General features: G+C 36.8%; 9 protein-coding genes across 11 annotated transcripts; 5 read left to right on the top strand and 4 right to left on the bottom strand.

Annotated features, from left to right (window-relative positions):
• Positions 1-12,756: 12,756 nt before the first annotated feature.
• Positions 12,757-17,872, bottom strand: LOC130998194 (uncharacterized). Its single transcript, XM_057923625.1, has 5 exons — positions 17,534-17,872; positions 14,802-14,910; positions 13,596-13,843; positions 13,413-13,517; positions 12,757-13,330 (listed from the first exon to the last, which is right to left on the bottom strand). Exons 1-5 carry the CDS (start codon positions 17,870-17,872, stop codon positions 12,923-12,925), a joined length of 1,209 nt encoding a protein of 402 aa, XP_057779608.1. The 3' UTR covers positions 12,757-12,922.
• Positions 17,873-20,619: 2,747 nt separating this feature from the next.
• LOC131001855 (cyclin-D5-1-like) lies at positions 20,620-22,436 on the top strand. Its single transcript, XM_057928479.1, has 5 exons — positions 20,620-21,010; positions 21,117-21,203; positions 21,274-21,553; positions 21,628-21,761; positions 21,835-22,436. Exons 1-5 carry the CDS (start codon positions 20,777-20,779, stop codon positions 22,024-22,026), a joined length of 927 nt encoding a protein of 308 aa, XP_057784462.1. The 5' UTR covers positions 20,620-20,776; the 3' UTR covers positions 22,027-22,436.
• A 19,585-nt stretch (positions 22,437-42,021) lies between these two features.
• LOC131001853 (uncharacterized) lies at positions 42,022-48,314 on the top strand. Its single transcript, XM_057928476.1, has 5 exons — positions 42,022-43,240; positions 44,521-44,985; positions 45,072-46,112; positions 46,690-46,846; positions 47,207-48,314. The coding sequence occupies exons 1-5, from the start codon at positions 42,194-42,196 to the stop codon at positions 48,178-48,180; spliced, it is 3,684 nt and encodes a 1,227-aa protein (XP_057784459.1). The 5' UTR covers positions 42,022-42,193; the 3' UTR covers positions 48,181-48,314.
• Positions 48,315-48,496: 182 nt separating this feature from the next.
• LOC131001854 (calcium-transporting ATPase 2, plasma membrane-type-like) lies at positions 48,497-52,643 on the bottom strand. Of its 2 annotated transcripts, XM_057928477.1 has the most exons (7): positions 52,277-52,641; positions 52,153-52,207; positions 50,121-52,078; positions 49,892-50,050; positions 49,645-49,816; positions 49,264-49,565; positions 48,497-49,184 (listed from the first exon to the last, which is right to left on the bottom strand). In XM_057928477.1, exons 1-7 carry the CDS (start codon positions 52,448-52,450, stop codon positions 48,936-48,938), a joined length of 3,069 nt encoding a protein of 1,022 aa, XP_057784460.1. In that variant the 5' UTR covers positions 52,451-52,641; the 3' UTR covers positions 48,497-48,935. The 2 variants fall into 2 exon arrangements, with proteins under 2 accessions (XP_057784460.1, XP_057784461.1); XM_057928478.1 differs by having other exon boundaries at positions 50,121-52,070; positions 52,153-52,643.
• A 2,329-nt stretch (positions 52,644-54,972) lies between these two features.
• Positions 54,973-59,539, top strand: LOC131001851 (mitochondrial outer membrane protein porin 2-like). The gene is made up of 6 exons (XM_057928474.1): positions 54,973-55,342; positions 55,453-55,520; positions 58,019-58,129; positions 58,216-58,302; positions 58,381-58,589; positions 58,704-59,539. Exons 1-6 carry the CDS (start codon positions 55,294-55,296, stop codon positions 59,008-59,010), a joined length of 831 nt encoding a protein of 276 aa, XP_057784457.1. The 5' UTR covers positions 54,973-55,293; the 3' UTR covers positions 59,011-59,539.
• A 1,225-nt stretch (positions 59,540-60,764) lies between these two features.
• On the bottom strand, positions 60,765-61,504 carry LOC131001852 (60S ribosomal protein L26-1-like). The gene has a single exon (XM_057928475.1). It carries the CDS (start codon positions 61,333-61,335, stop codon positions 60,895-60,897), a length of 441 nt encoding a protein of 146 aa, XP_057784458.1. The 5' UTR covers positions 61,336-61,504; the 3' UTR covers positions 60,765-60,894.
• Positions 61,505-63,912: 2,408 nt separating this feature from the next.
• Positions 63,913-65,980, bottom strand: LOC131001850 (uncharacterized). Of its 2 annotated transcripts, none has more exons than XM_057928471.1 (4): positions 65,590-65,980; positions 64,689-64,836; positions 64,446-64,516; positions 63,913-64,360 (listed from the first exon to the last, which is right to left on the bottom strand). In XM_057928471.1, exons 1-4 carry the CDS (start codon positions 65,761-65,763, stop codon positions 64,133-64,135), a joined length of 621 nt encoding a protein of 206 aa, XP_057784454.1. In that variant the 5' UTR covers positions 65,764-65,980; the 3' UTR covers positions 63,913-64,132. The 2 variants fall into 2 exon arrangements, with proteins under 2 accessions (XP_057784454.1, XP_057784455.1); XM_057928472.1 differs by having other exon boundaries at positions 64,446-64,513.
• Positions 65,981-66,619: 639 nt separating this feature from the next.
• Positions 66,620-67,617, top strand: LOC130998193 (glutathione S-transferase T3-like). The gene is made up of 2 exons (XM_057923624.1): positions 66,620-67,163; positions 67,220-67,617. The coding sequence occupies exons 1-2, from the start codon at positions 66,620-66,622 to the stop codon at positions 67,615-67,617; spliced, it is 942 nt and encodes a 313-aa protein (XP_057779607.1).
• A 903-nt stretch (positions 67,618-68,520) lies between these two features.
• LOC130998192 (uncharacterized) lies at positions 68,521-69,426 on the top strand. The gene has a single exon (XM_057923623.1). The coding sequence runs from the start codon at positions 68,521-68,523 to the stop codon at positions 69,424-69,426; it is 906 nt and encodes a 301-aa protein (XP_057779606.1).
• Positions 69,427-69,923: the final 497 nt, after the last annotated feature.

Raw genomic sequence — 69,923 nt, 5'->3', positions numbered from 1 at the left:
GTCGAGTACTCGATGGTGAACGCCATCGAGTACTCCATCGAGTAGTGAAGAACGATCTTCAATTTCGCTATTTCTCTCGTGAATTTTAATGATACGAAGCGTTCCCTCGCTCTTAACTAACGCGTTTATGCTAAATATGGTGAAAAATATAAGTATTAAGTGTATTTTACTATTGCACTAGAGTAAATGATTGAAGTGTAGAATATCTACTTCATAAGACATAGTGTGGACTTTTATGTTCAAACTTAGGATAAATGCCATGTGTTCATCGATTATCACACCCCATGTTATATTATATCCAAATATACTCCCGTTGACGTTATAAACAAGGATTGTGGGTTGAAATCACAATAATTGATAAAAAAAAATAGCCATTGTTCTTCACTACTCGGTCGAGTACTCGATGGTGAACGCCATCGAGTACTCCATCGAGTAGTGAAGAACGATCTTCAATTTCGCTATTTCTCTCGTGAATTTTAATGATACGAAGCATTCCCTCGCTCTTCAATTTTACTATTTCTCTCGTTATTTTTAATGATATGAAGTGTTCTGTCGATCATTGTTCTTCACTACTCGATGAAGTACTGGATGGAGAACGCCATCGAGTAGTCGGTCATCGTGTACTCGATAGCACCATCGAGTAGTCGGTCTACTCGATGGACTACCGAGTATCGTATCGAATAATAATTTTTTTTCATTGTTTATAGTACAAACGACGTAACATTTTATTTGTTAATTAATCCAAAAAATAATACAAAAAATATTATTATTTTTCATTACTCGGTGGTGTACTCGATGGAACCATCGAGTACTCAGTGTACTCGATAGCACCATCGAGTACACGATCGAGTACTCGGTGTACTTCTTGCACAATTTTTAATTTTACTTATTTTCTCGAGATTTATAATCAAAATTATGTTGCATTTAATTATTAACGAATTATACGCTTGTGCAAATTATAATCGAACCATCAAATATAATAATCAACTAAATTATTATCCAATCATCAAATATTATAGCCACACTCAAGTCAATGCATATAGTTACGCAATGAAATCCAACATTACAAATTGCAATAACCTACACATTACAAAACACATATTTAGCGGAGAAAAAAAGAGAAGAAAATAATTTATGGCGAGTACTCGATGGAGTACTCGATCGTGTACTCGATGGAGTACTCGATCACGATCGATCGAGTACACGATCGAGTACTCCATCGTGTACTCGCGACAGACAACAACTGGGCGGCGGATTGTAGCAGCAGCGGCTGGGCTTTAAGCCCTAGTTCGGCGGCGGAGAATGGGGCTTCAGCGGCGGACAAGGGTCGGCAACGGGTTGGACGACAAGGGCTGAACTTTGAGCCCTAGTTTGGCAACGGAAAAGTGGGGCTTCGGCAGCGGCAAAACGTTGACGGGGGCGTTTGTGCGTGAGCTGGGCTTCGACAACGACGGAGCAACAACATGAAGCATGGATGCGCTTCGACGGCGACGGGTCAGACGACGGAGTTGGGCGAGCAAAAATTTTTTCGGCGAGCTATGGCTGTAAATTACAATTTTGAGAAAGAGAGAGAGAGAGGAAGAGATTGGCTGGAAATCACGCTGCTGGAAATCGCAGCGTGCTTGAAATCGCAGCGCGCGACGGCGGGCTTGGCTGGGCTTTGACGGAGACGGCGGAGTTGCGGCGGCGGCGGCGACGACGGGTGGTGAAGATGCTCACAGTCGCCGCCCCTTCTTCTTTTTCTTTGAAGATGAAAAATGTGAAATTCAAATTGAGAGAGAGAAGAGAGGATTGTAATTGTTTGTCTATTTTGTGTGAAAAAAATAAAAAATAAATAAGGGTATAATAGTACTTTCAGCAAAAAAAGGTTGTTTAACTTATGTTTCATAAGGAGGGGCTATATAACTTATGTTTCATAAAAAAGGGGCTATAAAAAGATTTGCCTCCCAAAAGAAATACATTAATATGTAGGCGAAAATTTCTAGAATTATTCACGTCCGCACAGGACTTGGGATGACTATGCCGATTGCCGATCTAGAACGTCACAAAAAAAAAATAGTGCATGCCATATTCAGGGACGGAGCCAGGGGGGGCTAGAGCCCCCTCCCAATTTTTTTTTTTTTTTTAAATTTTAAAATATATATAGATATATGTTTATACCTATTATAAAATAATTTTATTTTATAAAAGAGTATTTGGTTATTATATTCTCTCATATATACTTAATTTAATGATAATTTTGTTATTTAAAACTATATAATCTATAAAATATTGTTTGTTATTATTACTATTATACATGTCTTTTAATTAAAAATGCCTAATATGTATGAAATGCTAAAAAAATTTATAATGTATTGAAACTAATTTGTAATATATAGAAAATATATAATCTATGAACATGTTGTTTGTTATTATTATTATTATGCTTGCCTTTTAATAAAAATGTCTTAAATATACGGAATGTCCAAAAAAAGTTTTGTGATATATAGAAACTATATAATTAATCTATGAAAATATTGTTCGTTATTATTAGTATTATGCTCGTATTTTAATAAAAAAATACCTTAAATATACATAATGCCCCAAAAAAATTTCTCGGGGGCGCCCCGTTACAAGTTCAGCCCCCCCGAACTCAATTCCTGGCTCCGTCCCTGGCCATATTAATTGAGTATATATATATATATATATATATATATATATATAGGAGATCTTATTCAAATTAAGATTTATCTTTTATTCAGATAAATATCACTTTAAATTTTAAATTATTTTTTAAAACTTTGAACTATCAATTTTGAATCAATTGTACCCTTCATTCATTTTGTACAATATAGATTAAAAAATAATAAATTTAAATACATTGTGACATAAGCTAAGTCACACCAAATTTTTAGAGTAAAAAAATGGACAAATAATATAATTGATACAAAATTGATAGTTCAAAATTTAAAAAGACATTTTCAATAATTTAAAATAATTGATAGTGCATAAATAATTTGAGGTTTAAATTGATATTCACAATTTATTCAATGTGTCACGCATATAATAAATGCAGAAACGATCACATGCCCACTGTGGGCAAGCATAACGTGCCCACCAATGATGTGGTAATTGTAATTAGGAAAGAGAATTAACAATAAATAGAGTTTTATTTTTTATATCGGTGTATATTTCGTAGTCCACGTCATGTATTCCGGCCTCCACGTCAACAATAAATAGAGTTTTATTTTTTATATCAGTGTCAATTATCAGAAAACACGCTAAAGTCATATATTTATTAGCAGAAAATAAAAATCATGTTAAATTTCAGAAAGTGAGTATTTATAGGTTAATAACCCTATATTTAGTTCTAATAACTCCACCGTGATAGAAATTCTGCTTGTGCTCAGATGATAACTTATTGGCCCAAATTGATTGGGTTGATTATTAATCATCCTTTAAACTACACTGTAAAATCATAAAGTGCAACTCAATTAGTAAAACATTTTTCAGTCTCATTAATTTTATCTTACACCATAATATCAAGATCTCAGACAATATTTTTGTAATAGTTTTCCACTTATGATAGATTTTGGCTTCTTTTATCATTTGCTATTCACGGCGTGAACGTGCAAATTATACACGCGAATAACTTTTTAAAGTTGCAAAGAAATTCTTAAAGGCTCAATTTACAAAAAAAAATAAAAATGTGATGGCTTTATACAACATAACAAAAGCTGGAAAGCCAAATAAAGCAAATCTTGACCAACATAATATGCTCTAAATTGTGTGTACAAATTGTCCTAAACAATGCAAAAATGTTGTCATATTTATAGGCACGTCTTTGTGCAGCGGACTTGCATAGGCATCTTTAATTCGTCAAGTCTGCGTGTGCGCGTGTAGGCTTACAAGGCCTACCTATATTCATACATGCACATTATCCGATTTCTATAATAATTTATTCAAAAATAATATCTCCGTCTCATTATAAATGTCTCACTTTTTATAATGGGGTGTCTCATTATACATATCTTATCAATTTTTTGATAAATAATTAAAAGACTAATTAACTAACACAAAATCTCATGTACACACGGATTGACCTGTACCCAAATTTTAATCCGCTTCACCACCCGCATGTTAACCCAAACCTGCATCATGACTCAAATCGTGTAAATGACATTATTCAGTTATACAAATGACAGTATGACACTACTTATAATTAACACTGTAACATTTTAAAATGTTATAGTGTCATTTTCAATTTTATATTGTTATTTAAAATATTATAGTGTCATTTACAATCTTATAGTGTCAATTACAAGAAGTGTTATTTTATATTTCTGAATAGTGTCAATTATACACAGTGTCATTTACAATGTTATAGTGTCATTTGTATAATCGAATAGTGTCATTTATACGATTTGAGTCAGGATGCGGATTTGGATCATGATGTGGGTCAGGATTTGGGTACGGGTCAACCCAGTTACCCAAATGTACGGTACACCCGGGTGTACCCAAGACCACCTCATTAATTAATGGATCCATCACTTATTTTCTCTCTATACCTAATTTTACAAATTTTAATATATTTTAATCTCTTCACCATCTCACTTTATCTATTAATTACACATTTACAATTAATACAAATCATAATTTTGAGAGGCTATTATGTACTTATCAAAATCGATTTTAAGCAAAGAAATATGACACCATCAATAATCGTAAAACATTTAATTCCCCCAAAGTTAATATTCACTTTATTAAGACCGAATTTGTAACATATTTATTCATTTGAAATAAAAGATATGTGGCTAGATTTGAGAGGGTGATATATATACAAATAAAAATGTGGACTTTTTGGGAGTGGAGAAGGAGCGTAGTTTGCATGATATAGGCATGGTCCATAAGGCGCTCCTTTGCTATGATATTCACGTGTAAATCCCATATAATATTATCAAATGCTTTTCCTTCTTACATTATCATCGTGGGCCTAAATTGTTTGCTTCTCTTCACAAATTATCTACACTCCTCTTATTTAAACACACTTTTATTTTCCTTCCACTACCAAAGCATTTAAATTAATTTTATCATTTTATTTCTACATAGTCATAAGTTGCTAGGAGCATATTTAGGTTTATTAACAAGACAAGAATTAAGTAATATTCATTTGATATATATTTAATTTAAACTAGACTACGAGAGTGAAGTTATCCAACTCCACTTTGGGTCAAAAAACCAAAGAAAAGTGAGCCATAAACGATGTGACTCTTGGGGTCACTAAATTACTCACCAACTTACATAATTATATGGATATTTCATAAATCCATAATGATCAATATTCATATAATTGTTTTTTTATTTTATATAAATAAACTTTATTCAAAAAGTATATGACTGAAACAACCAAACAATAATGAGAAATAAGGTTCAAAAATAACATGACAAACTGCAAAACTATCACAACAAATTAAGACTATGAGATGGACTACAAATCCAATCTCCCAAACTAAAATAGGAATTGATAGGAATTAATGTTGAAATCTAAAACCAAAACCTCGCTAGTAAATTTCTTTTCTTCTTTGCAAGCCCCATGTGGTCTTGAAAATGATTATATGGGTAGACTTAACCAATGTAATTGAGCCTAAACCAATGATAGCAGCTGATCGTGTGCGTGTGTTGGCCAAACGATAAGTGGTTAATGTCTAAGGCCAAAAGTCTTGGATTAAACATGCATAAATAAAAGGAACCAAAGGCAGATCAGCTCAAGGCTCAACGTGGTGATTATCTGAATAATTTGTCTTAATTATTATATTGATTATATTATGTATTCTTTTTTTCTTTTTTTTTGCTAACCCAACTTTGTTATTAAATACAAAAATATAATTTTGTTCGCCCATTTCCAAATTCATATCGCCATTAAGAAACAAATCATGTTCACCAATTTCACATTCAAGCAAACAAAAAGGGGATGTTATTAGAACACCTCTTTTAATGATGAGTCGAAATTTTATCGGAAGACATTTGCAACAAAATGCAATTGCTTTTCTTGGGACGATTTTGCAGTAAAACATTAGAAATTTTGTATCTAACTAGAGTCCAACATCATATAGTATTAGCTATAGCATCTTCCAATTAAACATATTCCAATTTTGGAAATTCAAACTAGCATTATGTACAGAGATTGTACATATATGTTGATTAATTATCATCTCAAATAAGAACTATGACAATAACTGTCTGTCAAATGATAACAAATGTCGATTACTGATCAAAAAAAAAAAAAAAAAAAAAAATGATAACAAATGTCGAATTTTATCCTTAAAGAATTAGAAAACTCGAACTTTGCAAGAGTACACAACGATAGACCCAAGAATTTGGACCAGATGACAAACATTAAAATAATATTTAATCCCTCACTTAATTTGAGATTCTCACTTAGTGTGTGTACATATCCTGGAATTTAGTGGGTTTTGATTTTTGAGGTAGCATTCAGTTCCCATTTTGTCCTTACATATATGCCTAGAATAATATTGGCACTAAATATGTAATACTAATATAGTTTTGATGCGGTATGAAATAATAAGGGATATTACTAATAGTTTTTTTTTTTTTTTTTTACTTTTTTTATATAAATTACACAAGTAAATAAATAAATTTAAAAATCGTACGACGGTGAACTCGAATCTAGGACTTTAGGCCTTGGGCATTAACCACCTACAGCTAGGTAACGCACGTTTGCTTTTAATTTATAAAGAATTATACAAAATATTAAAATATCATATGACTCATATGTATATACACTCTAATCCCTGGTATCAAATATATTCTAATATATTATATTAGAGAATCAATATTCAGCTTAATTACCTTTCCTGAACAATGCCCGCGTTTAGTTCACGTTAATTTTTGTTTTTACCTTCATTTTGATTCTATTACATCAAAAATTGTTGTTGCCATCATCATTCTTTAATTTTATAAATCACATATAAATTAAAGCTCAATTTGTTCTTTTTTCATTTAACTTCAAATAAATGGATAAAAGAATAAATATGAGCGGTGCTCACAAAAGATGGACTGCTTCTCTATATTATATTTATATTTATATCTATATCTATATCTATATCTATAGGAATTGAATAAAACAAAAACACATTTTAAAAGTATAAATTAGGAATCAGTTAGATTATGATCATTTTGTTAAATGAATTCATGGTCTTGAATTCAAATTCTATCATAAGCAAAAATTTCAATTTTAAAATTAATCACTTTTCACAATAAATTCATCATTTTTTATTTGCGGTTCCTATATTTGGATTAGATCAGTAACACATGCATATGATTGACCATCAATTAATATAATTGTGCATGCGTTACATTTATTTGTTCAATATGATAATCTCTTATTCATAAATTTATATGTTTGTACAAACATTATTACTTCTCACTCAAGAATAATATTCTCGTATGATATATATATATATATATATATATAGGGTGCGGTTATAGTGAGAACCACAATTATCGTAAGAACATAAGAACCAATAAAATTACTGCATCTGCTATACAAATTAATGCATCCGCTATTAAATTTAATGCATCCGAAAAAAATAATTTTTTTGCTCCCTTCAGGATTCGAACCCAGCACCTGCATCCATCCACCAAGATGATGCATCCACCGTAGATCTTGATGATCGAATGGCTTAAAATGGTTCTCCGTTCTTATTTTATTAGTGGTTCTTATTTGAACCTCTCCCTATATATATATATATATATATATATATATATATATATATATATATAAGGATGGGCTAGAATAAAAACACTCTTAAGTGTATAAAATATAAATGTTTCTTAATGTACGAATTTTATGTAGAACACGTATGAATTTATCCAACAAAGTTACGGATTGCGAAAAAAAAAATTTTGTTACCTTTGAGATTCGAACTCAGGACCACGAATTCATCCAACAGGGTTACGAATCAACCGTAGATCTTGATGATCTAAGGGCTGAAAATCATTTATACTTTTTATTCGTAACCATGTTGGATGAATTCGTAACACTGTTGGATAAAATTCGTACATAAAAAAACGTTTATATTTATATTTTAAGAAGTGTTTTTACTGTAGCCCTCCCCTATATATATATATATATATATATATATATATATATATATATATATATATATATATATATATATATATATATATAGAGAGAGAGAGAGAGAGAGAGAGAGAGGGGGGATTCCGTGAGAATGACAAATGTGGTGAGAATGAGAATGAATGAAACGCGAGATATACAAAATTATATAGTTGGAGGGACGAAAATTTCACTTATAAACCAATCTTGAAGGGAGCGAAAATTAACCACATTAACTAAATACGATTATTCGTAAATTTTAAATAATTTATTCGTTAGTTTTGTTTCTCAAAAAAATAGTTATTTTCGTCGAATCCCAACCTTATATATATAAAAAAAAAAAAAAAAAAAAAAAAAAAAAGTTTGTTGGTTTCGTTTTTCGGATCTTGCGTCCGTCCCCCTGCTGGTATAAAAAATAATGGCAATCCAACCAATTGTGAAAATTTTGGATTTATAGAAGAGCAAGTTAGATTTGGATGCATATACATATATATTAGTGTTTGATGTTGTGTTTAATTGACTAATTCTCAAGGTTAAGATCCAAAGGAAAAGGCTGGCAGCTGCTTCGCTTTCTCCATTCCTTGCATTAAGCTACAATTAATTAATTAGATTTAACAGTTACAAGAGTTAGGACAAACTGAATAGAGCATACTACAATAATATTCCACCTGTATGAATTAATTATAATAAAGATTGAACTAGCTAGGCACATGTATATTTCGGATCAAACCAAACCAACCAATTGATCAAAGTAATTGAATTATGTATATCTTTTATATTTCCTTTTTTCTCATGCCTAGTCAGAATCTAAATTAACGAAATTTAAATAATGTTTTTAAGTAATAATCTTGAACAATTTATTTGATCTCTCAAATACTCGCAATATTTCTTTCGTTGATGATTACACTCTTTACAGATATTAAGACCGTGACCGCTTTTAGCAGTAATTTAATCAAATAATCGCAAGCATTTGTCTTCTTTCAGTTTTATTGTTTCAAAATGTCTTTATATAAGATGATTTTTTGAAGGTGTTTATATAGAATTAAAGGAAGCAGGCTCTGCGGGGATTCCTGTTAGCTATGTAATTACTTGTTTGATTGTCGAACCTCTTGTAAGCACAACTTCCAATATCTAATTGTTTGTTAGTGTATTTTAATATGCTTCATTTAAATACTAAGAGAGATGCAATGAAATAATTAAAAAAAGAAACTATGAGAGTTCACTTGAAAATGATTTAGAAACTAGTACATTTTCAATTGGATAACATTGCTATAAATTAAACCTATAATATATATCATCACATTAGATCAAAGATGATTATGAATTTGATTGCTTTATTAGACCATCTCCAGCACTTGGCGCTTAAGGGGTGACGCTAATTGGTGGTTCCCACTTTAGCGCCATCCATTTTCAATGCATTGACCCTATAAGTGGCTCTAAAATCTTCATTTTCAATTAATCTCATTTTTACTCTTCTATTTAAAAATTCAACATTTTATTAAAATTAAAAATTCAACATTACATTAGTTAAAATAAAATAAAATAAAATAAAATACTTAATTAAAATACAATAATAAAAATAAAAATTACAATAAATTTCTAGGGCTTAATCGACCAAAACGAGACCAAATGTGCTCCTTCAAATCTGAAGTGAGGTGAACGTGTATGTCGCGGTCTCGCATAGAGGCTTGTCGAGCCACATACGCTCGAAATTTTGGCGGAGCTCCGGTGCGAGGACGAGTTGCGACTGAGCTACTTGAAGCTTTGTCGGTGACCTCTTCTTCCCATTCCGATGCGTGCTCGCCTTCGTCTTGGTTGATCATACTGTGCAAAATGATGCACGTGAACATGATGTTGCTCAACTCCTCTTTCTTCCAAAGACGAGTCGGTCCTTTGATGATTGCCCAACGAGCTTGGAGCACGTCAAAAGCTCGTTCAATGTCCTTGCACACCGCATTCTGTATCAAGTTGGGCGAACTCTTGAGCATGTCGCTCATCGCCACTTGAGGATGATGAGGACGAAGGTGGTGAAGATGATGATAAGGATGAAGGCATTTTGCTAGAGAGAAGAAGAAAATAAGGAAGAAAAATGGAAGAAATGTGAATGAAAATGTGAAGAATGAGAGCATATATAGATATTAAAATTAACAAAAATAAAAATTAAAGGAGCCATTATATCGGTCCTTTCTCAATCTCATTCAAATCAGCCAACTGTCTTCTTCCCAGAGTTTTAAATGAATTTTTATTTTTTGGGCGCGTGGAAGCCACACATCACCCCATTTCTCCTTCATGCCTTGGCACCAGCTGTCGTGCCGCCCTCGAGCCAAGCCGTTGCGCTAGCCCGCCACCCTCCCCAACATGCTAGCTCGATCTGACACCAAGGAAACGGGTTGGAGATGCTCTTAGTTGCAGATGTTAATCCAATATCTTAGTAAATTACTTTCAAATATATCAACTTAAAGCTTTTATATCGTGATCTTTAATTTAATTTAATATGCATATTAAATATTTTATAATTAGTCAAATTTCACAATTTTAGAGAGAAATAAAATAAAAATGGGCAAAATGATATATACCTATTCTGAAAGATAAAACATAAAAAACACCCACCTTTTATAAAACATATAAATATACCCATTTAGGACATTTTTACCTTTATGTCTAGCATTGGTGTATTTTGCACTGATGCTCGACAACTGATGCTCAACTTGTAATCGATAAATGTCGAGCATTAGTGTATTTTCTAAGAGTGCTCGACTACAAATGCTCGATTATTCGACTCGCAATGGTTGAGTATGTTAAGCATATTGGAGTATTTATCACTATAACTCGACTAGCAGAAGTCGAGCATATCGAGCATTAATATATCTATCACAAATACGCAATGCTCGACATGCTCGACTAATGTTTGTCGAGCATTAGTGTATTTACCATTGATGCTCGGCGTGCATTAGTCGAGCATGTCGAGCAAAGTTCGCGATTTTAGTATTTTTTTATGAATTAAGTAAGGGTAGCTTTGTCCTTTCAAGCTCAAAATGAGTAGTTTTTATAGTTTTCTTTTATAGTGGATATTTTTTATTTTTTTTGTCTTTGAGAATGGGTAAAAAGAACCATTAACCCAATATGAAAATAAGAAGATAAAGAAAAAAATAAAAGAAAAATATTGTTTATAAATAGGCCTTCAAGTTTATTACAATTACAAAATTATCACTTAATTTTAAAATCAATTTAAAATGAATTTTAAATTCAAATTTTAACTTTTTAATATAGTATAAATGTATATACTATTCCATATTTTATACTATTCATATGTACTATCGACTATGTTTATAACCATAAGATAATAAAATACGAACACCATATCTCGTAATTATACAAATTCAATTTAAATTTACGGGTAATTTGGTAATTAAGAATAAATAAATAAATAGACGCGAGTTATCAGAGTATGGTTCCCCATTCTTTAATTTATCTATTCTATATTAAAAAGACAATTCTCAATTTGAAATCAATTTTAAAATTGAGTGGCAATTTTATAATTATAACAAAATTAAAAGTCTATTTGTAATTATATTTTTTTTTATCTTCTTACCTTTTGTTTTATTTTTTTTCTAAAATTTTAAAATTCGACTAATTATAAAAAATTTAATATGCATATCAAATTAAAGATCACGATAAATATTTGATATAGAAACATAATTGATATATTTTATATACATAAGTAACATAATTGACGCGACCGTACTTCGGATTTTAATCGAAGTTGTCGTATTGGTCAACGTACAAATAAATTTATAACCTTGCCAAAACAGGCGTAATGCCTAATGGTAAGCAAGGGGTCGATCCCACAGGGAGTTGGTGTAGCTTGTCTCTTGTTACGTACAAAAATAAGAAAAAGACGGGGTGGACTATCGTCCTGGTCACGAGACACCTCTCGGTACTAAACTCAACTTGACTTGAAATAACTAAATAGACTGAAAACACTGAACAAAAATATCAATAATAAAAGGCAATCTGGTCAAGACGTCAAATCTGTGGATAATCTCTTACACTCGCTCATTGGTCAAGATATTCATTACAATGTTGTGTCTACCGGTTATAACTTATCAATGGTCCACTACAAGAAAAGGCGGCGTTAACGACCGAATTTTCGGTCGTTAAGGCCTGAAATTCGGTCGTTAAATTGGTTAACGACCGAATTTACGACCGTACAAGGGCGTCGCAGCTTCGAGCGTCGCGCGACTTTTAACGACCGAAATATCGGTCGTTGATTCTAACGACCGATATTTCGGTCTTAACGACCGAAATTTCGGTCGTAAATTCCGTTGAGCATACGACCAAAGTTCGTAATTCAACGACCGTTTTTTCGGTCGTTGGTTAACGACCGATATGTTCGGTCGTTGGTATTCCGGCAGTCTTACCGGTCTTCCCCCTCCGGCACTATTAACGACCGAATTTTCGGTCGTTAATCAACGACCGAGTGTCGGTCGTTGAATACAGTTTATACAGTTATGAGACCTTGACCGAAAGATTGTTTCTACGACCGAATTTCGGTCGTTATTTTTATTTTATTTTTTTATTTATATATATATATATATTCAGATTATTAGTATACTATTATTATTATTTTCCATAACATAGCAATATATAAATGATTCATAATAATCGTAGTCCCAAATCATGAAAATACTAAAAACAAATAATCATCCCATAACAAAGTAGAAAATCCTAGAAAATATCAACAAAAACAGAAATTCAGTATTCAAAGCATAAAAAAAGTACATCAAAACATAGTCAGCATAATCAAAGGTCTGGGTGAGTCTCATCAGAAGGGGTGGATGGTCGAAATCCTCGCATGAGCAACGCGATCTGGGACTGCATCTCCTGTATAGTCCTAGCCTGCTCCTCCTCTCTATGTCTCCTGGCCTCTATCTCCTGCACTGCTCTGGTCAGAGCACTCGCTGTGGTGTCAAGATCCTCCCTCAAAGTGGTAAACTCAGCCTTTGAAGGAGCATCGAAGTGTGAGGTGCTGGTGGAGGTGCTCGACTCGCCGTCGCCTGAAGTAAGCGCCTTCGACATCATCATACCTAATCCCATGATGCGCCCCTTCGGATCAGGAGTGACTACCTCTCGGAAGATGCGATCCACGTCGGCGGGTGTGACCTCTCCCTGTATCTCACGCAGCTCTGCCACTCGCCTCTCGACCTCCAACTACAATATAAAAAATGTTAGAACAGTTGTAAAATAGATTATTATAACAAAACAAATTAAACATTTGCAATTAACGTCATACCCCGTGCTGCGCAGGTCGTCCGGCGGTATACTGTCCATTCTTAAAATGGATACGTCGAAAGGTAGCCCAAGACGCCGCGTCAAAAGGGATATTGCTCTCCCGAGCCTTCAAAAATACGTTAAAGTAAAGTAACGATTTAATAGACATAAACCCATTGAAATAAAATTTAGAATGTAAAGTTACCAGATGCTCAGCATGATCCAGAGCGCTACGCGACCCGCCATGATGAATAGCCATCCCTGTACCAACACCGCAAGGCTCAGAACGGCGATTCTTAGACGCCTGTGCAGACTTTGCCTGAGTTTCAGGCAATGCCCAATAAGCCCTCCAAGCAGCCTCAACAATAGGATTGAGAGAATCAATCTTCTTCTTGTGTAGTAGGAGGGTTTTCTTGCATGCAGAAATGTAATCCTTATATGCTACTCGAGCCTCTGAGAAAATATATCCTTAGGTGTGTTTAAGATAAAAGACACCATATACTATTAAACCATCTCGACCTAACAATGTAATAGGACACCTCAAAGCATGCAATTAAACCGAAAAACATTTAGACCTAGATAGACCCGATATTGAACTTAGGCAGACCTTAGTCTACTTCAACCTCCCGTGCTCGCAAATACTCTCAAGACGCACAGTGATTGTACACACCCTATAATCTTGATTTATTTATGATCTAAGTCAACTCAATTAATTAATGATCTATTAACTAATCAAGTCGAATTAGATACTTGATTATAATGCCCAGCACTTCGGAAACACAACATGCAATTATTTAAGCACACATTTAAATCTCACGAGTTTATAAGTTCATATCCACATCATCTATGCCTTGATCAGATTTATAAACTTAGCTAAACATAAAGTAAATTACGAAAACAAAAGATAAATGAGACATGAAAATAAAATAAAGTAAACTTACTTAATACGGAAAAATTGGGCAGGATGCTACGCTACCAATATAAAGCATAAACTAAACGTCTTGCCCAAACCGGGACTTAAACATAAACATAAACTAAATGCAGAAAATAAAGATTATTTTTTGTACTCGCCCTACTCCTTAGTTCGTGCACACTCCTAATGAAATGAGAACATGTATATATAGAGACACAAGCATGGGCCAAAGGCCAACACACAGCTAGAGTTTCGGAGAGTTCAACTCTAGTTGGAGTGTTCTTCTTCTGCCCGAGATAGAGTCCACAAGTGCAAGGACTCTACCTTTGATAGAAGTACTCCACCATTTTGATCCATGCATATCTTCAATCTTTCGTTCATATCTTCTCAGCGCATGGGAAAAGGGATATTCCCGCGCATCTTCTTCATGCACCGGATCTTGTCACGTCAGCATCTAGCCCTGGACGCCTGGTCATGATGTATTGCTCCCCTGTTCACCATTCATGTCTTCATTCTTCCCTTCCACATGCCCTCGACCTCTCGTGGTGGATGCTAATTTCTGAGCGTAAGTCAAGCCAACCTCTTGATCAACGGCAAATAGCCTTAGCTGCAACACTCTCTCCCAGAAATAGCTCCAACTGCCTAGGACACAATATAACTTCTCCTCTGAACGGTACTACCTACTCGATCAACATCATGCCCAGCAAGTTAGCAAATGTGACTCTCGATCTTTGGATTGCTTCCAACTTGTAGGCTTCGTTAGACTTGATCATTGAGGTGCCTTCCCTTTTTCTCATCAGATTTGCTCAATTTTGCCCATTATAGCATCCACGAGCCCTGCCAAACAAATGTCCTCCTAGACACAAAAAACAAGCAAAAACACACACAAATACTCGATCTAGACCTAGACACAACAGAGAAAAAGAGCACAAAACTTGGGCTCGTTAATAATTAATTTAAAATGTAAGAGTTATATTTATTTAAAGATTGAAATTTTTAAAAATTCTCTCCTCTCTTTCATCTTTTTTTGAATAAATCTATTTTTTAAACTTATTGTTTTTGCCTTTTATAATATCTGTTTTTAATGTTGTGATTTTTTTTAAATTTTTTATTTTTTCAATATTCAGCTTAAATATATTCAGTTAAAATTATTTTTTTATATTATATTTATACATATGATAATTGAGTTGTTATTGATTTTATATTTAATATAAAAATATAAAAACGTTTTTCGTATATTGTACGGGATGCAAATGCTAGTAATACATTAAAAAGGCAACTCTCAATTTGAAATCAATTTCAAAATTGAGTAGTAATTTTATAGTTATAATAAAATTGAAGGTTTATTTGTAACATATATTTTTTCTTGAAACAATATACTCGCATGGCCATTTTGAAGAAGAAAATATAATATTTGGCCACTAATTGAAAAAAACACAAAATCTGACCATTTTTTACGTTTTAGGATTGTTTTGCCCTTAATTAGGGCGAATCGGATTTGGGTTTGCGCGCGGGTTAGGCGTACATGACACTATTAGTGTCATATATTCAGTGTTGCACGAATGGTACTTATGACCATATTAGTGCCATATATTTGTGTGCTGATATTATTTAGATGGATACAATTATATGACTATTTTGAACACTCTCCCGTGGGGTTTAAATTATCCATTTAGGGTGCGTTCACTTCGATGGATGAGAAAATGAAGGATAACAAAAATTTATGCCTTTAAATATCTCCTTTTTTCCCCATATTTTACACAAAAGAGAAGTTCACCATTTTTCCTTCCTTATTTTCACTTTAAGGAGGGATAATATTATCCCACCAATTTTTTTTCAGTTGGCACATAATAGTGCCATGTGTGCCTAACCTGTGCGCAAACCCGAATTCGACCCGAATCCGGTCCGCTCTAATTAAGGGCAAAATAGTCTTTACATGTAATAAATGACCATATTTTGTATTTTTTTCAATTAGTGGCCAAATATTGTGTTTCCTTATTCAAACTGGCTATTCCAAAAGTGCTCTCATTTTTCTTTTTAGGAATATTTCTTTTTTCTTATTTTCGGTTTGTTTCTTTCTAAAATTGTGAAATTTGACTAATTATAAAATATTTAATATGCATATCAAATTGAAGATCACAACAATAACTTTAATTTGATAAATTTTATGTAAACATTTAATTTAAAATATAAAAGTTATATTTATTTAAATATTACTCCCTCCGTCCACTAATTCAAGACCTACATGAAAAATCACGAGTTTTAAGAAAAATAGTATTTTTATTAGTTGAGTGGAGAAAGGGTCCCACAAAATATATTGTTTATTGGTTGAGTGGAGAAAGGGGCCCACAAAGTGTATTGTTTATTAGTTGAGTGGAGAAAAAGTGTATTGTTTATTGGGACCCACCAATTAAAATATGAATAAAACTTACTAAAAATGGATAGGCCTTGAGTTGGTGGACGGACCAAAAAAGAAAGTAGGCCTTGAATTAGTGGACGGAGGGAGTAAAAATTTATCTCTCCTCTCTCATCTTTTTTTGAACAAATACATTTTTTATATATTTTTTAATTTTTTTTAACTTTTTTTTTGTCTTTTCATAATATCAAATTTTGTTATTGTGATTCTTCTTTATTTTTTATTTTGTAATATTCAACTCAAATATATTCAGTTAATAACATTTTTAATTATATTTACAAATATAATAATTGAGTTGGTATTAATTTTATATAAATATAAAAATATTTTCCGTGTATTATACGGAATGCAAATGCTACTAATATATATGCAAGTATGCAACTAGGTATAGGATAGGATTATGCTACAGTTCCATAAAATTCAAACCTAAAATCTAAAATTCGTTCATTCATTAAAGCGATGAAATTCACTGTAAATCCCCATAATTTAGGGACAAAAATTAGTGATATTTCACCAAATAAAACATTGACCCTACATCTATCTAGTACTCCCTCCGTCCCAATATTCAAGTCCCGTATTCCTTTTTTAGCCGTCCCATGTAACAAGTCCCTTTTCCTTTTTTGGCTAAAATTAGGGAAGAATTAGTAACTTAATTAGCTATACTATAAAACACAAAAATTAACCCTAAAACCTACCCACCCACCCGATCTGCCACTCTCTCTCTCCTCTCTTCTCTCTGAAAATCGTCCCCACTCCCCCCTCTCCTCTTCTTCTTTCACCACCTCCAATCCCTCCACCTTCCACCGCCTCGCACCATCCTCACGCCTCCGCCACCATCCTCCTGCAACGCCTCCACCTTCCTCCTGCTCCGTCTCCAACGCCTATGCCGCCTCGCGCCTCTGCGGGCTCCAATGCCGCCTCTGCCGCAACAGCCGCTGCCCTCCGCCTTCTTCCACCGCCTGGCACCTCCGGCGCCTCGCGCCTTCGCCACCATCTTCCTGCGCCGCCTCCACCATCCTCTTGCTTCGCTTCCAACGCCTCCGCCGCCTCGCGCCTCCGCAGGCTCCAACGCCGCCTCTGCCCTCCGCCTCCGGCTCTCGCCCACCACCTCTTGCCGTCGGCCGCTGCAGAGAGGAAATTGAAAGATTTCCATTTTTTGTTGTTTCGCCCAAAACGATTAGGGCTCGCCTCCACCCTTTCAATTATTTTTGTTGTTTTAATTTCAGAAATTGAAAGATTTCCATTTCTTGATTTCTCTGTGGTGGTGTTTTGGTGTTCCGGCTCAGAAACTGAAATTAAGGCCTAGTGTTCTGGCGGCTACGGTGGTCCGGTGGTGCGCTGTGGTGGTGCGGTGGTGCACAGGCGGTGGTGTACAGGCGGTGTATTAGAGCCTTAATTAAAGTAACAGTAACTTTTTTAAATATACCATTTAACTCTTAATTTTAGTCTCCTAAATACCCGTGTCCAAAAGAAAGGGGACTTGATTAACGGGACGGAGGGAGTACTAGTACTACTAAGCCATTGGCTCAAGTACAACTCATGCGTGTTCACTGTTCATATACAATGGTGGATTAAGGCCGTGCGGGGCCCACGCTATTTAGAGATACCAAATTTCTCTCACCATGTCCATGTCTCATAACCCGTTTTGTTGTTGTCTGAATATTTATTTACAAGTCTAGCTCGTTTTGAGAGTCTAAATTATTTCTAGCACATTTTAGTAGTATTAAATTTTACATCCTACCTCTTAACTTTGACTATTCAAAAACAAAATCATGACGCCGGTCGCCGGTAAGAAATTGTTATGTTTTGGACTCCTATATCGATCTTTACAAATTAAATTAAAAATAAGTAATTTTTTTACTTTCCACAAAAATTTAATTGATTGTGTTCTTGTTTCATGGATATTGTATATTGATTTCGTACGAAAAAAATTGAACATGTCATGTAAATTTCGTAATGTTGAATTTAACTTTATGCCGTTTTTGCATATTACTTGTTGTTGGAAATAAGACTATTGCATGCGTATTATAATGAAAAATAAAATAAAGTTGAGATTGTAAAATAATAAATTGAATTAAAACTATAATAAAACAAATTCGTGGAAAATAGAAAGTTGAGTTTAGAAAAAATTTCTATCTACAAGACAGAGATACGTCTCGAAAGTGCTCACAGATTGGCGTGTCATCCCCAAAGATAAAACGACTTCGTCTTGTAGGTAGCAACATGATCAACGAGCTCTGATAAACTGAAATGAAATGAGAATAAAACTTTTTAACTATAATGTATGTAGAGAGAGTGAGTCCTCATATGTTGATTTCGTGGTATATGAAATACATGAGTGGTTGTCTTCTTTATAGGCACAGTCCACTAAATATAGAAGCTTGCAGAATTCAAACTCGTGTAACCACTCCTGTCTTATCAACGCCCGACTCAAACTCCAATCGTCGTCATCAATGCGTTGTGATTACCGAAGTAACCTCCACCTATTCCATTAAGACGGAAAATTTCAGGATATTATGGGACAACTCTTGGTATAGCTGCTATGAGAGACTAACGAATAGACTCTCTACACCAGCTATGGGGATGAGTCCCTATATGCACGCACAGGGCCAAGGGATTGAGCCTCGATCTTTTGAATCGAGGAAATTGGTGGTTCAAAATATTCAGTCTACTGAAGTCTAAGATATGACTCAAAGACCAGCTCAAAGATGAATTATTAAAATTTTGAGTTAATTGCATATAAATTACTGAATTTTCAACAAATTTTTATTTTGCATACAAATTTTAAAATATTTATTAAAATTACTCAATTATCAATTTTTGCTCACTTTGCATACTTGTCCATTTTTCATCATCATGATATGGCATAAATATACTTACTTGGCATGAATATGTTTGCGTAACATAAATATTACCGTGTGAAAAAATAGAACTGACGTTGTAATGTATAGTTGGATAGAAACGATGTTATTTCAGGCTCAAAGTTTGGCCGAAAAATGGACAAATATATAAAATGAGAAGAAATTAATAATTGAGTAATTTTAATAAACATTTTAAAGTTCATGTGCAAAATGAAAATTTATTGAAAGTTCAATAATTTATATGCAATTAGCCTTAAAATTTTTAAATCTACGGACACAGACGCCGAGGACCAGGTGCCGAGTGTTAGAGCATCAACAACGGCGGGTGCAATGGCGGGATCGAGCCCGGCCTATCGCACCCGCCAGCGTTGCCGATGGAGAGGGAGCAAGCGGGCGCACCGGTTGCGAAGGAGGGGCGGTGGCAACACGCGCCCCTTTTCAAGCAAAAAAAAACTATATCAAAAATAAAATTAAATCCATTGCACCCAAGTGGGTGCAATACCATTGTTGGAATGGGTGCAATAAAAGTAGTCCCCACTTCTATTGCACTCAACAAAGCTCACGGTTGTTGATGCTCTTAGGAGCACAGGGCACGGGCAGGGTGGCGACCACGGCGCGTGTGGTCTTGCTGTGCAAATTATTCCATATGCAGCCTTAATTAAGTAGTTTTGCACTAAACCAATTGATGTACTCCCTTCGTCCCAATAAAAGTGGCCATTTTTTTTTGGGCACGAAGATTAAGAAGGGGATTGTTATGTTTTAATTGAGTGTGACCCACCAAAATTAGTGAGTAATTTTTAGAAAGTGGTCTACAATTGTTGACCAAATTAGTGAGTAATTTTGACATTTTTAGAAAGTGGCCTACAATTGTTGACCAAATTAGTGAGTAATTGTTGACTTAATTAAAGTAAACTTTTGCCATTTTTAGAAAGTAGCTACTTTTAATGGGACACCCAAAAATGAAATGTGGCCACTTTTATTGGGACGGAGGGAGTACTATATATCTTTATTTCTAGACACACATACGACACTAATTACAATTTACAAACTAGAAAATTATTGGAACAACCATTATATAAGTTCTCTCACTACCACCTCCCAAATTTGGCGCCACCTCCTTCTTCTCTCTCTTCCCACTCCCACCATCTGCACTTTCTCACTCACTCTAACTACAACTCCAACACACAAAACTTGCGATGGTGGAGGATTTCCAGAACTCGTTCTCCACCCTTCTCTGCGGGGAAGATGAATCCTGTTTCGACCATTTCAAAGACGAACGCTTCAATGTCCATTTCAATTTCTCTCCCGTCTCCCAATTTGATTCTGAATACATCCAAATGTTAATCCGAAACGAAACCAAATATTCAGTAAAAATCGAAGGAAGCTGGTGGAAGCGCCCGCGACGAGATGCCGTCAAATGGATTCTCGATGTCTGTTTTATAAAACTATTCTGTTATTGATGTTTCGATTAATGGATTATTTCTGTTTTTTTTTTTTAAGAAAAAAAATATCTTCCCTTTTTGTTTTCCTGGACAGAGAAGGGCTCATTTCGGATTTCAATGCCGTACAGCCTATCTCTCGTTGTTTTACTTGGATCGATTCCTTTCTAGAAGATCAATAGATGTAAGCGTGATTTTACATACTTTAATTATATGAATCATTCTTTGATCTGGAAATGCAATCGGTGTTGTAGAAGGAGAAACCATGGGCTATTCGATTGCTCTCGATTGCGTGTCTGTCTTTGGCTGCAAAAATGGAGGAATGCGAAGCGCCTTGGCTGTCCGAATACGATGCTGATGAATACAGTTTCGATGGAGAGGTGATTCAGAGAATGGAGCTGCTAGTGTTGAATACATTGGAATGGAAGATGAGCGGCATCACTCCATTTACTTATCTAAACTATTTCGCCACTTTGTTCTGCTTCCAATTTAGGCTAAATCGAGCAGTCGATTTGATCTTGGCAATAATGGCAGGTATGCTTACATTTATGGTTTCATTAAAGAAGCTCGGCTACTGATCTTGATGTTTTGGATTGGCTTGGATGCAGAGATCAACGTGATGGATCATCGGCCTTCTGTTGTTGCTGCTGCAGCAGTTTTAGCAGCTTGCGATGATCATTTGACGAACAAAATGCTAGAGATCAAGATTGATGCTGTTCCATCATGGGGGGCACTCGAAAAAGTGAACCTCTTTTGCCATTTTTATGAATTTTGATACATGGATTGAGCTAACTCATTGTGCTCTTTTCTGACAGGAGCACACACTCTTGTGTTACAGTCTGCTGCAAGAAATTGGGATGTCCAAATCCAATGCTTCTCCTCCTGAGTTGGTATTGATCACTTCTTCGAGCTCGGGTGATGATGATTCGGTGAAGAGATCCAGCAGGAAAAGGAGGCTAACATGCATCGATGGTGATCAAGATTGCCCTAAGGCTCCTAAACAATGATGAATGCGATTTTCACCACATTTTGAGCAGGATTAATTGGATTGAGTTATGAGTTGGCATTGAAAACTGAGCTATGGTTTGATATAGTGATGATGTTGGAGGCAATATAGTGAAAGTTGGATATTTTGCAAACAGGACCTTTTAGAGTTTAGCCCACAAAATGATGAGTGAGAGCCTAAGAAAAAGGAAATGTCCAAAGGTTCTTTGGATGATCATTTTTTCTACTAGTGTTTTTGGGTTTTTGCATTTTTGTCATATGAGAATTGTTGTTTTTTTTGGAAATGGGATTCTTCCTTTGGTGCTAGTGACCTACATCTTGATGGAGTAGGAGAATTTGCTTTTGATGATGATTGTAGAGGTTGAATTTATTGCTCAATTAAATGATATCATAAATCAATATCCATTCTAAAGTTCAGCATTTGTTTGAAGTGAAGGCAAACTAGGCTAGACTCACTCAACAGTAATTTGTAAGACTAAGGTCCAAGCATCCTAATTAGTAGGTTTATACGTTCGACTCGAACTTGAAATCTTGTAAGACTAAGGTCCAAGCATCCTAATTAATTAGCGGGTTTATACGTTGGACTCGAACTTGAAATCTCGTCATGCGTATAATTAATATCCACATTATAAACTGAGTGAGACTTCAACACACTATCCTATTGGAGTCTAACAATATATATTTATCGAACAATAGAAGTGAAGTCGAACTCAAACTTATCCAAAATGATTGTATATGAAATGGTGATTTTATTTCCTTGTGCTAGTTTGAAGATGAAAATTGAACGGTGGAGGGTTTTGCTTGATCCCATGCCTGCCTCCTTGTGTAAATGTACTTGACTATATGTTGAGCTTACATGAAATAGCCGCAGTCTTTGTTGCTCTAAATTTGTGGCCCATCACTACTTGTGTGCAACAAATTTGGCTATAAATCATTTCATTAATTGTGTATTCAGGTGTTAGGTTTTTATAATTTCATCAAATTTTTCTTGGTAAGCTTCGGAAGATAAGACTGAATTAAATGGCATTTCATTCATAGAGTATTAAGTTCTAACTGTAAATGTGTCACTACAGAAAATAGTGTCAATAATTGAGTGTATCAGTTGGGTACATATTTGTTTTGTTGTGTTTTCAATTTTTTTGTTTTCCTTACAAACAAAAGAAATTAAAAAAAAAAGTATTTTCAGAATTGATTTAATCATTTATCAAGAAATATGTATCTATCATTCATTTATACTTTAATAGAGTTGTAAACTGAGCCCGCCCAAACCCGTATGAATCCATAGAGAGGTAGGCTTTAGCTTAACCCAAAATCACACTTAAAACGGGGTGGTTATTAGAGCTGGTAAAAATTGACCCGGCCCAACGGGCCGGCCCAGCCCGCCCGTGTTTTGGGTTGGTTGGGCTGTACAAAATGTAGGCCCGAAAAAACTCGGGCCTAAAAAGCCCGTCCAATGAGCCCGCCGGGCTAATCGGGCCCGGGGCTAAAAAGCCCGTGGTTTTCGTGCTAAAAAGCCCGCCCGATTAATTTATTTAATTTTTACTTAAGTTTTTATTTGAAAGTGGAAGAGTTTCAATATATATATAGGTGTATTACCCATTTTAGTTGGAAGAGAAAGAAAATTATATTCTCTTTTCAATATCTCTTATTTTAATTAATGTTTAGAGTAGTTGTACCATTCCATAGAAAAGAAAAAGAAAAACTTAAAATATATGCATGCAGAAATATATATGTATATGTTAGAATTGTTGGGACCAATTGTTAGGAAACATAAAATGAAAATAGTAAAATAATGCAAATTGTTGGGAATAATTTCTAGTTATACATAAGAAATGTTGTAATTAATGTGATATGAGTTGTTGATTGTAGTAGACTAATATGATTTTATATTTCTATATTGTTTATAATTATTATTTAGATTTATCTTAGTTTATTTAATTTTGTGTAAAAATAAAAATAGAATTTAGAGAAAAAAAAAATCATTGGGCGGGTTTGGCCAGACCGCCCGATAGCCCGGTCGAGGCTGGGCTGGGCTTGAAAATTGGCAGCCCGGTCGAATTCGGGCCGGGCCAGCCCGACCCGATCAATCTCAAAAGCCCGCTGGGCCGGGCCGGGTTGGCCCGACCCGCCCGTTTTGCCAGCTCTAATGGTTATAGGTCGGGACTTTTCAGAAAACCTCCAACTCAACCTGGTTCAAGACCACATGTTTAGTGGGTCAGACATCAAATGGGCCTATGATGGGTCGAGTATGATGAACTTGGAGTGGATTATGCTTTGTATGAGCTTCAGATGGGTTCAAATGAATTTTTAATTTTAGATATTTTTAAATTTGTAATCTCTGTTTTTAGATTATTTTAAGTTTATTCATGTATTTGACAAAAAAATCCTTATCAAAATCGAAGACTAATTATAATTATAATAAAATATTATCTTACAAAAGTCTAGGTATAAGAAGACTAATTGAGTTCATAAAAAATTATTATGAGAAGAAATACATAACAACATATTCAGATAATATTTGACTTCAAGTTAAACCCAAATATTCTCTTAAAAAAAGATTAAAACAAATATAAAGCTACTTATGGAGAGAATAAATATATAAATAATATTTGACACTGGAAATATTGAGCTTCGGCCGGTCCTGGGCTTGGGTTGAGCTTTAAGCTGTCCTAGTCCTAATTTGGGCTTGGACTAAGCTTCTAGCGATTATAATTATGGGTCAAGCTTAGTTTTTATAAATGGCTCAAATGGAGCCTATGCCAGTCCATATAAGGCTTGGGCCGGGTGAAGCTGGGCTGGTCAGACTCAGTTGACAATTCTACTCTAAATAAGTTCAATTTTACATTGAAAAATATATTTTACTAATCGTAATATGAACTAAGTCACCTCTTCAAACAAAAAACTTAATTGTTAGAAATAACACAACTTTTACCTTTTGCCATTTTCACACAACTTTTAAAAGTCAAAAGTATATATAACATAAACTTTTAATATTTTGCAATTGCAACATCTCCAAAACATTTAAGTAATAAAGCTACATTATAATAAACACAACTTAATCAGTAATATATTTCCCAATCAATTAATGAGTAGGATATTCAAGTCATTCCAAGGACTTAGTGTGTTTATTTCTTTTTAAAATAATAGACCTACATTGTTTCATAGGTAAAATGATATCGTTTTAGAATATCCATCAAACAACCTTCTCCCAAAAATATTGGAGATATTGTAATTTTAAAAAATGGTATGTTGCAATTGCAACATTTAAGAATTGATGTAAAGTTACAATTTTGAGTGAATATTGTGTTATTTTACACTCACTCCGAAAAAAAAAAAAAAATCTTACTCTTACGAATAAAACTAGCATTTGCATCCCGTGCAATGCATATGAGAACATTTTTAATTTTTATATTTATATAAAAATAATACTAATTCAATTATTATATTTATAAATATAATAAAAAAATTAATTTAATTGAATATATTTAAATTGAATATTGAAAAAATAAAAAAGAATTCACAATTATAAAATTTGATTATTATCTAAAACAAAAACACAAAAAATAAGTTAAAAAATTAAAAATAAAATATTACTAATTAAAAAGTAATAAAAATATTTACTTAAAAAGATGAGAGAGGAGAGAGAAATTTATAAAACCTTAATATTTAAACAAATTTGATTTTTAAATTTGAAATCAAATATTTTCATAAAATATATCATATTAAAGCTCTTATTATGATCTTTAATTTGATATGCATATTAAATATTTTATAATTAATTGAATTTCACAATTTTGGAAAGAAATGTAACAACAAATAAGAAGTTAAAGAAAATGAAAATAAAAATAAAAAGAAAAATATATAGTTTAAACATAAACCTTCAATTTTATTATAACTACAAAATCACCACTCAATTTTAAAATTAATTTGAAATTGATTTCAAATTAAAACTCCCTTTTTAATATAGTATAGATATTCAAATAGATTTTTATTTTGGAGCGTTTTCATATGTCACTATTGAAATGTACATCAATAACAATTTTCTGAGAAGGCCATGCAACCGAAAATTGTCAATCAACAGAGAGTATTTTATTGAAATATTTATGTCCTTTATTTCCATAAAAGAAAAAAAATAAATCGCTCAAAATAAGACTTGATATAAAGTGTACGGTTGTGCAGTTGATGGAGGAAAATACATAATTAGGAAATGGTAAAAGTCCATAATTCTCGTTAACAAATAAATTTCTGGAACATTCATTATATTATATTGTCCCGAAATAATATACATATTTTTTTGGCATTTTGATATTTCATAGAAAAATGTGCACATATTATTTTTTGAACACTACTCACCACCACAATCCTTTTATTATTTACTGACAAAGTGACAATGCTCAAGAATAACCTATTTGATCAAATATGCAAGTTTTATATCATCTTCTATAAAACTATGAGTTTAGTAGCTAGTAGCTACATTTGGAGTTGAAATAAAAAATAACAACCCTAAAAAAGTTAATGATGTAGACTTGACACTAAAAAAGCATTTTTCTTATTTATTTACGGGGTTATTGCCCCTAAATACATGAACTATGACCAAATTCTAGTTTATAACATCACCTTTAGATTTTGCCCCATAATACATCACCTTTCAATTTTTTCTAGAATCTCCCATGCCCAAAGTTTGGAATATTCAAAAATAACCCCATTATAAAATTCTTTGTACTTTGACCCCTAAAACTTTTGGTTTTGACTAAAAGACAATTTATACCTAAAACATGTATAAGATTGGGCTTAAATGGTATATCGGCTGGAAACTTTCCTCGTGCCCGATAGATTACTTTGTAATCTGGGTCTGGACTGTGAGACAATGCCACGTACTTTTAAGCAAAAAACAGTTTAAAAGATCCTTGTTGAAAATGGTATCAGAGCGGGTTTTTATAGAGGAATTATATAATTTTTAATTTATTTTGTAATTAACCTATGTGGGAGGAGACTCCACTGAAAATTATGGATCCGGACGAGTGTCCGAGATGTGTACGATACAGGATTCCTCTTCAAGACTTGGAGGAAGAAACCAGTCGCCTAATAGGCGATCTCAAATGGAATAATCGAGCCCTCGTTACCAACTTACGACGAGGAGGAGATATCGAGCTTATTCGCGAGATTATCGCGAGTATCCAATTCTACCACGAGCACCTCATAAGATTCGCCGTAACCAGAGCGGCGATAGAACAAAGGAGAGACGAAGCCCATCAGTCACACGATTGATGGAACCAAAAAACAAGGCGGGAGTAGCTTATCCAAGCTACCACAAGATCGAGCCAGACTCTTCCGAGAATGTCAACCTACGGGAGATTCAAAAGACGGTGGAGTATTACGGCAACAAGCTGTATGAGCTACCGATGGAGATGAGCAAAATATCACTCAGACAAGAGGAAATACTAACCCTCTTGCATGATATTCAGAAAAGAATGGAGGAGATCGAAAGGCGAAAACCATGTTCCGGGAAAATTCGGAACCAATGGTCTAAAGACCCGACGAATCCATCCATATTTGATGCAACGCCCAAAGAGTTGCAGCCGAAGGACATAATCCGAATCATGAAAGGCAAATATCATGAATAGCCTTGACAGAATCGGATTGGAAGATCTATAGGAGTTAGCAGAATCTTTTGCTAATCTCAACATGGTGGATCTAAAGATGAACCAAGGAGATGAGGTTCCTAAAACCGAGCCTCAAGAAGAAGAATCGTCAAAGAAGGGGTCAGCTCAAGACGATGCAAGCCAGTTCCAAAGAACCAGGCGACGGAGACCTCAGATGCAGGATACTCCTGTAGGAAAGGTCACACTAGAACCAATCCATCCATACGGATTGATTCTCAACCTCGACGAAGCCAGTTTCAAAGAATGGGAGGGTCTCATCGACGAATGGGCTTCATCATTAAAAGTCGTAATTGCCACAATTGATTACGACAAGAAAGAATTTGCCAGAGTCTTCGAAGCTAGCTTGGCAGGGATGGCAAAACAATACTGGGAAAAACTTGAAGTTTTGACCAGGGAGGAGTTGTTTAGTAGCACGTCATTATATGACGTCATCAAAGAAACTACTAAACAAATTAAAATCCATTTTTTGGGAATGGGTTTTTTCGAAGGATCCGCAGAGGAGAAGCGCAAGAAATATCAACAGGCACTTTACAATCTAAGGTTGATAGTGCTAGAGCCAAAAGCTCTCGATGAATTTCTGCGTCTGTACACCCTATATGTCCATATGGGGGAAGTGGAAGATCAGAAGGCCATGGACCTCTTCTTTCCAAAGTTTCCAAGTCCATGGAGGGAGATGTTCATCAACGAGTATGTTTCACCAGGAGGATATCCACTTGATAGCGCTTCAAGAAGGATGTCTTATGTCCACAAGAAGCTGTCCGAATGGTGCCAGAAGGCAGCGGACCAGAGGAATCTCAAGAGATTGAGGAGACTCAACAAGAAATCTCCATTAATGTGCGACAACATTGATATTCCAACAGAGATTGGTGCTGAGTTGCTGTATCAAAGGAGGAGCAGAAAGAAACATAGGTATCAACCCTATGAAAGAAAGTCCAGAAGAAGTTCTTGGAAGCCAAGAACTATGTGGACCAGACAGAAGGCACGTTCCTACAAATCAGGCCAACGGAGCGGACCATCAAGAAACCGTTTCTCTTCTCAAAAGAGAACCCCGGCGAGGAAAACTTTCAGGCGTACTCAAGCCAAAACAAATGAAAGTTTTAAGGATTGCAACTGCTGGACATGCGGTGCAAAGGGACATATTTCCACCAATTGCCCAGATAATGAGAAAAGGATGATAAGAAGATTCGAATCCACACCGGATATCGAAGACGCTATATATCATCAGGAATTGATACCCGTGTATCAGTTTGAAAATATATCCTCTGATGAGAGTATATATGAGCAGGAAGAAGTCTTTAGTTCTGAAGATTCGGAAATGACCGATGGATCAATCGGAGACGAGTCAAACTAAAGAAGAACACGAGGTCTACCACATCCAGAAGGAGGATCAGAAGGGATTCACTAGCCATTTTCTGATTCCACAGGAAGAAGTGGTGAAGAAGCTCGTGAAAAAACTCAAGAAGGAAACCGATGAGGTACAAACATACCAAGGGTTTTCCAATGGGAGATTGAATCGAGTTTTATATAGCTTGATTCCAACCAAAAGGAAGCATCATGTTTATTTCGGCATCACAAGCCAAGAAATGGCGCTTCCAATTGAGATCACAAGCAATCAGGTGGAAATCCAATTGGTTCCAGCTGAAGATATTAAGCAGGATCTCAAGAAAATGAAGCCAGAAGTCGCAAGTACGATGAAATGGATTCATATTGGAGCAATTCAGTTGGTAATCAAATCCTCCCTCTTCCCAGGGACAGACCAACCGATTGACGTTGCACTTTGCGATAAAAGGGTCAGAGATGCCAGAAATTCAATTCTTGGAGCTTTTTCAGGCAATCTCTATGCCAAAAAGATTATAGCCGAATTCTATCCACAAATCGCTTATAATCTGCAAGATTCATCCTTCAGCCGAGCCCTGACTCTTTATCAGGACTACAAGAAGAAGGAATATATGACGGATGGAAATAGGCCATACTCACTGACTTATCAAGTCTCGTATGCCCTATCAAATTCCCATCATACGGAATTATTTCTGGGAAAAGAATATATTGAAATTCCAGAAATATTCAAGGAGGTTGCCAAGGCAGTCAACCAAAACCAAGTGGAGATTCCTCAGATCAGAGAAATCGACATCGACATTGGAGACAAGCCAGTGCTGAGCCATACTCAAAGTCTCAGACTAGGAGCACCAAGGCTATCATTCCAAGGAAATAGGCTAACTTCAGGGCCTATAACAAGAAGCTTCTCTCATTCATATGAGAGAAGGGCGATTCAGGAAACCCCAGTTTCGGACATAAGAGTCAAGCTCAAATGTCCCAAAGGATGGAGACAAGTTTCCACAAGATTTGATACAACAAGCAGGGAAAACCAGTTTCCTTGTAGTTCGTTGTATTATTTGGCAAATCCAGGTGACAACCGATACATCGGAACTCTGGAGGTTGGAGGTTTTGAAATTCAGACCGAAGGCCAAGCCGGACAAGAAGCAGATGTCCTGATTTTAGGACGAGATTTCCTTGACAAATATAAGTCATGGTCATGGAAATCAGGAAGAATGGAGATCACAATCGGACGGCAAAGATTGATGATCTAATGACACGTCCATTCTCGATATACATCTCTGTAGGGATGTTATACGAGAAATACAAAGCAGAATATTTTGCTGCTTATGTGGATTCAGGAGCAGGAATCTGTACAGCAAAACGAGGAGTCTTTCCAGCAGAAGTTGAAGAAGAACTACCTCGAATTGCAGGAAAGGATTTCTCCAAAAAGATCTTACTTCTATCAAAGGGAGTAAAGCAAACGGAAATATTGATCGGCGGAGCAGGTCAGACACCTTGGTACAAGGTTAAGACTCCACCAATTTATTTCCATGATACCGGAGCAGATATATTATTCGGAAATAATTTTCTGCAAAGTTTCAAACGGTACATACAAGACAATGAAGCCAGGAGGCTAGTGTTCACAACCAATTGTGACCACAAGATCATTGTGCAAAGGCTCAATGGAGCTTTTCATCGCTCAATGCCAATCAACATCCGCAGCAAGCGTGGTGATGATGGCAGACTCCGGAGACCCCAAATGAAGGATCAAAGGAGATTCGGAGAAGTTTTGCTCAAATACAGAATAGAGGGATTCCCAGATCTCTCCGAGGAAGAAACTCAAATCCTCAAAGTATCCCTGATATCACACAAAGATATCAAGGAAGAAGAACAGGTGTCCATTGCCGACGTCAAAAGGAGAATCCAGAAGTGTTACCACGAGGATCCTTTGGCATGGTGGGATAAGAACCAGCTCAGAGCAACCTTGAAAGTTAAAACTGGAAAGGAGCATGAGTTCGTAAGGTTCAGACCTATCCTGATGAACCCTCGAGATCAACAGGATATGATGAGTATAATCAAGGAACACCTTGATTTAAAGCTGATCGAAGAAGGAAGATCACCCTATAGCAGTCCTGGATTTCTGGTGAGAAATCATGGGGAGATCAAGCGAGGAAAACCAAGATTAGTTATTAATTATAAAGGGATTAATGACATTCTTGAGTTCGATGGATATTTCATCCCGAGCAGAGAACACCTTATCAACTGCATCAGAAGTGCAAGGGTATTCTCAAAGTTCGATTGCAAATCGGGTTTTTACCAGATTCGCATGGAGGAAGGGAGTAAGAAGTTCACAGCCTTCTCAACTCCACAAGGACATTATGTCTGGAATGTCATGCCAATGGGGTTAGCCAACGCGCCTCAGATATTCCAAAGGAAGATGGATAATCTCTTTAAAGATTATTCTTCGTTTATGTTTGTTTACATTGATGACATCCTTATTGCATCAAAAAACATTCATGAACATGTCAGGCATCTGGAGATCTTTGCGGATGTTTGTCAACAAGAAGGACTAGTGCTGTCAGAAAAGAAGGCAGTCATAGCCACCCAGAAGATGAAGTTTCTGGGGATCGAGATCGATGAATCCGGGATTATTCTACAAGATCATATTGTGGAAAAGGTCCAGGGTTTCCCGGAGGATCTCAAAGAGAAGAAGCAGCTCCAAAGTTTTCTCGGGGTTGTCAATTTTGCAGGGATGTTTATCAAAAACCTTGCAGAACACAGAAAGGTCTTCAGTCCACTACTGAAGAAAGATGTTCCATTCATTTGGAAGGAGGAACATCGAGAGGGTATGAAGAAGTTGAAAGAGATTTGCAAAAATCTCCCAAAACTTTCAATACCACAAGACGAGGATGATTTGGTCCTCTACACCGACGCAAGTGATTTCTGGTGGGCAGCAGTGCTCACAAAGATCACCCCTTATGGAGAAGAACCTTGCAGATACTGTAGCGGTCTTTTCTCCGACAACGAGGCTGTGCGATGGCACATAAACGAGAAAGAGTTTTTTGCAGTCAGAAAGGCGTTCAAAAAATGGCCGCTATTCTTACTTGCTAAAAAATTTGTTTTGAAAGTGGATAACACCAACGTTAAAGCTTTCTTAACTAAAAAGATTGAATCTAAACCTGAAAAGGCTAGATTAATTAGATGGCAAGCAGAATGTCAATATTATGATTATGATATTGTCATTTTGAAATCTGATCAGAATGTTCTTGCAGATTTCCTTACAAGGGATGGAGCTCCCTGAAGTGGAGGCCATCGAGGCAATACAGGGGCAGCTATTTGAAAGTCTAGAGCTGCTACAACAAGAGTGGCACAAGTGTGTGCTACATACCAAACAAGCAGGGAAGATACAAGCGGCTGATGAAGCTCAAGTATCTAACCAAATCGATGTATGTTTCATGAAGATGTTCAATCTTCAGGAAGCAACCAACAAGCCGCTCTTGCGCGCTGTCCGTGAAAATCGGGCTAAAGCAATGCTTTCCGTACAGGGCGGATTACCTGTAGCAGGGGATTCAAGTACCCCTAGCACAAGTCCTGAGACAATGGTTTCACAGCCAGACTCTCGAGGAAAAGATGTTGTTAAGGGATCACACCCTGAATCAACATGTCAACCCTCCACCTCTGGGGTAAAAGAGGGAGAGATCAATCTTAGGCCCATGACAGGCCAAGTTAAGGTTGATACTGACTTTTTTGAAATTTCTCCTTCTTGGCAGATGTACCAGGACAGGTGGGAGAAACTTCTCATAAGGAAGGGTATTAATCCGGGAAATTGCCGGGTTGATGTTGCCGGAAAGTATCCAAGGGTTTGGACGACTCCAGGAGCCAATCCAAACGATGTCAAGGAATGGTATGAGTTTGGGGCTTTGGCCTCAGTTTATACCACCGCCCCAGCCTTCACCGAAATCAAGGGTCTACCAAAATGGATCCAGAAAACGGTGTTCGACACATGGGAGAACAACGAGTCCCTCAAAAGGGGAGATGTTCTGGAATTGTACTGTTTCAGTGCAGCGCCAGAGCCAGTCGGAAAAGGAATCCGTGAAGCTTTTCACTTCATTAAGCTTCGGAGACCTGATACGGGAGCCCTTAACAGGATCAAAGTTCCCGACTTCCAGGCCGCAATCGTCTCAACATTCACGGAGGAACAAATCTCCACTAGACGAGCATGGGGTCTATGGGTCTGTCTCACAGAGATGGACAAAATGAAGTCCAGATTCAAGTTCTATCAAAGCTCGGATCTAGGAACGTTCCTAGTTAATACCATGACAGGAACAACAACTCCTTTCGCCGAAGAATCCTTCGAGAAGAAACGGCAAATGATTTGGAAGAATAAAATTGCGGGGAGCCAGGAGACTCGTCGTAAGTTTTGCAATATGGCTCATCTAGGCCATTGGATCGAGAAAATCTGCGATCAATGCTCATCGCAGAAGGAGCCAGAATTCGGCAAAGGATTCTTTCCAAAGCCGGATAAAAGGAGGTTCCGGTTTGATGAACACGACAAACATCAGACTCCAAAGGGAAGAACACCTCGGGCACCAAAAAAGGAAGGTGGCCGACAAAGTTAAGTGAATCATGTGATTCACAGCAAGGATCGCACCCACAAAAGAAACGACAAAAGTGGGTGGAAGAACAGGAGGACCACTCACCAAACGCTCCAGGACAAAAGTGAGTGGAAAGAAAAGTCGCCGGCCCCTACCAGCATTATCACAAGGCGATAAAGCAAGGGTCCAGCACCATGTGATGCCACTAACAAGTGTCGGCAATCAAGGCCGACAAAAGAAGGTGGATGTCATATTCAGGCAAGCTGGCCACAAGGATGGAATCCGAGGCCAACAACCAAGCAATTATAGAGGGGATCAAACCTCTATATAAACCCAAGTGCTGGAGAGAAGAAGATCATCGAAAATTCAGAACACTTTTCACACACCACTTCCTCTCTCTAGAAAATTATCTTTGTAATTTTAAATTTTATTTTCAAAGTTTTTTCGTTTTAGTTTAGTTTCCTTTTTATGTACACAAGTATTGGCTACTATGAGTAGCTAAACAAGTTAGTCTCCTCCCTTGGGGAGTATTTTATGAAATAAATTAATTATTATATAATTCCTCTATGCTGTAATAGAAATTTTATTAAAAGGAAAATAGAAAGAACAAAAACAAGTGAAAGCACCCGCGAGAAGCCACGAGAAACCGAAAAACAAACAAGACTAAGAGAACATATTTAGAGGATCATCCTCATCAAAAGGATCTTCGTCGTCAAGCATATCTCCCCATCTTTTAGAAACCACGGTCGACATAGCACGAGCAGCGTCAGAAGAAGAAGAGTGTATCACAAAATTTTGCATAAGCGCGCCTACAGAATGAGCATGTTGCACTTTTTTCAAGAACTCTATTGGCGACGAAGAGTCAAGACCGGCTCCCTGCAAAACAGCACCAGCGACACGACCAGTTGTTTGTTTGTCCGAGGACATACCATTCTTGATTATACGGCGGAGCCTGTTCTTGATAGAGGAATCAGAAACCTTCCCCTTCTTGGAAGCCCCTTTCGGACGCCCACGACCGCGAATTATGGGGGGATCCTCCATTGTCGCCTTTCCTGGCGTCACAGTCAAAGCCATGTCTGTATTACTACAATGCAGAGTGTCAATATCAACCTGTGTATCTGACACTATAGTAGTTTCCACCGGATGTCGGGTAGTGTCATTCATCACCGGAACAATCTCCATACCAACAGACTTGTCCGCCCTGTTATCACCAACCGAGTGTTCAGAGACAACCTCATTATCCAACTGAACCTCAGCATCCAACGACTCCAGAGCAGCAAAGGGGTTGTGAAGGTCCACCTGCGCAGCATCAGAATCAAGATTTAGGGAACTAACGACTTCCTCCCTTGTTGAATCCGGGAAGGTGTCCATCTCGTCATCCCCAAGAGCAGATTCACGATTCGAGGGGGTCAGGATTCCACCCTTCTCATAAACAACCATCTGAAGAGAAGCCTCAGAGCAGGCCTGTTTACGATCCACTTGTTTCCATTTGGAGCGATGTTGCTGAACAGGGGCTGGGTCAGTACCTTTGCCAGCTGGTTGACCCTCAGTATCATTCATCCCCTCTTTAGATCTCTTGCAAGAGGTAGTAGCATGGCCAACAACACAGCAAGATTGACAATAATATGGGAGGTCTTCATATCCGAATTCGAGAACAAAAACCCGATCCCCACATTTGACATCAAAAAAATCAGGCACAGCCTTGGAGACATCCATCTCAACCAAAATACGCGCAAAATGACCCACAGAAGCATGAGCAGATAAACCATCAATAACAATTGGTGCCCCTACGTGTCTAGCAATACCAGAAAGCACCTCCGGATGCCAATACTCGTGAGGTAAATTAAAAACACGAATCCAAACTTGTGCTTTAGTGGATGAATCCTTGTATGGATCAAAATTTGGGACCCAAGTCTGCAAATGCAAGATGCCCTGACATAATTTCCATGTATTTTTAGCGAAAGCCAGCGCCATATCTTCCGCAGAGGAGAATTTCAGGGTGAAGTAACCTTTACCCAGAGGAATAATTTCCCAAGATAAATCCGTCTTCCATAACTGTTGTAACTCGACATGCAAATCAGCAGCAAAACGAGGACGATCCCCCTTGCGAAGGATAATCCGGCCATGCAATGCATGAGAGAATGATCGCACTTGTCGTTGATGGAACCCTTCCGAAATGATAAGACAGGGTTTATCGTTCACCAAAGAAGGCTGTAGAACCGTGAAGTCATAGGCAGGAACATCAGCTTGCCGACTTCCCTTCGTCTGTTTGAGAGTATCCGCAAAAGATCGACTGGATTGATGTGCTTTAGATTGACCATTCCCTACGAACTGAGCCGTGTCCGCCTGAGAAGGCGGTGGAGTTTTCTGTGCAGCCAACTGCGGAGAATCAGAATCCGTCGCCTTATGATCAGTTGGTGAGTAGGCGTCCACCGGAGAGACGACGCTGGCCGTAGGAGAAGGCCGAGAACCAGGCAAAACGGGACAAGAGACGTAGTTATTTGAGACCTGCGGGAACGGTGGGAGGGAAGCCATAATTGCACTGTCACAAGAGCCATTCGGCTGAGGAGGAGGCGACACCTTCGGAGCAGACGGGGGGTCCATCGCATGGTTTGGTAGAGTAGTAAAAGATTGAGGCTGCTTAGATTGTTTGGTGAAGATCCGCTCCGCAGGCAACGCACCAGCAGGCGGAGCAGCCACACCGGAACTTCGATCCAGAGAAGCGGTCTCGGAGTGCTCTCCTACAACCAAGGAGTAACGAGTAGTATTTGGGTGAAAATTGGAAGAGACGACAGGCAGATTGAGCGCCGCTCTGTCGCCCGGTGAACTGATTCCACCGAAAGCCAAAGGCAGCGGCGGGAACCAACCAACGCTCGAAGGGCCATTGCCGCCGTTTGACGCCATTGGACGGACGATCAGCGGCGTGAGGTAGTTTGCTGTGGGTCCATTACCGGCGAGGACTGACTGCCGGTGATGCGGCTGCGTGCAGATATCAGTTTACAAGGGACCAAACAACTCCGGCAGCGGGAGCCTGAAAAGCAAACAGACGGCAGCGCTACAAGGGAGTGCAACGCATAGCCAAATTCGGATGAAGAAAAAATTGGCTTGTTTCTTTGTTGCTTTTCGTCAAACAGCTGGTGTGCTGTTTTTGTGACTTGGTTTGTGAAGGTTGGGGACGCGACGCAGCCACCAGCCACCAGCCACCAAGGCAGAGCCGAGGCGGCGCAGACGCAGAGGGAGGAACTGCAGATGAGGCGGGGCGCTGCTGGAAAAGTCGTCGCTGAACAGTAAATCAGATCGGCGATGGGCAGCGGCGCGATCTGGTACAGATCTGGTTTCTCGACCTCGCGCGCGGTGGCAGCGGCGCGATCTGGTTTCTCGCAGTGGCAGCGGCGCGATCTGGTTTCTCGCGCGGTGGCGATTACTGGTTTCTCGCGCGGTGGCGATTGCTGGTTTCTCCGAGAGAGGGAGAGCTTTCTGTCTTATATAATTCCTCTATAAACGCTTAGTTTTTGTCCAACTATTCCGGGTTGAGTAAAAAATATTTTCTTTATTTTTCCAACAAAGTGTTGAGTCGACACTTAGTGAAGGAGCAGGGTTGCATCAATCTCTTGCGAGTGTGTGGTTGGTGCGTGCCGGGTGGGCAGACGAGCCGTAAAACGCAACAAGACCAACTCCTGAAGAAGACCAGTCGACAAAGGTATAATGTTGGTTTAATTTAAGATTTATTTTCGAAGTGTTACGGAAGCATGTTGGGCCTGATTAATTGTTAAACTGTTTTAAAAATCATAAGGAGGGTATTTTGTCTTGGTTTGTAATATGTTGGGGTTATTCTGCAGTTTTGATTATTTTGGGGTAGTTTTAGAATTTTCAGAAAAGGGTCATAGGAGAAACTAGAAGAATCATAAAGGTGGTGTATTATGGAGCAAAAACTAAAGGTGATGTTATATTCTAGAAAATTGGGAAAGTTGATGTATTTATTGGCCAATACCCCTTTATTTACTTGTATGTTTCGACTGACTTTAATAAAAATGGGAAAATTCAGCAGCAATAGTTCCCTTTAATAAGAAACATTGCATTTAATTTCGAATTAAATTAGTTTTCACATTTATTAAAAGTAATTTATTGTAAGAGGGGCCATTTACTGTATTAACCAAAAGTATTCGTAATTTTTACCTATAATTTTATTTTAATTTGAATGTATCCAACAAAAATTGACAAACATTGTAAAAAAAAACCTCTAAAAAAGCTACTCCCTCCGTCCCGTTATTAATGGCACGTTTCTTTTCGGCACGGAGATTAAGGAGAAGAAAATTAGGGAATAAAGGTGTATGGTCCACATGATTAGAATTGTGTTTAGGGATTGTTTATTATTTCTAATTTTCAATATATAAAAACATTTATTTCTTGATTCATTAAATAAATTTAAAATCTGTAATTAATTAATCATTTCTTAACATTAACACTAATTTCACAAATTCACGAACTGGGAATTAGGAAAAACATGAACTAGGGTGAAAAATCAAAAATTCATGAACTTGGTGAAATTCACGAAATCAATACAAAATAGAATCAAAATACCAGACCAAAATTCACCAAGCAACAATAAAGATCCTAAAAATCAACAAATATTCACAATTCATGAAATTCAGGAAATCAACAAAAATCAAGAATAAGATTCCAGAAATTGTATGAAATCAAGAATAAGATTCCACAAAAATCATGAAATCGATGAAATCAAGAATAAGAATAATAATCAGATCTGGCGCCGCACTGGTGCTAGGGTTTCACTCGAAGGCGGCGGCGGATGGAGGAGGCGCGACGATGGAGCCGCTCAGATCTGGCGCCGCACTGGTGCTAGGGTTTCACTCGGTGACGAAGGAAGCGGCGGCGGCGTCACACTTAGTCCACCGCCGGGCCGCTGATATGGTTTCCTCAGAGGGGTGGAGGCGCGACCATAGAGCCGCTCAGATCTTGAAGCCGGCGGCGGATGGAGCAAGCGCAGAGGTGTGGAGGCGGTGGCGGCGCTAGGCGGTGGAGGGTGGTGGCAGCGCTAGGGTTTAAAAGATGGTGGTGGAGGGATGAAGAAGAGGGTAGAGAGGGCAGGAGAAGGCGGCGGGTGGATGCGAAGTCGTCGCGCCGTCGCCGTGGAGGAGGAGGAGAGACGGAGTCGCCGAGGAGAGGAGGAGAGACGGCGAGTGAGAGTAATTGGGAGAGAGAGAGAGAGAGTTAAGAGTGAGAGTATTTTTTTAAAGTGTTTAATTAGGATTTTAATTAACATTAATCAATCCCTTATTTTTTTCAAAATAGGAAACGTGCCATCAATAACGGGACAGCCCAAAAAGGAAAACGTGCCATTATTAACGGGACGGATGGAGTATATATTAGTGCACGCTTTGTCAAAGCAACATAAAAATTTCTGGTGAAGCAAATATTAATTGATCAAGGAAAATATTATTAAATCAATGAAAAATTAGACATGAGTCTCATCGATTAGCAAAGGAATAGAGAATGTTTGAAGAACACGGAGAACACACTGACGAATTGAAGAAAGTGCTCGTGTATTGATAGATAGGTAAAAAATTACAAAGTGTGGAGATGTGTCTATTTATAGAAGGAATGACTCAAAGGCCAAAAAGGTAAAATTTATCTAATTCACGTACACAGCATGCAACGTTCGGGTATCTATCCTTTTCACTGAGCATCTTGTTAGTAACTGATTAACCACTTTTGTCGTATATGTTGTAGGGATCTTTGCCAGCATTGACTTCACGTTCTTGACTATGATGCTTCATCTATGATCTCTTATATTCACTGAACATCTTGATAGTAACTGATTAACCAATTTTTGTTTCGGTCATATCTCACTCGTTTGAACTCTGATTTGCAATCCGTTTGCACACACGAACTCATGTTGAGATGATCTATAACTTTTGTTCAAACCATTCTTCCTAATTGAAGTTCAGTATTTCTATAGATTTCACCAAAAGTACAAACAAGTATCATATTTCACAATATAATGTAATTCAAGCACAAACTAACTATCAAATACTCGATTCCCTATAAAATTGACATCTTAAAAACATTAAACACCATAGAAAAGTGAATGTTATCAGTTAGTATGGTAGTAATTAGCAGTGTGCATCGGTTCGGCTTCCAACCCAAAAATATGAATCGAGAAACGAAATGGAAATGTTAGGATCAAATTGACTAACCCAAACTGAAAAATCGTCTCAAAACCAAACCGATAAAACCGACCAGTTTCGATAAAACACTTCTTAACATATAAAATACGAACTAGCCAAAATATATGAAATTTATGTAGAACACGTATGAATTCGCTGTGTAAATGTATGAATTGCAAAAAATAATTTTTTTTGTTACCTACGAGATTCGAACTTGGGACCATGAATTCGTCCAACAAGATGATGAATTAACCGTAGATCTTGATGATCTAATTAAGGGCTGAAAATAGTTCTTATTTTATGAATTCTAAAAGGGTTAATAGTATTTTATGTTCCGAACTTTTAGCGTTTTTTACAAAAATGTCTCAAACTTTCATTTTCTCCTAAAACCCCCGAAATTTCAATTTTTTTTTTCATAAAATGTCCTGCTATACAAAATTCAGTGACAAAAAAATGAATTATATATTCCTGAAAGAAATATGTCGGGGACCGTCATTGTTGAAAAATCAGATTAGAAACCACCATTGTTGAAAACGCGGAAAGTTTAGAGTTTTTTTTATCATCTTTCTGTCATCGAATTTTGTATAACGAGACATTTTGTGGAAAAAACTGAAAGTTCGGGATTTTTTAAGAGAAAATGAAAGTTCGAGACATTTTATGAAAAACGCTGAAAGTTCGGGACATAAAACACTATTAATCCTTTTATAATTCATAAAACACATTTTATGAAAAACGCTGAAAGTCCGGTTGTTGCAGTTTTTACTAATTTGAACAGTTACCAAAATGCCCTTAATTGTAATTAAAATGTAATTTGAACGATTTTTATGGTAATTAAAATCTGGGAGCAGATTTATTTTAAACCGCACGATTCAGTGGTTTTGATGGTCCAGATTTATTCTTTATTCTCTATACATAGGGTATTTCTTTGTTTAACTTGACCATATATATATATATATATATATATATATATATATATATATGGGAGGGCTAAAATAAGTATACTTCTTAAGATATAAAATAAGAATCATTTTCAGCCCTTAGATCATCAAGATCTACAGTTGATTCATCATCCTATTGGATGAATTCATGGTCCTGGGTTCGAATCCCAAAGGTAACATAAATTTATTTTTAGCAATTCATACCTTTATACAACGAATTCATACGTGTTCTACATAAAATTCATACATTTTTCCTAATTTTTATTTCTTATTTTAAGAGGTGCTCTCACGGTAGCCCTTCCCTATATATGTGTGTATATATATATATATATATATATATATTATTGTTTGGATTCGATTACGATCGATAAAAAAATTGTTAAACTGAAATTGAAAATGATCGGGTCTCAATTTCAAGAACCGAACAAACTAATAGGATAAATTCCGAACCGAACTGAAATGAAACCTATTGGTCCGGTCGGTGTTCTTAGTTCGGTAAGGACGATGCACACCCCTAGTAGTGATACATGAGTATCCTTTATCAATGGGTTAGATATACTTGTAAATCCATAACGTTTGTAGAAATTCAGAAATTGCACACGAGCTTTTTTTTTCTCCACTCATGATAAATAACCTATATTTTTTTTCTTCGAATTTTGGTCCGATCGTCGATTTTCTCCAATTTTATTATGACGTGGTCATCAGAAATGACACGTTGGACACACATGATGACCAAATAAAATGGTCAATTGCATATAAATCCAAAACATTTTAACGAAATCAAGAATTGCACTTGAGCTTTTCTTTTCCCTCAGGATACATAAATTTTATTTGTTTTTTCTAATTTTGGTTCGATTGTTGATTTTTGCCAATTTGAATCTGACGTGGCCATTGAGATTGATACTCTAGACATACAAGATGGCCAAATAAAACAATATCGTCCCACTTAAAAGGAATTCCAGTTTTAAAGTATACATTGGGTAATGTTATTGTTCTTAAATTCATAATTAGCTCTAAATTCACGATGAATTCACAACTCGAATGAAGATTAGTTGTGAATTCACAACTCGAATGAAGATTAGTTGTGAATTCAAGTTTTAAAGTGATAGTTCACAATTTGAATATATGTTGGTTGAGAATTCGAGTTTTAAATTAGAATTCGATTTTCAATTTTATTCGATTTTCAAAAATTAAACCAAATCAAATTGAAAAACTAATACGGAGTATTTTTGTAAAATATAAAAAAAATAAAAAAATGAATTATTATAGTATTTCGAATTTCGAATTAGATCGTGTTGAAATCCAGTGACCGCGGAAGCGAAGTTCAAATATTCAAAATGCTCTGGGGTGGTGGGGATGCCGCTAAAGCCAGATTTTCAGATATCCAGTAACAGACGAATTGTGGTACGATCCAAAACCATTTTTCATCCCCTTCATTGGTTTGTGATACTGCAAGCAGCATCCGAAATCAATGGATAAACGACTCCGTTCGTCTCTGCAATCCTCCGCCGAAGAGTTCCTGTCGGCCGCCGCCAAATTACCGCTAAGATCTTCCAAAGCCACCATTAAAAGCTCGATTAACACCTTAATCAAACCCTCGTCAGATCTAATCTCCACTCTCCCCTTCTCTCTCCGCGATTCCATTTCGCGCGCCATTTCTAAATTCAAACATCTCTCCGACTCGACTTTCGCGGCGTCTCCCTTGACGCCTCCGGCGAAGCGTGTCCGAAGATCTGCCAGGAACAAGAAAGACGACGACGGCGAAAATGAGGGACCGTCTACCGCAGAGAAACTCCAGGTTTATGCCTACATCTTGCATCTCTGCGTCTTCCATCCCAATAATGTTTTCTCCGTTTCTGATTTATTGCCCGCCGCACAAGAGCTGCATGATAACTTAATTTTGTTCGAGTCCGACTCGACTTTGCTCTCGGAGATCGCTAATCTATGTGAAGAGTGGTGGAAGGTGGGTTTATTAGGGAAAGAAACCCTAATTTCTCAATCCTTGCCAGTTATTTTGTCGCGCTCTTTGACTTCGAAGAAGAAAGTTGATGTCCACAGAGTGTATAGCCTTCGAGAAGCTTTCTCGTTGTTTGATTTCGAGGACGAGAGTATCGAGGACCTGAAAAATTTGCTGATTCGCTGCGTGATTTCAGATTTGTATTTGAAGACAGAGGATGGTAGGAAATTCATCGCTTTTCTGTTCGGTCTTAGCATGCAGCTCACAAAGGAATTGTGTGCGATGATAAAAACGCAGATCCCATTTGGGCGAAAATCAATCTTAGAGGCGTATGGTGAAATAGTATTTAGAGGATGGAAGACGGTGGAGAGTGAATGCAAGGATGAGATTGAGAATGGGTTTGTACAAGGGTTAGTGGAGGGTGCTATATACGCCAGCTTGCCAGATTTAGCCGCATCGATTAGAAGGATTTTATGGGGCTTTGTTCAACAGAGAACAACCGAGGGAGTAGAGAAACTGATATTTCGTCTGGCAGAGCCAGTAATTTTCCGGTCACTTCAGGTACTGTAGTCTGTTTTGTGATGATAGAAGTTGAATGTGCAACTTATTCAAGGAAATACCTGCTTTTGATTGAATACATCATATCATTCTGTAGTATTTATATAGCCCAATGGCCGTAAATTTCATAATCTATTACAGCTTTGCATATGACTTTTCAAAAGATAGGGACTTTATTAAGTCATGGAAAGAACTTGGGAGCTTTCTCTAACTTGCAAAAGACTGAACAAAGTTCAAGTAACATGATTTGAAGAGAATTCTTCTAGATAAAACATGCCCCTTCTGTTGTCTAGAATTAATAAGTGCTGTATGCCCTGCCTAACTGGTTGCCTGCATAAAACTATACATAGCTATGAGCTTAGAGGCTGTCAACATTTCTTTTATGATTGAAGAAATAAGGGGGGCACTAGGTTAAAAGATTCCATGATCGCAACTGTTTGATTGTTGGGGCGGGGGGCAATGGGAGTTGTAACAAATTGATTTATGAGGGGAGTGTAGTTAATGAAAATGGGATGATAGTTAATGAATTTGGTTTTGAGTCTGAATTATCAAGCATCATCAATGGGATTATTACTCTACCATCGCCATTGCCTAGTTCCATTACCAGCCACCAAGCACCCCGGTAAAAGCTAGTTATGTTGAGTGTTCGCTGGACTTGTCTAACGGTTGTGCTTATTAGGTAACTGAGCTTGAGTTCTTCTGGCAATATGTGAGTGGTTATGAGTTAAATAATAAGCCCTAGATTTAAAAGTCTATGTATGTACTGATATCCTGTTTGGAGTTTTTCTGGTGATCTTCTGATATTGCACCAAAATGCAGGGATATATTAGCAAGAAAATAAACAGAATGGCATCAAACTAGACTTGATTGAGGTGTGTCTGTATGGATGTGAATTAGTCTAGCAGTGCTATACCAATTTTAAGAAGTTCGTTGATAAGCATGTTCTTTCATAAAATTTTATGGAGCTTGAAGTACATTTTTGTTTCTATTTCAAGTATGTTGGCTAATTAACATAATGAAGTAGAAGTTGATCAGTTATGACCTGTGAATGTTTTTATTATCTATCAGTTGAAGTTTTTTTTGTTCCTCTGTTTGTTTATTTTGCATTATCAATATTTGTAGCTATTCCATGAACAAATATATCTTCATCCTTTGACTGAATTGACTGAGATCATGTGAAAAAGAAAAAAAAAACAAAACAAATTTAGGACACAGACATTTATTACTCATGAGGAGCTGCTGCTTACCGTAAAACTTCTGTCACATTATTACTTCTTCTGCAGGTCGCTAATTCAAATGTTCGCCAGAATGCATTGCACTTACTCTTGGACCTGTTTCCTTTAGAAAATCCTGATGCTACTAAGGAGGCTAAAGATACACTACTGGAAAAGCAATTCTTTTTGTTGGAGAAATTACTCTCAGATGAATGTCCAGATGTGAGAGTTGTAGCAGTAGAAGGCAGTTGTCGAACTCTTCACCTGTTTTGGGAAGTTGTTCCTTCACCAGTCATTAAAAAGATGATTACCATAATTTTTGATCACATGATTTATGATGCTTGCACTGAGGTCAGACTCTCCACAGTGAATGGCGTTATATATTTGCTTGGCAATCCTCAGTCTCATGAGGTCCTCAAAGTGCTTTTACCAAAATTAGGGAATTTGATTATGGATTCCACATCAGTAGTACGTGCTGCTGTTGCTGATCTCCTTCTCCGGTTGAACGACATTCGGAATTTTCATTTCCATAAGGTAATAAGCCTTGCAGACTGGACTCACTCATTTTTCTCTGTTTAGGATCCTTCCTTTTTTATTAGTTGTTTGTTCTGCTCTTTCAGGTAGTTCCCCTGGATGTATTGATTTCAGCTCTTGCCAATGACCAACCAGTTATTGCAAGGAAAATCACAAAACTTCTTATACCATCCTATATCCCCTCCAAAGTGACTGAGGAAGAAGCATGTAAGCGTGTTATCACTCTTATCAAAAGGTTCCCTAATGCTGGAGCAAGATTTTGTGAGTTTGTAGCACTGGAAGGAGCTTCTCTGAGATCTCTTATGAGACTTTTTAAGATTTTTATCGGTTTGACTGTCTCATCTGTTAAGCTTAGTGAAGAGCAGATAGAAGGTTTACTTGTTGCAGCCTCTCACCTTTGTACTGTTCTTGCGAAGGATGCATCTCTCCTGGCAGCCCTCAAGGAAGAGTTGTCTGCAAAAAACTTAAAGGCTCTTTTTGCCGTTGCTTCCTCTACACGTGCTCAGTCTTCTGTCTGCAACATTATATCTCTTACATCACCAGATGCTGCATGTGACCTTTTTGGAGACTGCATGGGCTTGATCACAAAATGCAGAGGTTTATTAGATGATACTGAAAGGCAAGCTGACGTGAGGTGTGCCCACAAGATGATCGTATTGAGTGGTTCGTTTGAGGACATGTTTGAAGAACTGGTTGGAATTCTGCAAAGAGCTGCCCACGGTTGTCATGTAAAATTTGGAACAGATTTAGGAGAAGAAAGTATAAAGTCCACAAAAAGAACTAAAAAAAGATCTTCTATGAGAATTTCATCAAAGTCAAAACATGGCAAAGGTAAAAAACCATCTGACACTGGTGAAAACAGATTTTTAGAAGATTATGCTCTTGCTGTTGGGCTTGCATGGCAGATCAAGGACTTGCTTCTGTCTGACATTACAAGGAAAGCACTATTATGTTCTCGAAACTTAGAAAGTGCATACTCAGCGCTGAAGGTCATTTCTGAAGCTAGTATTCTGCATTCTCAGCAGTATGATTATTTAAACACGTATCCTGTTTCTGCATACACAACTCTGACCCTGCATATGTCTCTTCATAACATCAAGACAGATGGAAGTTGGGACTCTACGCAGGCAAGTGATGTTCTCATCCTTCCATTTTTTTTTGCCATTTTTTATGTTTTACTCTGCAATTTTATGAATCACTAGTAAAAGGATATCCTTCCATGGTGGTGGAACATAATCGATATATGGAAAATGTAGAGTCTAAATCCCATTTTATCATCAATCAGCCCCTCCCTTTTAACCTTGATTAACCCTACCTGCAGTCACTCTAATTCATCAATCAGTGCAACCTAAAGTTGCTGAAGGCAGATTGTTTTCTCAATGTGTAGTTGATTTTCTTAAAGAAAAAAGTTGTGTGAAAAGGAAATGCAATTGCTTGGATGCTGAAGCAAGGAGTAGAGATAACATTATTGCAATTCTTGAATATCAAGTATCACCCACTACAGTAATCTCCCTGAATTATTATTTTAGAAATTGAACCTTGGCAGGATATATAAATTTTTCTCAACTTGTTATAATGTTTTCATGGAGACATGCCTAGCATTATTGGAAGCATTTCTCATACTTTAACATGCAGGGAAAACCTGCAGAATCAGATGTGAATATTTAACTTTCTTTTTGCTAATTTTGGCATGTCTCTTACCAGGATAACCCCTCAGATATGACTTTGAGCCATCTACTTCTCTGTGCATATAACCTTTTCAAAGCCAACAATGACAAGAAGTCTGGCAAGTGTCCTTCAGGATCATCACCTCACGCTAGCAAGATACCACCTGAATCCAGTACAAGTACGACTCAAACCGGTATGTTTAGCCTTCCAAGTAAACTTAGTTGTGGCTTGTTCTTCTTTTTTGAGGGTGAGCACTGAAAAGTTACTCCAGATTTATTCATTCTCTGGTGACTCTTAATCATGATAGAGACCATTATGTGAATTGAGATTTCTTTACAACTTGATTGTTTACTGCAATCTTTTATCTAGCTCAAGAATTTTACTCTTCTAGTATGGGAGGTTATTCAACCGAGAAACACCTCTATACACATTGTTGAGATTATTTTATCCCTCGCTGCGTTTAAAAATTGTCATGTTGTTATGTACATTGCTTCTTCCGTTTCTATGATCTCTAAAATGTTTACTAAATTTGTAATTGTTTAATTATTTGTAGGCACCAGCTTGACAAAACAAATAAATATAAATGTGGTGAAGGGGTTAACTTCGATTCTGAAATTCATTATTGATGCAACTGCAATGAATCTTGTTCCTCGCTATCAAGAAAGATGCTTGAGTTTCACCACGGAAAATCTGAGATTCGTCATTACGAATTTGAAGGAATTATCCACAGCTGAGTTGCAGCTCACAGAAGATGATCTGAAACATCTAATTATTTGTCTAAAGAGTTCATTTACATATGGAGCCAAGTTACTTAATGTAGTGCTTAAAGCTGGTGAAGTTTCATCTCTTCAACAAGGAGCTTACAATCTTGTGAATGAACAACTTAATCTCCTAGTTGCAGTTGAAGAGCTTCTTGGATACGGATGTGCTGCTCGCTTTTCCACAGTTGTTGAGCCATGGGTTCCTGATCTGGCTTTAGCTTTGGGATCCTATTGCTTGCTGGAACAGGCGGGGGATGAGGGGTTAAGTTTTGGTTCATCCGAGAATCCCACATTCCATGTCCCTTCTTGGTTTCACAAATTAGCTTGGATTGAGCTTTGTGAACTAAGAAGCACTGGCTCAGGCGAGGAGATTGAGAAAGTTCAGCATCCAAATGACTTTTTAGCATTCAAGAGACTTGTAGAAACGATGTCAAAACTATTCAGCGCGAATGCCAAATTACTAGATGCTGTGGGAGTTACTTTCTTAACTGGTTCACTAAATGCATTACGAAGCAAGAATCTCGATACTGTCTTGGGTGTTCTGCATTTTGTTTGTAGAAAACTAATCAGAGCTGAAGACTGGAAAGAACTCAAGTTGATGTTGGCATCTCTTGAAAAGGTCTACTGCAAATTGGAGACAGAAGCTGACCAGCAAGATATCAGTGAGGATGATAGGCAAAAGTTATACGGTGCCAAGGCATTGCTTGAACCTGTCTGGACATCATTTATTTATGAAGAAAGGAGGCATTCAATGGAGGAAGAATGACACCTCAAGATATTTTGATGGGAAATAATAAACAGGATATGTGACTCAAAATTTATTTAGTTATGATGCTAATGTTCATAATTTCTGATTTCTTAAATTTATTTTCCTATAAATGCATTACTTAATTGGCATAATTGCAAGCCTAAAGGTTTCCTCTCTATTTTGCTTGTCTATATCTGATTTCCTCAATTTTCAGCTCTTCCTGGTTGCACTTTCTTTGCTATATTCAATGCATCAGGTATGAAGACTGAAACTCAAAAAACATTCTGGCTCGTAGTTGTCTTAACTGCAATGTGCAAAATGTGAAACACTGCTCTTTCTGAAAGGTGAAAAAGGCCTTTAGTTATAGCATGATGAACTGATATCTAGCTGTACAGTATGAACTTTGCTTCTAAACAGATTCTATTTGTCCCATCTGTATTTCAAGCGGTACAAGTGTGCACTGTGAACTTTTGAGCATTTTTTGCCGTATGCTAATCTGAATGCAAATTGAGTACATATTATCTTTTCTATGATTGTCTACCTACTTTTGCTTAAGCTATTGGCTGCTTCTGTGAGGGATCTTTATATCCGAGTTGCTTCTGGTCATTTGGGCGTGTATTGTAATATATGCAGCTGATGATTGCAGGATTTGAATCCGTCATGTCTTTTTTTCCTTTGGAATGATATCAATATTACAGGTGACAGCCACATCTTCATGCAACGACTGGTGGCTCAGACAGCAACAGATATTAAGGTATGTTATGCATGATTTACTAAGGTTGGACGGGAACGTGTCTCTTCAAAAAGACAGCAATAGGCATTCCCAAGAATCCAATAAAAATGCTGAAGAACCATTGCATGAATGTGAGAGGCGTGGTGCTTGCAAATGTGCCAAGGTATTGGATGATAATGATCTGGAATAGCACAGTAGAACCTAAAACTAACACGAAGACATAGTTGTCCAGTATGCCTCGGAGCACATCGACTTTCTCCATTTCTCTCGAGTTCACCTCATTGAACAGCTGCAACGTAAACATTAGTTGGAAGCAGCTAATGCAAGTTGGAACAATCATCACAGGGATGATTAACTATGAAGATTACCTGGCAGAAAACAAATGTGTTGAAGATAATCGTGTTTAGCACCAAGTTGGAGTCAACATGGCTATGGAGGAAGAAGAAAGTCTTCCCATGCTTCTGAAGGAACCAGATCACGAGGAACTGATAGATCGACTGTCCTAAGATGTTCCTCCACATGACATTACTAATGAAGTTTCCCTTTCTCCCAACAGGAGGTCTCTTCATCAGTTCGTCGTTAGGAGGCTCAGTTGCAAGTGCAAGTGCACCAAGAGTGTCCATTATCATATTCACCCACAGGAGCTGAACGGCTGTAAGGGGAGCACTTCCTGAAAGTAGCATCGTTTGACTGATGAAGAATTATCTTTGAAAGACTATGTATAAGGAGATATGCAGAATGTTTCTCACCAGTCTGGCAAGCTGAATAGAAGTTGACGGCCAGTGCAACGACATTAACAGTGAGCTGGAACTGCACAAACTTTTGAATGTTTATATAGACTGAGCGCCCCCATTTGGCTACTGTCACGATTGTGGAGAAATTGTCGTCTAGAATTATGACATCGGCACTCTCTTTGGCTACCTGAAATCATTCACAGAACCTGTTTAAAACTCAAATAATGATTGGAATTACAGAAAAGAGTGGGATTCATGTTACCTCAGTCCCAGCAATGCCCATTGCAAGTCCAATATCTGCTTCGTGAAGTGCAGGAGCATCATTCGTGCCATCACCAGTGACAGCCACAACTTCATCAAATGTAGTTCTCAAGTGTTTGACCAATGTATGCTTGTCCATTGGTGAAGAACGAGCCATCACCTAAAACGAAGGATTAGAGCGCTACTTGAGAAACCATGGCACCTCCTACAGAAACAGACTTTTCTTTTACCTGGATTTTGGGAATTAGTTGGTGCAACTCCTCCATACTCAATTCGCGAAAAACTGGACCTTCTATCGCAATGCCATCATCAGTAAGTATCCCACATTCTCTAGCAATAGCTTTGGCAGTATTGATGTTATCTCCGGTAACCATCCTTACACATATACCAGCTGAACGGCACAGTGCAACGGACTCGGGGACTCCAGGGCGCACAGGGTCTTTGATTCCCACGATTCCTATGCAGGTGTATCCCGAGGTTGGAATGTCATCACTAGCAGAGAAACCGTTTTCAAGCTCCAAATAGGCGAGGCACAGCGTCCTAAGAGCCTCGTTTGCAAACTCATCAATTGCTGTCTTCAAATGATTGATGGATGCCTCATCCAGTGGTACAACTTCGCCATCTGAGTTGATGGCCTTGTCGCAGGCAGCCAAGACTATCTCCGAGGCACCTTTCGTATGAGCTCTCAGACCTCCTTCTGGCAGCTCCAGCACCACACCCATTCGCTTCTTTGTGGAGTTAAAGGGCTCCAGTTTCACTACTTTGTGTGGCTGTCTCTGTGCCTGAAAATCCCCTCCTAACGACAGGCCTAACTCGAGAATAGCTGCCTCTGTTGGAGTTCCAAGAATCTTTTGCTTCCCGTCCCTGCTCACCACTACTTCTCCACCTGTATTGTTGAAGATTGATTGAAGCAGAATCTTCAACACAGATTCTGGGAGCTGAGAGCGCATTTCAGAAACACTTGCTTCAATGCTCAAATCCTTGACAACCATGGAGATGCAAGATTTCACCACAGTCATACGGTTGGTTGTTAGAGTCCCTGTTTTGTCACTGCAGATATTGGTGGCTGATCCCATGGTCTCACAAGCAGCAAGGTGGCGCACCAATGCCTTATCGTTCATCATCTTCTTCATGGCGAAGGCAAGGCTCAACGTCACAGCTAGAGGCAGGCCTTCAGGTACTGCTACAACAACAATGGTGACAGCAATAGCAAAATACTCCAACAGTTCAAGAGCATCATCTCCCGACCATATTGTGGTTGTCCCCTCACCCCATTTACGGCTCATCATCTTCTGCACCAGCACAGCAAAGGTCACCACAGCAAACAAGAGCCCCACCTTTCCAATGATGGTTGCCACTCCGTTCAACTTGACCTGCAGCGGCGTCTCATCGTCTCCTCCCTCGCTCAAGGTGGCCATCAGCTTACCCCATTGGGTTCTCATCCCAACTGTGGTCACCAGCATCTTGCAGGACCCGTCTTGAACCTTTGTTCCAGAGAGAAGGAAAGGGCGTTCGAGGCTGATCATGACGGGCTCACTCTCTCCGGTTAAACTGGACTCATCTATCAAAACGGAGAACCCTGAGAGAAAGAGGCCATCGGCAGGGACTTGATCACCAATGGAGAGATGCACGATATCACCGGGCAGGAGTTGGTAGATGGACATCCTCTCCCGGTAGCCGTTTCTGGTGACTTGAACAGAGACCTTCTTCTTCTCCTTGTCCAAATCCTTGAACTGAAGCGACTGCTGGTAGTCACTGGTGGCTGTCACGAACACGACGAGCAAGATGCTGGCGGCAATGCCGATGCCGTCTTGGGCTCCTTTAGGCCATCCTTCAGTTGGTATGCCGACGACGAGGGAGACCAGCGCACAGGCACCAAGGATCATGAGTGTCATGTCGTGAAGAGCCTCCCAAACGAACATCCAGAAACTCTGGGGCTCGCTCTCTTGGAAGGTGTTGGTGCCGTACACCTGGCGCCGGCGGTTGAGGGACTCGCCATCGTCGCTGGGGATGCCCGTGGAGCAGTCAGTGGCGAGCTTGTCGGCAACGCCGGTGACGCCCCCGTGGAGCTTGAGTTTCTTGAGGTCATGGCCCTCCACGATGGATTCCAGCTCTTCTGCACAGATCTGGAAACCGGCATCCTGGACTTGTTGAGGCACGGTGTAATCGTCGTCGCTCGGCTGCATGCCTGAAAAAGTTTAGATCATTCATTCGTCTAAGGTTGGCAGAAAACGAGGAAGAATTGTTAGGAGGAAAACTCACCCTGTAGGAACTGAAATGCGGCTTTCGATACGAGGATTGCCACTCTGAACTTCTCCTGAAATCAAACCAGATAATAAGAGACATGAAGATGGAGAAAATGTCATGTAATTTCAAAGTGGATTACGTGATTGGTTTTGCGCATGGCGGCAGCCTCGTAGCGTTTGGAGAGGATGGCCGTGAATCGGAAGCGGCGCTTGTGGTTCTTCACGACGCCGCAGAGGCCCCTCCACCGCTGCAACACCTCCTCCGGCGCATGCTTGTGCTGCACGTCCCATTTGTCGCTCAATAAACTCTCCATTTTTCTGATTTTGCTTCTCACAGATTAAGCATTCCTCAAAAATGGAAACAAACTTATTCTCTAATTGCTGATCACCGAACAACGGTTTCTCTTTTCTGTTTGAACGTAAAATGCGGCGTATTTCTACATTTATTCCTGCAATAAATACTATATATAACGGAACATCTCATCTCATTCATACAAGTCAAACCTACACTTTTCATGTCTGTTACTTATACGCTATTTTCTTTTCTATCAATATGGGGTAATTACTTCACAATTTTTGTTTATAATCTTACAAATTTTAGAATGTGCCCCGCCAAAAGAAATGGGTGTTGCATCTTTATATTGTATGTTCGTTCGTGTGATGCATGATATATATTGAAATTTAACGATATGTTTAAATAAATAAATACCGGCCGATATGCTAGACCGATCTAAGGTCCCTCGTGTACACTAATTAAGTCTAACATTTGGATAAAACATGATTCAAATTCAATCAAAATAACTATAAGTGTTAAATATGTATCATACATAAATCTTAAAATTGATAGGCAATCACAATAGTTCATATATTTCTTAACTATATTTTATTTAATTATAACGTAATTTAAACTTTGATTTTTATATAAGAAAGCTCACTTAATCATAATTTGATGATACATGGAACTCTGAATTATTCCTTCACTTCCTTTCTTATATTTAACTTTCACTATAAATTAACTCAACTCGATAAATAAGAAGAAAGTTATTACTCTTTCCTAGAAAATTCTAATATGTATTCTTTTAGAATGAGTAAGGTATTAATAGATTGTGTTTAAACAACATTTTTGTTGGTCCAAAGGCAGTAGTTTCTATTGGGAAGTTGTGGTATAAAATAGACATTATTATTTAATTATAGCATAGAACTAGTGAAATTTTCAGTAAATACCAGAGTAATTAGACTAAAACTTAAACTGCAATAATTATAATTCTTGCATTAATCATAATTCTATCCATACTAATAGGTAAATAAATTTTGATTACTAAAATAATATAAATCCTATTTTTTTTAAAGTAATATAGGTCTAAGATAATTTTACGTAAGTATATGTTAAATTAGGATAATTTTGTCCCTAAAAAAAATTAGGATAATTTTATAGGCCAATTCTAAAAATAATTAAAATAGTTCTGCAGACTCAAGAAGCAATGTAATAATTACTCCAACATATTACTAGCTGACAGGCCCACCAATATTTAAGTTTATCAATCATTTAAGGTGATTCTATTCATAACTAATTTGCTCTATAGCCCCCAATCTCTAATCACCCAATAATTTAATAATTTAAGAAATAATGTAGTCAAATAGTCATAATAAAGATTGAAAATTAATTTTTGGCCCTTAATCTTAAAACATCAAAATATGACCATTAATTAGGTGGTATGCCTAATTTGCCATTTTTACTCGGCCGTTGGGGTGATTACGCGACTGCTGGAAGCTTATGGCTGAGTTGCGCGTTCGCGGGGAAAAGTCAGCACCCGCTGCGCGTATGGCACTTACGAGTTATGGCACTAATAGAGCCATAAGTGTCATACGCATCATTTTATTACTTGGTTTTATTTTGAATTTGTGTTGGCATTTTAAACACTTCTCCGTAGGGTTTAGATGTTCTATTTAGGGTTTAGATGATCCATTTATGATTTCTTGATTCTATTACTGTTGTTTCTGTTGCACGTATGACACTTATGGCATTATTTGTGCCATAAGTGCCAAAATGACTATTTTACTTGGTTTTATTTTGGATTTCCATTGATACTTATGGCACTATAACATTGTCATAAGTGCCAACGGAAATCCAAAATAAAACCAAAGTAAAATCTTGGCACTTATGGCACTAATAGTGCCATAAGTGTCTAACCCGACCCGCGCACCTGATCCTACCCGATCCATCCCATTAAGGGTAAAAACGTCAAAATCAATAAAAATGGCCAAATTTTATATTTTTTCAATATGTGGCCATAAATTGTGTTTTATGCTTCATTTTGACTAATTCAAAATTTTACTCTTAATTTAATTAGTTAGACCCAAATGAAATAAGGTCTAATAATGGAATACATGTTTTAAAAAATGTCCCAAATTATCGTTTCCTATTTAAATACTTATAATTTTTAGTTTTTTTGCAAAAATTGTCCCATTATTCGATAACAGAATGATGAGTTACTCCATCGAATTTTTAGTTAAAATATTTTTGTTCACTTACTTAATAAAATAACGTCATTTCACCTAATAATTTAGTGAGATGACTCATTATTTTGTCACTGAATTTTGTATATAGGGATACTTTGCAAAAAGTCGAATTTTGTCCATATATACATATTCATAAAAATTAGATATTTCCCGTATAAAACTTAACAAAATGAATAAATGTAATTTATTCATTTTTTTGAATAAATGTAATTTCCCGTACTGTTACTTTGTTAAATCAGATGGTTTTTTTTTTTTTTTTTTGAAGAATAAATGAGATGAGTTAAATCCTAGCTAGCTAGCATTCCAAATTCACAGCAGTCAGCAACTATGTGGATGCTCTACGTTGACCTGCCTGTGATGGGGGTAGCATCACAACCACCATCTCCTCCGCATTACTATTTGACGAGATCAAGGCCCATCGATCTCAAATACTGAGCGTCAACATATAAATCAATGGTCAATATTATCCCATGAAAATCATTTGTCAATTTCGAAAAATTCCTCAACACTACGCCTTCACCACCAAAAAAGCCCCTCCAAATCTCTCTCCCCCTATTTTCTGTTCGCAGGGATTCTCGATTCACTCTCACTTTTCGCAGCCACTCTAATTTGTGAAATAAATTGAGAAGAACTGAAAATGAGCAAGGGGCCGGGACTCTTCACAGATATCGGCAAGAAAGCCAAAGGTCAATTGATTGTGGATCCGGCATTTTGGTTTAGTTTGATACGCGTTTTTCTTTTTCCCTTCAAAATAGTTATGTGAGATTTGTTGATTTTATATGATGTTGATTTGTAGATCTGCTGACTAGAGATTATCTGTCTGATCACAAATTTTCCGTCTCCACCTACAGTGAATCTGGAGTGGTACGATTTTATGCAGCCTTTTCAATTCAATATATGATGTGCTTAGTGTTAGTTTCAATTAGCGTCTCAGATTACTGTTTTTTGTTTAATTCGATTGATTTCGGAATTATCAATTGGCTGGTTGTATTTTAGGGTTTCAACCTTCAACTCTTCGCTGGAGCATTTGCACTTGTAGAAGTTGATCAGAAATCGATTAGAATTAGTAATAACGGGATTAGTTTTCTGCTGTAGTCCGTGAGTGGATATAGGAAATCATCAACGCCATGGAAATAACTCTCTTCTAATAATTGCATTCTAGTCTTATTTGGTTTTGGATTTAAGAGTATCGTTCAGGGTGGTGAACTGATTTATATGTTGTATTTGTGCTAAAATCATTCTAAATAGTTTATTGTGGATATTTCATTAAACAATCAAGCTCAGTAAGATTGCTGCGTCTCTTCTTTTTTTATTTATATCTGACTTGGCTCTAAGAGTTAAAACGGTGTCGCACCTTTTAGTTGAATAGTATAAGCTGTCTCCGCATTATTTATTAGCACACTCAGGTTTCATTATTTATGAGCAGCGATTGTTCCTCTTCATTTCTAGCTCTTGTTTCATAGGTGATTAACGATAGGATGTTGTAATATGATTTCTGAAAGTTTATATTTTCATCTATAATGCGCCCCTGGTTTTTAATTCTTTTTTATGGTTGACTCCATTAATAGTGTAAGTTTATCTGGTTGAAACTCCTGCATTTACTATCAGTTGCTTTTTTCTTCAATTATCTGATGGTATATTCATGGTCGTATGTTTGTGACATTGTAATGAGTTTGTGGTTGAGTGTTTCTATAGACTTTTACAAAATGATTTTTCTGATATGCTCGTGTAGGATGTTGATAAGTCACTTACTTAGACCATCTCCAATGGTGCAACCCCATTTTAAGGTTTTTGCTGACATCATCTCAAACACATCACCATATTCCCCTACTTCTATTTTCACCCTCAACAATACCTCCTCATCCTCAAGTTTTTGCTGACATCATTATGAATTCATTTTTAACTCACTCAATATTCATTCATATTTAATTTAAATTTTACATTTATTCTTTATAATTAAATATAAATTAATTTGATAATTACTTTTAAGTAATATAAAAATAATATAACAAAATTGAGACCCCCAATTGTTAAAGGACAATATAATAAAAAACGAAAAAAAGTAAAAGAACGAAAACTGTTGGGAAATTAAAAGTAGTTAAAAGTGGAGTGAAATGCAAAAATTTAAAAAGTTGAAAGTTAACATAAGAAAAATAATAATAAAAAACTCTATTCCACCCACTATCAGAGGAGGCAATAACACATCCCCTCTCTCCTCGCTCCTCTACATACCTCCCCATAGTTAACACCCCCAACAATATTTCATGGGGATGCATCTCCTTTGGCACCCCCATTGGAGATGCTCTTATGGATGTTCCCTAACCAATTTCTCCTTTAAACTTTAACTAAATATTCTTCTATTTAGTAAGTACTCAGATGTATGCCTTTCATATCAGTTAGTAAAGTAAGACGCAGAAGGTTTAGGATGAAAGTAATGAATAGCCAAATATCTTAAAGATGATAGTATTAGTTAATATTATGTGGCAAAGCCTCTCTTTCGCAGAATCTATGCCATCTATTTTAAACAATTGATCCACGGGTGCTTTTCTCCTTAGGGAGTTTCTAAATTTTGTATTTTCATATGTAACCCGAGTTTGACTAAACTAATTTAATTAGCATTTCCTGTTTTTTCTGTATGAATAGGTTTGTGTGACAAAATACCTTATAGATTAGAACTTTAGTTGAAGGCTGACTACTTTTTTTTTACCCATTCATCCTTTGTGAGAAATTTATTTTATAAAGCTCATAGTCTCTCTCTAAATATAACTTCTTTCCTTGTTTTTGTTTGGTAACCCACCGTCTGCCTTTATAAATCATGCATGTAGGAAACAATGCTAGCATTTTATGTATTCTAGACTGTAAACAGCGATTGAGAAACATAATTTTTAGGTTTTATCTTGTATCTCATTGTTTTGAGTCATGACCAAAAGTTAGCATTTGCATATTAAAGTAACAATATGATGCAATAATCAGGTTTTAGTGCTCAGGCACTTGCGTACTTCAACATTAAGTAAACTCTGCTATTGATAATATACGTTCCATACATGACCTATTGATATTTTCAATATGCTTGAGATGTCTATAGTTTGGTATAGGACATTAGATCATATGAGAGTAGATAATAGAGCTTTTAATTGAGAATAGTTTAAGCTGATATAGTCATTTTATTGTTATTATAAATTAGTTATCCTGTCTTGAATGCATTGCCTTGAGGTTTACACCTTATGGATGCCTTCTCCTATTGGTTTTTCTTTGCTTGTGACAGCTTTATCAACATACGAATTATCTGTCGTTTGTGACTGTCTCTGTTCTTTGGTCTGATTATGTGAAAATGTAATTTCCATTATACTTCCTCATTGCAGGCTCTCACAACATCCACAGTGAAAAAAGGAGGGTATTCATCTGGTGATGTGGGAGTTCAGTACGTATATAGGAATACTTCTACTGATCTGAAAGTTGATACAGAGTCAAATGTATGTGACATTAATTTATAACTTCTTTCACATAAAAATTCCTGCTTCATTGCAACTTACTCTTATCTCTCGTTTTCTCTCTGCAGATCTCAGCCACTTTTACTGTTGCTGACATTATTCCCTCATCAAAAACCATTGCCAACCTGAAATTTCCCAATTATGAGTCTGGAAAGGTCTGCTGTCCCCCATTTTTCTGAGCAAGTGACCTTGAGATGTTGCATTATACTAATATATTTTCCGTTTTCTTACAGCTGGAATTTCAGTACTTCCATCCTCATGCATCCCTCACTGCAGCTGTTGGTCTGAACCAAACTCCTCCACTTGATTTCTCAGTTACCCTTGGTACTCCCACCTTTGCTTTGGGTGCAGAGGCAGGTTATGAAACCACTTCCGGAAAATTAACAAAATACACGGCTGGCATCACTGTGACAAAACCAGATTCATCTGCTTCAGTAATTCTGTAAGTTGTCACTTGCTTTGATGGCTGACATCCCAACTTCGATAATCTTGTAGATATTTTGCTCTTCTTCTTTTAAAGCTGAAAAGGTTAGCCCCTTTTCCCTTGTCCATGTAGGGGTGACAAAGGAGATACCATAAAGGCATCATACATACACTACCTTGATGAATTGAAGAGGAGTGCTGCTGTGGGAGAAATCACCCGAAAATTCTCTACAAACGAGAACACATTTACAGTGGGAGGATCTTGCGCTGTTGACAGCCTGACACTAGTGAAAGTGAAGCTTAATAATCACGGTACACTAGCGGCTACTTTGCAGCATGAGGTCATTCGCAAATCTCTTGTGACCATATCCAGCGAATTCGACACCAAGTCCTTGGACAAGACCCCCAAATTTGGTGTGTCGCTCGCTCTGAAGCCTTGAAAGCTCCTAGATTAACCATCTTGCATTTGAATGCTGTACTTGTTTGAACTTTTGAGGTTGCATTGGAAAAGGTTGCCAAATAAGTAGTTTCAGAAATTTACTGTCCCCAGCAATTGACACATCATCATGCATTGATGCGCGGGGAAATTCTATGATGTTTTGTGGGTTTTGAACTGCCTACTGTGTCTTTCTTCTTGAGGCTTTTTGACATGAGAAGCATTCTTTAAATTCAACGATTTTGGGCTCATTTTACAAAGGGGGAGCGAAGCTTGATTCATGGGATTGAGTATTTTCGTATTTCTGTGCTGTCATCTGGAAGAAGAGGATGTGGTAGGGTTGATGCCTTCTTCGTTTGTCTTTCTGTGTATTGTGTTTGTTACAAATCATTACTCCCATTCTGCAACTTCTTTTACATCAGAATTCAGAACTGAAAGGAAAAGATGGTGCAAATGGGAGTATGCTTGTGGTGGAAGAATCCTGTAAGAGAATTTCACTTTTAGATTCATCAATTTCACGTTTCATTTCTCTACTTCCTAATGTTTCTCTTAAGCCTTTCAACTTGTGTGTTTGCTTCTCACGTTGAACCATTTAAATAGGTTGATTATTCTGTATTGCCGTCCCGTTTTAATGTGTTTGTTGAGGATTCTATATGCATGCTAAAAAAAAGCATGTTTTTCTCATGTGAAAAATGACGGGTATATTGAGGCATTTTGAAAGTGTATTCAGAAGTATGAATCCTTGGAAGTTTTGACTTTAAATCGAATTGTGGAATGGTTAGCGGTTTGAAAACCTAATTGTTGAAGTCGATACTTGATAGCTTGTTTGAAGAGATTCACTAGGCATTTCATACATCCGAAAATACCTACAGAAAATGCATCTTACGAATTCAGTCATCTTCTATTGCCTACGATCTTACCATTTTCAAAAATTGTTACTATCCACATTAGAAATGAGAAGGATTCAGAAAATGTAATTTTTTTTGCTGTAACTCTTATAATGGAAGGTAACTAGCTCATATTTGCTGGAAAGTAAATTATTTTAATTTCAACTTTGAGATGCATAATATCAGTAAATAGTACGGAGTAATGTGCAAAAAAAATGAAGTTTCTTAACGGAGTCAAATATGAAAGGTAATGATTATCTCCAAATTTGATTCATTTTCTTAATTAATGTTCAGTGTTTCTTAACGAAAAATTCTCCTATATAAATAAGTGAGCTTTAAATGTACAAAAAAGGTGTAACATTTATCTGTTAATTTTATTATAATAAATTCTAAAAAAACGAGCAAAAAACTAGATTTGACCTACTTACACCCACACTGCAAATTAAATAGGGATGCTAATGTGTGCGTCAATTAAACAGGGATGCCAATGTGTGCGTCAGTTGGAGGTTAATGCTCAAAAAGTTCAGGCACCGCTGTGGAGATCATTAAATTTCTTTATTTAATTGAGTAATTTATCAAAAAAAAAATATGGATGCTAATTGTAATCTAACAGTGGCATATCATAACAAGTTTAGAGTTCAAAAGTTAAAAGTGAACTACCACACAAAAATAAATGAAGAAAGATTGTATTTAAAACAGAGAGCGCATCACAAACCAGTACTGATTTAAGGTGCAAAATATCACCCAATTTCACATTTGCACAAACAAAACTCCTCATTGCTTCAACTAAAACTTGCCTCTAGGATACCATTCATGCATAAACAAAAAACCAAACAACATTAACCACAAGCAAGAAAAATGAACCAATAAATAAAGGTGCGTAACTATGAGCCTTGCATTAAAACAACAAAAAACAAAATCATTTAACCATCCATAAAAGTATAGCATAGTTGCCCCAAAAAACAACAATAAACAAAAAGCTTAAATAAAATGGAAACCTATCAATCGATGGTCTGCATGATATCCTCGGCCGTGAACTTGGTTCCCTTGTCCTTGTCGGCGGCGGCGCGGCCCTTTGCCTTGCGGTCAAGGAGCGACTTGCGGTCCTTGTCGAGGCGGAGCTTGGTGATGACGACCTTGGAGGGGTGAATGCCGACGTTGACGGTGGAGCCGTTCACCTTCTCGCGGGTGATGCGCTCGATGTGGATCACCCATTTCTTGCGGTAGACCTGGACGACCTTGCCCTCGCGCCCCTTGTAGGTGCCGCGGACCACCTGCACCTCGTCGTCCTTGCGCACCGGCATCGATCGCGCGTTGTACTTGGACCGGAGGTCGCCAGAGAGGGGCGCGCTCATCAGCACGCGCCGCACGCTCGACGGCGCCGTGAAGTGGGCCTTCCGGCTCTTGCGGCGGGAGGACGACACGCGTGGGTTGTACTTCATTTTCGCCGCCGGGATGAGATGAGATGAAATTTGGGAATTTGATTTTCGCAGAGGAGGGTTAGGGTTTTGCACTCTGCTCTTATATACTTATAGATGTAGTGCCTTGTTTGGACTTCATTTTTGGGCTCTTGTTTTGGGCCGTAATATTATTTTTCTGCTTCTATAATTAATATACTTTTTTCTTTGTTAGGGCTCTAGTTGTCATCGCTCAAAGCTTAAGATTTATTTATCAAATGCTTTATCGACTCTTCTAAGTAGATATATGTTCCAAACATGTTTTTTTAATAAAATAGATTATTATATAAACAATAATATAATACATTCATTATTTTCTGAGAATACATGAAATTATTCATTCTAATATAAACAAAAATAAAATTGTGTAAAAATACATTTATACCCTTAAATTACATTGATGCTGCCCATGAGTTCCTCCAGGTCCAGAGTTGATGCTGTAGCCAAGCACGGGAAGAGGTTGTCACATCTTGAGGAGCTACAACTTCACATGAATTATCACATTGGATATCATCTTATGAACAAGGAAGTCAGCTTTTTGCCCACAGATTGCACCAAGGGAATCCAATAAGGATCAAAAAATGAGGAAATATGGATTTTTCATTGTTTTAATAGAAAGCTATGTGATTTTTGTATATTAAATGTTGTTTTGTCATCGATTATCAATTGATATACAGATTTAACACTTAAAAGTATTTTCTTTTTATAATCGAATGTTTTAATGAAGTTTGAATTGTTGTTGTTCATAAATTCACAATTAATTTTAAATTAGCGATTAATTCACAACTCGAACATAGATTCGTTGTGAATTTGAGTTTCAAAAAATTAGAAATCACAATTCAATATAGTTTCGTTGTGAATTCAAGATTTAAAACTAGAATTTACATATGGTAATAGTTTTAGTTGTGATTTAAAGTTTTAAACTAGAATTCAAAACTGTACTATATGTTGGTTGTGAATTGAAGTTTGAAAGTTAGAATTCACAACCAAGTCATAGGCTGATTGTGAATTGCAGGGGTAAAATAGTAAATGCAGTTAATTCTTAAGTTTTGTTTTTTTATCCTAATGAATAGTTTTTATTTTTGTTATTTTAATTTGGACATTTTTTAAGTTCACTAATTAATAAATATCAGTAGTATCAGACAAATAATTTAATAATCGAATTACTTAATGAACTTGCTTATGAACTAACAAGTTGAATACTATTATACTAAAACTTAATTTGTGTAGCGAACAAGCTCTACTAAATGAGTTTAAACAAACGTTTATCGAGCCAACCTTCGAATAACTTGATTCATTTATCGCCTATGATTTATTACTCAGCACAATTTAGTTCACTTGTTATGGATAATTTATCCGTGTAGTTACTTTAACTTGGTAATTGTTGTATATACACAAAAGGAAGGTATTTATTACAGAGGAAAACAATACCTCAATTGAGTTAAAAAATTGAACCTAAGATCTCTCACAAATGAGATACTTTGAGTGCCTCAATTTTACCACTTAAATTAGACCTCATTGACCTTAATTGAGTTATTGTTGTTTGAAATGCTTTCAAAGACAAATTTACTACACCTTCAGGTGGTCAAAAACTCAAATATAATGACAACATAAATAACGAATACACACAATCGAGATTATTAGTAATTATAAAGTAATATTAAGGTAATGGCTGGTATGTAAGAATAGAATTAGAAGGGAATAAAATGGATTTTAGAATGGAATACAATGGCAATGGAATGAAATATAGGATTCCTATGGTTGGTATTTACAAGAAGTAATGGATAGAATGAAATAAAATTCACCAATAATAATAATAATAATAATAATAATAATAATAATAATATAATTAATATATAAATAATATTATTATGATGATTATTATTATTTTACGTTTAATTTATTGTTTGATTATTAATTTCATTTATTGTTATTATTATTTATTTTAATTATTTTATTATCATTGTTTTATTATATTATCATTTATTATTTTCTATTATTATTAATTATTTTTTTATTATTTTAAAATTATTTTATTATTTTTTACTATAATATTGTATTTTATTGTTTATTATTAAAATTGTTTTATTATTTTTTACAATTATTATTATTTATTATATTAAGAATATTAATATTTTGCTATTATTTATTATTTACTTATTTATTATTATTAATTTTATTATATTATATTATTATTAAAATTATTTTATTATATTAATAATATTAAATTATTTTACTATTATTTATTATTATTATTATTAAAAATATTAGTAACTTTTATTATAGAGTAATCTCATATCTGTGGGAATACAGAATACCATGAGGGAGGGGAGGAATGGCTAATCCCATATGCATGGGAATAGACATTCCATCGGGAATGACGATATTACAAAAACTGTATCAGGCTATCGGCCATAGGATTGAGAATGGACGCAGAAATCACCATTTCATTCCTGCATACCAGCCATGCCCTACCTACTTTTAACAAATTTTAATAAAAGATTGTAAAGTTTTAGACATAGTATCAAACTAACTATTATTGGTAATACTTTCGCATATTCATAGGAAAACAAAGGAACAATGCATTTCATTCAAAGCAAGCTGACGTTAGCACAATCATCACAAAATACTGCATGAGATTCTGAAAGTAAAAAAAGAAGCTTAAAAATGGTGTAGGCAAGCAAAACTAATTTTCTTTGAGAGATGAGATCACAACAATATGAAATCTCCATATCAGAAGAGAAACGGTCTAACAGCAGCACATCAATGGCCATGATCAACTCTATCTTCGACACTGAGCATTTACTCGCATTTCTTTGGCTATACAAGGAAGCCATCTTTCTCCCCTAATCCTTTTCAGCTCAGCCACGCGCTCCTCCTCTTGTTTTGCTGCTGTCTTAGCAGCACTTTCCCTAGCTTCGCGTTTAGCTAAGGACTTCTGGCATTCTCTACTTGCTACAGCAATTATGTCCACCCCATCAACAGCTACGGATTGAAGCTGCTTCCTGAACTGTAAGAACTCGAAAAATATACTTAGGACAGATGGGAGACGAGAAATTAGATGAATAACTGACAACAAATGTATATACGCATACCTTTTTTGATTTTTCATGAAGCTCTTCACGAGGAACAATTTTTGGTTTCTTCGTTGGTCCATGTAGCTCTGCTGGTAACACAAATACAGCAATATCAGGAAATAAATTTGATTAAAAGAAGAAAAGAAACAAATATTATGCCATGGAACAGATTGTTATGCAATTTCAGCTTGTTTGGTTCTTAATAGCTCATGCAGAAGATGACTGCATTATACTAATAATGACATGCTGGCATGTTCTCACCTCTTTGATCAAACACTATTCCATGAGGAGCGTTTCTGAAAAGTCGAACTCCAGCATCTTCTGCTGCAGGGTCTTCCTCGACAATAAGAGCTTCTTCTGAGACCATTTCGATAGTCTTGTCTAAGATGTCTTCTAGTAACCTTCCTGCCTGGCACAGTGAACTCGTCATTCACTTACACATGAAAGTCGTATCATTTTGTGCCAAGTAAGATGCAATCTCTTAACTTCAACACCTGGAATTTTTCTCTTCCATCATTTTAAAACTCGGGCCACAAGCTTCGACCACAGAGATGCATAACCCAACTCTTTGCCGAAGTAACTTTTACAAGTGATAACCAAACACAGTATAAAAACTCAACAAGTAGACAGAACATTTATAGCACACACAAGAAGCCCCCAAAACCCAGAAATTGAGCAGCCATTTCCAATTTATAAGCAACAAATAACTTATCAGAGAGGCATGTTCAAAAAAACACTTATCAGAGAGGCGTAGTGATTGAATCCAAGTCACCAACAAACACTTTGCAGACAAAATTTATGAGGCGTATATGTTTCCAAGAAACATATTCTAGAATTGAGGAATTGCATTTCTCTAATTTTGTGAAATAAAAGAAATCCAGCAAGTATGAATTAAATAAAACTGCAGTAAAAGAAGCCAGGACTGCTAAGCTCACAATCAAACCATGTAGCAAACAGAGTGCAAAGCACAGAGCATTAGCATTCTCATTTTGCCAAAACCATCATCAACCCAAACAGGAAAAAAGCAGCATTCATCAAAATTAATATGCATAATCATACGAACTGACATAAAAAGAGTAACAGTGTCTTCTTACTGGCGCTAAGTAACTTAACAGATGGTCAAATAGAGGAAATTAGAATTGTTAGGGGAAAAGAAGAATACCTTAATTTGGTAATGCTTGAGATTTTGGGGTTTGTGCTTTTCATGTTGGTCTCGATGAGTTGCGCCGTTGGAGGTGTGCGTGGCGGGGGAGGTTACCGAATTTATGGCGGCCATCCAGTCGGCATCGCCGTCTTCCTCCCCACTGCTGCTGCAGCTACTCCGACTACCACCCATATTCAGGCTGTGCAGTCTTCCTTTCCTTCTCCGCTTTGCCCACAAACTTAATTGGAGATTTGTCTTTTCGATTATTGCAGTTTTGCCCCTACATTCAACTCTATTTATTTTTTTTACCTTTTTTTTGGATAAATTACACAATTAAATAAATAAATAAAAGAATCATGTCATGGTGAACTCAAACTTAAAATCTCATATTTTAGGCATTGACCACTTAGACCATGAATATCGGCGCCCACAACTCCAAGAGGTCGTCCGCCACATAGACATTAGCAATTAAAAAAAAAAAGAAAAAATTTTGCTTCAGTTTTGGAAGAGACCGACCTCGGTCTGCAGCCGATGGAGATGAGACCACCTGGTCTCTCTACTTTTTTGTCCACATGTCACCATTTTATTGGTGATAAATTTAATTTAAATAGTAGTATGATATTTATATATAGTAGTATGATATTTATATATATATATATAAATATAGGGAGAGGTTCAAGAAAGAACCATAAATAAAAGAAGACCGGAGAACCATTTTCAGCCATTCGATCATCAAGATCTACGGTGGATGCATCATCTTGTTGGATGAATGCAGATCCTGGGTTCGAATCCTGAAGGGAGCATTTATTTATTTATTTTTTTAGTGCATTAATTTTAACAGCGAATGCATTAATTTTTACAGTGGATGCATTAGATTTGATGGTTCTCCCGTTCTCACAAATAATGTAGTTCTCTCTAGAACCACACCCTATAAATATATATATATAAATATTTATATAACTTTTTTTTCTCTATAAATAGGCTAGACATTTGTAATATTTTTTCACACTTCAAAATCCTCTCTTCTCCCATTTTTATCAATTTCTCAATGGACCCAAGAAATTTCTTCTCAAATTCTCCAAATATGATGAACTCTCAAAATTATTCTCAAGATTATTATCCTAATCTTGATAATATTCATATCCAAGATTTTGAAAACAATTCCAACCCCCAGTTTCCAAATAATCTCACTCATGAAAATGTCCAACCTACAGACACAAACAATTCAGGTGGTCCAAAAGGATGGACAGATCAAGAAGACTTGGCGCTAATGTATGCTTGGTGTAACGCTAGCTCGAATCCAATTGTTGGCACTAATCAAAATGGTGGTACGTTTTGGAAACAAATTTCTGAAATGTATGAAGAAGCTCGAGCCGACCACTCCCGGTTAATGGGCGAAAAAAGAAGCATTGAATCGCTGAGAAATCGTTACAAGAGGCTGAATACAAACGTAACCAAGTGGGTGGCTGTCTACAAAGAAGCATATGATCGAAAAAGTAGTGGCATATCTGATGCAGACGTTGAGAAGGAAGCTCAAAAACTTTATGGGAAAACTAAGTTTACACACCTAGAGGTTTTTGAAAAAGTCATGCGTCATCATCCAAAGTGGAACTGAAATTGGGTGTTGTACGTCATCGTACTCGTGCAGTTGAGTATGATGATGATGTTGGTGTTGAAGATGATCGTGGCAGCTCAAAAAAATCTAGAACCACCGAAGAAGCTGAAGATCCAAACGACTCCACCTCAGAAACTCATGTTAGTGAAACTTCAACAATTCGTCGCCCTGCAGGTAGAGAAAAGGCGAAAGCAAAAAGGAAAGGAAAAGCCACTGTGTCACAACATTCAGCTATCCCTGATGAATACACTGCCGAACTTCAAGCAATGAGAATCACACGTGAGAAAGAAGTGGAAGCAATTAATAGGATGGGTGATATGAGGATGCAATCAAATTTGATGGTGTCAAAAATGAATATACTCAACACTTTGATGGGTAAAAGCAACTTGTCTCCTGAAGAAGAATCTCTAAAATATCGTCTTATGGCATAACTGTTCCCATGATAATCTTAGTTATGATGGTTGTAATTTGTTGTGTGGTTTTATTTCATGTAATTCCAGTATTAACTAATTCAGCAATTAGTGTGAGTTCAGTTTATGTAATTTGAGTATTATGTAATTCCAGTATTATGCAATTCATTGCATGTGACCTACTTTATTAATTGGGGGTTGCAGAGATAAGGTCTCATGCATGCCACCTGCATGATAAGACAATTGTGTGCAGAGATAAAGTAGTGTGCATGTGATTCGCAGGGTAAAAGACAATTTGTGCAGAGATAAAGTAGTGTGCATGTGATTCGCAGGGTAAAAGACAATTTGTGCAGAGATAATGTGACATGCATGATAGTGTGAGGATGCATAGCCTTACTTTTTAATCTATTTATACATTTCAATTACATCAATACAACCAACACTTCCAAAATGTCGTCAAATAACAACTTTGATGATAGTTCAAGTTCAACCTTTGATCCTTTCGACTTCACCGAATTTGATGAATGGCATGAACGCCTTACATTACGAAATCGAACACTTGACTCCATGATAGAGGAAGTTGCTTTCAGCATTCCAACTCTATCCCTACAACCTACAAACCACACAAATAGAGCCCGTCGACGATTCATTGAACGACAACGTGAGAAGGGCCATGAAGGTGTGTTCGAGCAATACTTTTCTGACGATCCGATCTACACTCCAGAAGTTTTTCGAACCAGATTTCGCATGTGAAAGCCATTGTTCGAACGGATAATGAGCAAACTCGTTGCTACCGACCAATTTTTTCAACAAAATCGTGATGCGGCTGGTCGTTTAGGTATGTCTTCGATTCAAAAATGTACTGCAGCTATGAGAGTCTTGGCATACGGGACCGGAGCAGATTTGCATGATGAATACCTCTGAATGAGTGCACAAACCATAAGACGATCAGTAGAAAAATTCTTTGAAGGTGTAATTAACAACTTCGGAGATGAATACCTCAGAAAGCCAAATGAAGAAGACCTATCATATTTGCTGCATGTCGGTGAACAACGAGGTTTTCTAGGTATGTTGGGCAGTATTGATTGCATGCATTGGGAATGGAAAAATTGCCCTACTGCATGGGCAGGGCAATATGCAGGAAGAAATGGTAAGGCGACAATCATTTTGGAAGCAGTTGCATCTCAAGATTTATGGATCTGGCATGCATTTTTTGGAACTCCGGGTTCCAGAAATGATATCAACGTGCTTGAACAATCTCCTGTGTTCAAGGACATCTTGGAAGGCCGAGCACCGAAAGTTAGTTATGTTGTAAATGGTCACGAGAAGAATATGGGATATTATCTTACTGATGGCATATATCCCCAATGGGCAGTATTTGTCAAATCTATTAATGGTCCACAGATTAGGAAGCACCAACTGTTTGCCCAACATCAAGAGGCTACTCGAAAAGATGTTGAAAGGGCATTTGGTGTTTTACAGGCTCGTTTTCATTTTATCAAAAGACCATGTCTTATGTGGGATTGTGATATGATGGAAAAAGTGATGTTAGCTTGCATCATTATGCACAATATGATAGTGGAAGATGAGAGGCACACTTACCTAAATTATTGTGATCCTGCAGAATTTATGGAAGCTAGAAGATTTAGTAATCAGAGTGGAGATGTGGAAGAAAATGAAGATCCAAATTTTGAGTTCTCTACAGAACGGATTGCAAGTCTTTCTAGCTATATGAGAAATAGATCACAAGTTCGTAACAGAGAAGCTCACAGTGCTTTAAAAAATGACTTGATCGAGCATATTTGGCAGAAGTTTGGCCGTGAAAATTGAATGTATAATTTTTCTGTGTCTGTTAGTATCGACAGTTTGTTTGTAATATTGCAATGTTATTATTGTAATTTATATTTTTAATTTAGTTTGTGTAATTTTTGTATTGCCTTTTAATTTCATAGTTATTACTCGAATTTTAGTTTTAAATTTTTTATAATTTCTTGTTTTAATCATAATTTTATATATTATTTTTAACAAAAATAATTATTAATGATTAAAATTTATAATAAAAATAATTATAGATAACATTGTGGTTGGGTGGTTGGATGGTCATGGATAAATCATTCAAAATAGATGTGGTTGGGTTGGATGTGGTTGGATGATGTGGAAGAGAGAGAAATTAATTAAATATTAAAGAGGTTGGATGGTTGGGTGGTTGGAATGGTTGCTGTTATTTATGGTCTTACAATTAGATCAACACACACACACCCATGTCCCCTTGGGATGGCCTAGTGGTTGGGGTGGTTGCCTGTTGTCCAAGAGGTCACAGGTTCGAA

The sequence above is a fragment of the Salvia miltiorrhiza genome, chromosome 8 (genome assembly GCF_028751815.1).
Source record: "Salvia miltiorrhiza cultivar Shanhuang (shh) chromosome 8, IMPLAD_Smil_shh, whole genome shotgun sequence".
NCBI classification, from domain to species: Eukaryota; Viridiplantae; Streptophyta; class Magnoliopsida; order Lamiales; family Lamiaceae; genus Salvia; species Salvia miltiorrhiza.
The sequence above is the reverse complement of the archived record's forward strand: the minus strand, read 5'-3'. Positions and strand labels throughout refer to the sequence as shown.

What these genes read in the sequence shown, in the direction of transcription:
- LOC130998194 (XM_057923625.1), bottom strand. Translation starts at nt 17,872, where the DNA reads ATGGAAATCTTTCAATTTCCTCTCTGCAGCGGCCGACGGCAAGAGGTG. An exon ending in GTGGCGGAGGCGTGAGGATG is followed by an intron (nt 14,911 to 17,533) that starts GTGCGAGGCGGT and finishes AGAGTGTTGCAG; the next exon opens with CTAAGGCTATTTGCCGTTGA. An exon ending in TGGATCATGCTGAGCATCTG is followed by an intron (nt 13,518 to 13,595) that starts GTAACTTTACAT and finishes GTATTTTTGAAG; the next exon opens with GCTCGGGAGAGCAATATCCC.
- LOC131001855 (XM_057928479.1), top strand. Translation starts at nt 20,777, where the DNA reads ATGGTGGAGGATTTCCAGAACTCGTTCTCCACCCTTCTCTGCGGGGAA. An exon ending in TTTCTAGAAGATCAATAGAT is followed by an intron (nt 21,204 to 21,273) that starts GTAAGCGTGATT and finishes TCGGTGTTGTAG; the next exon opens with AAGGAGAAACCATGGGCTAT. An exon ending in CATGGGGGGCACTCGAAAAA is followed by an intron (nt 21,762 to 21,834) that starts GTGAACCTCTTT and finishes CTTTTCTGACAG; the next exon opens with GAGCACACACTCTTGTGTTA.
- LOC131001853 (XM_057928476.1), top strand. Translation starts at nt 42,194, where the DNA reads ATGGATAAACGACTCCGTTCGTCTCTGCAATCCTCCGCCGAAGAGTTC. An exon ending in TAATTTTCCGGTCACTTCAG is followed by an intron (nt 43,241 to 44,520) that starts GTACTGTAGTCT and finishes CTTCTTCTGCAG; the next exon opens with GTCGCTAATTCAAATGTTCG. An exon ending in GGAATTTTCATTTCCATAAG is followed by an intron (nt 44,986 to 45,071) that starts GTAATAAGCCTT and finishes CTGCTCTTTCAG; the next exon opens with GTAGTTCCCCTGGATGTATT.
- LOC131001854 (XM_057928477.1), bottom strand. Translation starts at nt 52,450, where the DNA reads ATGGAGAGTTTATTGAGCGACAAATGGGACGTGCAGCACAAGCATGCG. An exon ending in AACTAATTCCCAAAATCCAG is followed by an intron (nt 50,051 to 50,120) that starts GTAAAAGAAAAG and finishes CCTTCGTTTTAG; the next exon opens with GTGATGGCTCGTTCTTCACC. An exon ending in CTATTCAGCTTGCCAGACTG is followed by an intron (nt 49,566 to 49,644) that starts GTGAGAAACATT and finishes TGCTACTTTCAG; the next exon opens with GAAGTGCTCCCCTTACAGCC.
- LOC131001851 (XM_057928474.1), top strand. Translation starts at nt 55,294, where the DNA reads ATGAGCAAGGGGCCGGGACTCTTCACAGATATCGGCAAGAAAGCCAAA. An exon ending in CCTACAGTGAATCTGGAGTG is followed by an intron (nt 55,521 to 58,018) that starts GTACGATTTTAT and finishes TCCTCATTGCAG; the next exon opens with GCTCTCACAACATCCACAGT. An exon ending in CCAATTATGAGTCTGGAAAG is followed by an intron (nt 58,303 to 58,380) that starts GTCTGCTGTCCC and finishes GTTTTCTTACAG; the next exon opens with CTGGAATTTCAGTACTTCCA.
- LOC131001852 (XM_057928475.1), bottom strand. Translation starts at nt 61,335, where the DNA reads ATGAAGTACAACCCACGCGTGTCGTCCTCCCGCCGCAAGAGCCGGAAG.
- LOC131001850 (XM_057928471.1), bottom strand. Translation starts at nt 65,763, where the DNA reads ATGGGTGGTAGTCGGAGTAGCTGCAGCAGCAGTGGGGAGGAAGACGGC. An exon ending in AATAGTGTTTGATCAAAGAG is followed by an intron (nt 64,517 to 64,688) that starts GTGAGAACATGC and finishes TTGTGTTACCAG; the next exon opens with CAGAGCTACATGGACCAACG. An exon ending in TTCATGAAAAATCAAAAAAG is followed by an intron (nt 64,361 to 64,445) that starts GTATGCGTATAT and finishes GAGTTCTTACAG; the next exon opens with TTCAGGAAGCAGCTTCAATC.
- LOC130998193 (XM_057923624.1), top strand. Translation starts at nt 66,620, where the DNA reads ATGGACCCAAGAAATTTCTTCTCAAATTCTCCAAATATGATGAACTCT. An exon ending in GGTTTTTGAAAAAGTCATGC is followed by an intron (nt 67,164 to 67,219) that starts GTCATCATCCAA and finishes GTACTCGTGCAG; the next exon opens with TTGAGTATGATGATGATGTT.
- LOC130998192 (XM_057923623.1), top strand. Translation starts at nt 68,521, where the DNA reads ATGAGTGCACAAACCATAAGACGATCAGTAGAAAAATTCTTTGAAGGT.